The sequence below is a fragment of the Cupressus sempervirens genome, chromosome 5, assembly GCF_028749045.1.
Source record: "Cupressus sempervirens isolate cs-2001-9-10 chromosome 5, ASM2874904v1, whole genome shotgun sequence".
Taxonomy (NCBI): domain Eukaryota; kingdom Viridiplantae; phylum Streptophyta; class Pinopsida; order Cupressales; family Cupressaceae; genus Cupressus; species Cupressus sempervirens.
In genome coordinates, this window is record NC_143122.1 from 40,553,416 (window position 1) to 40,625,504 (window position 72,089).

A 72,089-nucleotide genomic window follows, 5' to 3' on the forward strand; every position below is an offset into this window, starting at 1 on the left:
GACTATATCTGTCCAATCCTACATTTTGCAACTTTAATCGATCCATATGGGCTCATCTGGACACATAAACAGGTTCCATTTTTTTTTAAAGTGAATATTTTTTTTGTCTACTTTCCAAATCTACAATCAGATTATAGGCTTTTGTGGATAGAAATATCACTTTTAGAAATAGGTCCTTTCTTTATGTTGCATTGCTTCAAAATTATTGTATTTCTGAGCTACATTGTAAAAATTCTAGATTTGAATTATAAAAGGAGGTTGTAAACTGAAAATTAGAAGTTCACTAAGGTAAAATTTGACAAAGTGGCCCATTGTAATCGCACTACCTATAAAGTGCCAAATCATGCATTAGGGGGGGTTGATTGATTATTGTTGCATTTTGGGGGGTGCATACATTCATTGATCTCATGGAGTTTTGTTTCACATGTCAGCGTGGAGTTAGACCCAGCTTGACAAAGAGGAACTATTAGAAATGGAGTGCCTTAATCATTGATCATCTAAGAAGAGAGCATAAGGAAGCATTTCCTTATTTATGTTCTAACAAACTGATCTCTTCCATTCAACAACCACCTATTGCAAGACTTTTGGACATCATTTATTTTAGTATCACTTCTGATTTCTATAAAGTCATTAACAAGCTCTGGTATCCTTATGACATTTGGGTGGCTCTTTGGGAAGCATATGGAGATCCAACAGTTCCTCCATTTCCAAAAGACATTCTATCTTTAGTCACTCCAGTTATAGTACCTCCAACTCTAGATGAGATCTCACCTCCTGATGCTCTTATTGATTCTACTGATCTAGTTCAAGCCACAAATGTTCTTGATTTAGTGCAGTGGGTATTACCATGTCTTCCTACTTTAGCTTCATGGGACGACTTCCTTCCAAACATTACAGGGTTGTTTGTGGAGTCTCACACTAAAGATGTGGGAGACATCATCGATGACATCAATCTTCTCTTTGTTGAGGAGACTTCTTCACTCATTATGAGGGCACACTCTGACCCTCACCCACTTGATTTTTCTGACATGATTGTGGCTTCTTTACAGTAGTTGGAGGAGGATTCTTTCACTTATGAGGAGACATATCAGTCTATGGAGATTGTATTCTAGTTTCCTCAAACATCATATTTTCTGAGGATTCTTCCTACTAGTTAGGGAGCGTTCTCTACCACACCTATGGAACCATTTCTTCCTATATAGGGAGGACCATCATTTAGCTTTCATGGTGCAACTTCTTCAGTCATCAAGGAGCTTCTATCATGGGTGTGCATTCATCATTGAGGGGAGGCGACATTGCTTCTCTTCCTACATCTTCCTATCAGGATGCTTCATCATCTTTAGAGTTTGATTCAGTTTCATCCATGGACATGTTACCTATTTTTCCACCATATTTTGGGCATCCACTAGATTGGTTCATGGCATCTACATTCATCAAGGACTTGTTGACATCTGAGTAGACTTCAGAGGCAACATCCACTGCATACTACATCTAGATCCCTCTTCCATCTTCCTATCCACAGTGGGAAGCATATTTGCACCTATACTTGGTGTTTCTTCTTCCTTAAGGGAGAAATGTCGTTTGTCAGTATTAGATTTTCTTCTATCTTCAGACACTTATCATTACGAGATCCTTCACTAAGGGGGGATTTCATCAAGGGATTCTCTATTGTATATGCAAGATGTATGTTATTATGGGGGGGTCTTGATTACTCCATCCATCCATGCATCTTTCTTTCTTGTACTTTTCATTCTTTTGGGGGGAGGGTTTTTCCCATGAGGTTTTCCCTCTTTCCCCATTTGCAGAGAGATTGCATTACATTGTGTGTTCAACATTGCATTTGTACATGGGTACCTAACATGGCCTAGTAGCTGGGACCCATTATGCATTTCATCATATCTTTTGTGAGCTTAAGTGCATTCCCCTAAGTTGCACTTAAGGGGGGGTGTTAGTGTAAATAATAATTATTTATGCTTTACTTAAGTTTACTTAAGATAAATGCATTATTTTATTATTGCATATGTTAGACAATTAGGAGTTTGTGTACTCATATGAGTTGTCATATTGACAACACAGGAGTAAGCAACTCTAATTAAGCACATGGTGTCTACAATACTGCAGTTTGCATAATTAACTGAGTTGTCATGTTGACAACACAGTTAATCACACTCTTATTTTAGCACATGGTGTCTACAACATAATTTTATGTGCTACACCTTTGTAGGCTTATCCTCTCATCATCACACTAACTCCTATGCTTAATGGAGGATAATCCACTCTTGGTGGACATGTGCTTGGTTGTAAGACTTATCAGTGTGCTGACTCCTAATCAGTCTAAAGGCCTTTATATTTAGGCACTCCTAGTGTACTTGTATTTGAGAACATTATTCATTCCCATTTCATTATTCTAATCATACTCTATTAGTCTATTTTGTGCTAGTTATTGTGCTTCTTGGTCTTGGGTGAATTTTGCCCTAAGGAAAATTCTTACATTGACTAGTATAAGTGAGACTAAAGATCAACACTCCCAGTAGCAACAACCAAGTCAGGATCATGGAGGTCTCGAATAACCACATCATGTGGTGAGAACTCAGCTGTCTTACCAGAGCCAAAATGAAAAATCTAAAAGACAAACATGAGGTTTGTAGAAATGGTTGGAACCAAGAGAACATCCTATAGTGAACCACCCTCTAAGGAGATAGTTCTTGAACCTGAAACTAAAAGTTTTGTAGAATCACCAATAACAATCTTTGTAGTAACACTCTAAGCAAGTGAGGTAACCAAATCAGGTGAGTGTGTCACATGGTGGAAAGCACTTGAATCAAGAATCCAAGTAGTTGTAGAAGAAAATGCTTGTGTAGAAAGAGCATGTCCTTTCCATGAAGGAGGAGGCAGTGGCTTTGAAGAGGCAATACTATGTTGCTACATGGCCTCCTCTAAAGCCTGAAAACATTTCCAACACCTGAAAACTAGATGTCATTTCTTGTCACAAAAACTGCAATTATCACCTATAAACTTCTTAGTCTTGGAGGAAGACTCACCAGACTTAGAAGTTTTACCCTTCAGATTGGATTTTCAAGCATCTAATTTAGAAGTAGGCTTGGAGGATCTCTCACTACCTATTGAATTTGTTTTGGGCTTCCCTTTAGATGTCTAAGCAACTAATGCTTGTGTCTTTGAACCTGTGATAATATCCAACTATGTAAGCTTGGACTAATCTCTAGTCAATCGATCACAAAATACCTCAAAAGTGGGCATGGTAAATCTAGGACATAAAGAATCCATAGTTGAATGGAAGGTAGAAGAGAAAATTAGAAATTTTCCTTGAAGCTTTGATAGAATCAAATATATACACTCCTTATCTGTCTTCTCTTTCCTGCATCCTTATAGAAAAGTTCTATGTTGTTTGAACCTCATGAGAAAGTCCTCAATAGAGGGAAAATCATTTGGTACAAGTGAAGTAAGCTTTGCCTCAATATGAAGTGCTATGAACTAGTTGATGGTATGAAACAAGTCCTTGAACTTGTCCCACATTTCTTGAGGAGTGAAACACTCATCAAAATGAAGCTGTAAGTTGTTTGAAACACTCAAAGAAATTAGACCCATGGCTTCATCCATCTTACTCATGTGCTACAAAGTCTGATATTGACTTTGAAATACTAGTTGCACTGTATCTAAACAAGACCATAAACCCTTTGAATGGAGAAGTCGTTGTATAACAGATTTCCAGTGTGATAGTTATGTGGGTTTAGAAGTATTTGACAAGAAGAGGTCTCGAGCATTTTTTTAAGAAAGTGTTTTGAATTTTTTTAATATACTCATATTGTAATAGAAAATAATGAAAACAAACCCCTCACAATGCAAAAAATTGAACCCCAACTTGCAAAAGTAATGTGTATACAAGAACAGAGCCAAAAAAATTCAGTTGAGTATCACAAATACCTGGCGCAAAATATTGGTGAAATGATAGAGAATCTGGAAAGTGTTCACGATGAGATTTTCAATGCTTCTTTCAAATTGAAAAATGAAGCTAAAACAAGCAAGTTATGCCCTTGAAAGATAGAAAGCATCATCTGACTTCAAGCAAAAAAATAGCTACCAAACTAAAAAAATCCAAAAAATACCTTCACCATATTGTCCATCTTGGAATCAGCTTTCCAACGCTTTTTTTGAATCTAAAAAACTCCTCTATATGCTCATGTTAGATCCAAAAAATTGACAGGGCCTCCGTATAGCAAAGAAAAAATTGAAAACCCTTACAAAAATTGAAAAAGGGCTAAGAAATCAGCCCTTGGCCCCCCATGTGACCACAAGCTGAGTGGTGGAGGCCGAAAGGCGGCGCACTGGGTGGAGGAGGAGCAGAGGCAGCATTCCACCAGTGACCTTGTGGCGGGTTCTTGCGGTGGCGCTCGAGAGATGGAGGAGCAATGGTGTCTGCGTGGTGGAGCACAAGTAGCACAATGGTGTAGCCCCACTACGATCAAAGAAAATTGTGGTAGTGATTGCTGGGGGTTAACAAAACTACCAGCGGTTTCCCTAATCATTGCAGTAGAACTTAAACCACCAGTGCTTTAAAAAGTACTTTTAAAAATATATTTTATGATTTTTAAGATTTTCTGCGTGGGAGTGCACGCCAGAGGTTGACGACTCTAGTATGCAATTTTTTTTTGCCTCCCCAGTCAATGTTGTCCAAAATTGACAAATTTTAATTTTATATGAAAATAGGCGTTTTGACATCTTCTAAATCCAACCGTGAGGTCTGTTTAGCCTCAAAGTGCTCCAAAATCCAGAGACCCCCTATTTTCACAAAAGAACTCGAAAACAACCAGATTTGTTTTGTCAAACCCTCGTTCTTCTTTTTCTCCAAATAAGAACAAGCTACAACATGTCAAACTTTGATACCATGAAGGATTTGAGAAATGCAAATCCATAAAACCCAAAGGACACCTGCATGCAAGAACCTGTCATAGAGAAGAAAAGACAAAGAGGAGGCAATCATTTTGCTCTAAGAATATGGAAAATTATAATATCAGAATGAAAGAAATAATGAAATTTACAATTGATTAATCCTTATAGAAGGAGATCCTAAAACCCAAAAGGGAAACCCTAAGAGGTAAATGACATTTAATTATTACTATTTAATTATTAAATGGAAATGTAAGTGCATAAAGAAAAATCTTAAGAAGGGAGTAAAGGTAATTTAATAAATGAAGTTGAATTGACGCTTTACTCTAATAGTTTGGACCTTGTAAGATCTTGAGGATGTTTGACAGTGGTAATGCTTATGAAGTTGAGTTACTTGATGACATGGCTATATCTCATATATTCAATGTTTCTAATTTGTATAAGTATCACGAGTCAGATGATGAAGTTGTTGTATCATATGATTGCCTAAGAAGCAAATTGAAGAGGTTAAATAGATATTGGATCAAAGAGTTGGTAAAAGCACTAGAGGAAAAGATTACTATGAATATTTGGTGAAGTGGAAGAACAAACTAGTTGAAGATGCTACATGGATTTCTCAATCTGGGTTGGATTCAGCTCAGATGTGACATCTCAATGATTCAAGAGAATCATTTATTTTAACCTCAATTGTCTAATGCAGAAGCATCCTGGGTTGCCTTGCTATCCCGCTTTTTTGGTTTATTCTGCAAGTTTCTACTTAGTTCCAATGGTGCCTGAGTGTTCCTTCATGTGCCGAGTGAACTACATATATACTGATGCTCAGTTCCTTCTTTGACTAAGGTTGTCTGTGATTGGTTCTTAGTTTGAGCCGGCTTATGTATTTAATTTGGATTGTGAATTTAATGACATGACATGATCTTGTCTTGGGATGTGTGCAGACCATTTTAAGGTTGACCTTTCTATTATGTAATGATCTAGAATCTTCTATAAGTCATTTTGACAAGTGGGGGTATTTGGTTTAGGTTAGGGGGGACTTAGAGAGTCCAGAGTAGATGTTTATGAAAAAAGTGAATTTGAAGCTGGATTATGGATCTTAAAGTTGTATTTTGTATCTAACCGTAACCTAGAAGACCTTACAGCTAGGCATGTATGTTGATAATTGAATGAATCTATACAAGTGTTTATCCCTCCCTCTCCTTGGTGTTGGTCTTTGTGTGTTTTCTTCCATTGTGTTACTCAGCAAGGTGTTTGGATAATTAAGTGTGCCCCTGGCCCTAGTTATTTAGATATCTCCTTGCGTCATAGTAAAAAGTAAAAAATAGATTCAAATAATCCAAAAGTATGAGAAGTATCTATGGAGAACCTCCCATGCTCTTGTGCGAACACCTCCATGTTCATTGCAACAAGCTTTCTACATCGTGTTAACGACCATATCTAAGGTGGCATTTTGATAAAAATAGAACAACTTATAATCTAAATCAACTAAAGCCTTGCACTTATTATTATTATTATTTCTATTGAATGAAGCAAAATAATACAAAATTAATAAAGTTGAAGTTCAACAACAAGAATTTTACAATAATTGATTCATTATCAGTTGAAAACATAGGCTAGGACAATGTCTAGAAAAGCAACAAAGAACTGAACAAGTACTTGCAAATGTAGCTTACAAGACAATTTTAATGAATTGGAAATTCTGTAAAATATAACAACGACAAAACTGTTCGTTAATATCAATGAGTGCAACAGGCTCCATCTAGTGCACTCTTCAAAATGATGAAAATTATATGCTCGAATCTTTGTTCTTTTCAATATGAATTGTATCATCTTGTGAATGTTAGGCCAATTTGTTTACATATTGTCCAATTGGAGACAATCTTTCATGTGTCATTTGAACTTCTATTTGTAATGGAAAAAAGGTGCGAGTCAATACAACATTGCAATGGAATTTCTAAAGGCATTTGATAATAAAACACATGTTTAATGGGTTCCGATGAAGTCCTTCATGCTAAGCTGCCTCCTTCATGTTAAGCTGCCTAATGGCCTTCAACCTTCAATGATTGATGCAAGAGCTCTAGTATATAAAACAAAGAGATATTGAAATGTTCATAAACCATGGACACCCAAGGATAGGATAATAGATAACTCCAAGTTTGTGGTCATTGAAAATGAATTGAGAGTGTTCAGTGGATGTGGTCCATGGCGGAAAGCTCGCGGAAGTTGAATTTGGCGTAGTCGAAGTAACAATACCAATAGAACAAAATCCAAGTCTATGAAGTCATTGTATATGTCATACAATCAATCGCCAGAAAGCTCTGAGAGCCTGGGACCTTGGGAAAAACAATTCTCTTTTAACGAGCGGAAGATACCTGATCAAGAGAAATAACATTAAAGAACGAACAAACAATCATGATTACGAGATAAAATATGATTTCTTAAATTTGTGGTGAAATAAAAAAATTTGATTAATTGACTGTATTTAGCAGGTCCACAGAGGAGTTCGTGGAGGGAGTCAATTGTTGTTGAGTGTAAAGAACGATTTGAAGAAAAAGCAAACGAAGACCTACTTTCTTCTGCGGATGAAGTCATTGTATATGTCATAGCTTGTGGTCACGCCCGAGTTAAAATAATTGTCTGTTGTATACTATTTTCTGTATTTAAATTCATTTCGTGCTGAGCAATTGCAAAGCTTAGGGGTTTAGAACAATTTCGCAGATAATCTGGCGGGACAAATTTGCAACGTTTTCGCCTTTTCCTACAAGGTGAGCATCTTCTCTCTGTACACAGATTTCGGCGTTTCAGCGGTTTAATTTCAAGAAAAATTAGTAGTTCTCTTTCTCGGTTACAGATGAAATATTGCTACAGAATTCTCTGTTAGTTTTCACACATATTAAGGGAAAATTTCTTTAATTTCTGTCTATTTGTTTGAATTTGTGATTTAGATTCTTAACTCTGGTGACGAGAGGGTACGAAAGTTCAGGTTCACAGAGGAGTTCGTGGAGGGAGTCAATTTTTGTTGAGTGTAAAGAACGATTTGAAGAAAAAGCAGACGAAGACCTAATTTCTTCTGCGGATGAAGTCATTGTATATGTCACAGCTTGTGGTCACGCCCGAGTTAAAATAATTGTCTGTTGTATACTATTTTCTGTATTTAAATTCATTTCGTGCTGAGCAATTGCAAAGCTTAGGGGTTTAGAACAATTTCGCAGATAATCTGGCGGGAAAAATTTGCAACGTTTTCGCCTTTTCCTACGAGGTGAGCATCTTCTCTCTGTACACAGATTTCGGCGTTTCAGCGGTTTTATTTTCAAGAAAAATTAGGAGTTCTCTTTCTCGGTTACAGATGAAATATTGCTACAGAATTCTCTGTTAGTTTTCACACATATCAAGGGAAAATTTCTTTAATTTCTGTCTATTTGTATGAATTTGTGATTTAGATTCTTAACTCTGGTGACGAGAGGGTACGAAAGTTCAGGTTCTTTATCAGTTATGCAATTAATTTTCTCGTCTTTTTAAAATGTCTTTACAGTCGTATTTGTTAGAAGATACAGGATGACTACCTTTCTCTGCCTTATGGAAGATCCCAGGTGTCTGAAATACCTCCAAAATAAAAGATAATAAGAGATATTTAAAAAAAATTATAAGATATTTTCAGAATATATTATTTTGTTACTTATATTTATCCATGTTAATAAATATAATACAATTGTTTATTTGAAAGGTGAGGAAGAAGTGTAGATACAGTTTTTGAGGCACTTGCATTCAGTTTGTGCTTAATATTTTTTTATGTTTTAAATACATAACCAATGAGTTTTAAAATAAATGTTTGGAGGCACTTACATTCAAATGATTTTTATTAATTTTAATTATATATTTAACGAGTTTTATAAGTACCTTTTTAATAATATTTTGTTTTATCTACAAATATTTTAAATGGTTTTATGTTTCTTAATTTCATTTTTTAAAGTATTGGGAAGATTTCCAAGCTTTTCCTCGAGACGAGCAGTTGACAACTGTGAGGAAGTATTGGTTAACGGGTTGACAATTGAAATTCCTTTTGGACATAGTACTCTCAGATGTTAATTGTGGCCTTGTTATTAATCTATTTTGTTTTTATTTGCAGAAAAACAATTCTAAGTAAACGGATTTACAGCTGTTTCTAAGACTATTCAGCTAAGAGAATAGGCTCTTTTGTTTATTGTTAATGCCGATCAAGCGTCATCAATGATGTATAGTAGTTGAATCGATAAGTGATTCTTGAATGCATCTGGACTTTACATCTAACCACAAAGGGAATCCTGAGTCAAATTGAGTTGGACAACCCAAGACTTATAAATAGCCATCTTTATCTGAGAGCATTTCATGTATTTTCTGTGAAGGTTTAAAGTCGTTTCTGGGTGTTCTTGATGGTAATGCTGGAGATCAATAGATTATATCGTTGCAAAATATTGCATACGAACATATTGGTTGGGGCAAATATTTCCAATTTTGTAGAGGTTACAGATAGTTACGGAACATATTCCCCGACTCAGTTGATAAACCTAAGCGTGGCGGAGGATATTCAACTGCACAAATTAGTTTGGGTAAATATTACCCATTTTAGTGAATAGACCTTGAAATTGAAGCTATGGAACACACTTCTGTGCTAAATCATGTTGTTGGTGGTTCAAAGATGCTTAATGTCAAAACCCCATGTCGCACTCTCTCCTTGACTACTTTTCCTTCGAGACAACACTTAAAACCCGCCCACAAACTTTTCATTGTTCGAAAAAAATCTTATACATCATTTGCCTGTAACTTGGATAGCAAAAAGTGCCCCCAACACCAATCAGCAGTCTGTTCTGCCCTTGCAGAACGCTTAAACCAAGCTCATGAAGTCAATGTTCATGAAGATATGCCTACAAGGCTTAATAGGATTTTAGAAGAATTCAAAGCACTGGAGGATCCCCGTGAAAGGGTCATGAGGCTTCTTGACTATTCTTCATCGCTTCCACCTCTGCCTGAATGTGAGCGAGTTTCTTCGAACAGAGTGATGGGATGTACCGCCCAGGTTTGGCTCACAGCCGAGCTTGGTAGCAATGGAAGGATGTATTTTGGCGCAGACAGCGATTCTGAGATCACCAAAGGCTTTTGTTCATGTTTGATTAGTTCCTTGAATGGCGCTTTGCCTGAAGAGGTGTTAAAAATCAAGACCGAGGATCTATCGAGTATAAATATTGGCGTTGCTGGGGGAGCCAATTCCAGGGCCAATACTTGGCACAATCTACTAATCAGCATGCAAAAGAGGATTCGAACTATATTGGCGAAGAATGCAGGGAAGCCTCCGGTTGAGCCTTTTCCTTCTCTTTTGATAACTTCTGAAGATATTACTGCACAAGGAAGTTTTGCAGAAGCCCAGGTGATGAACTGTTCCTCCGTTTTGTTTTTAGTAGTAGAAAATGTTAAATTTTCAGGTTCTTCGGCTTCTTAGTTTTATTGTTGTATACTTTTTTTTTTTAGTTTAATCTTTATTCATGTACCACTGCACTCTGATTTGAAAATGGTGTTATCATCTTGTCTGCATCCTTGAACCTGTGTTCCGGCATGTCTCCTTGTAACTACAAGCTTGAGAAGTGGGGTCTCTTCAAACCTCTAATAATTTAATAAGCCCTTTAGAAGTTGAACCACTCATGGTATCAGTTGCTTATTTTAGAGATTGGAATGTGATCCTTCCCGATAAAAGCAGAATAGGATGTTCTCAGCAGTCACTCCCTGCTGCATGCTTTTGTTATGCTGTTGAACTCCTTTCAAATGCTTCTGAGATAGAGGAAGATGTGCATTTCTATTCTGGATTCAGGAAGATTCTGTTTTATCCTACATCCATTCCCCACTTTAAGCACTGTCTACATGCATTTCTGCAGCTTATCCTGATGTATGCCTTTTATCTTTCAAGATGACAGGATCAAATGTTTATATTACTGCAATCATCTATTGTCTATTTGTTCCTAGATTGTTTATATTCCTGTATTTAATGTTTGTAGGCAAAATATTTGTCACCCGATGAATCAAAGGTTTTAGAACTTGTTACTGTCCTCAAGGGAAAAACAATTGGAGTTGTGGCACATTTTTACATGGATCCAGAGGTCCAGGGTGTTCTTGTAGCTGCCAAACAGCAGTGGCCACACATATATATTTCAGATTCACTGGTAATGGCGGATTGTGCAGTGACAATGGCGGAAGCTGGTTGTAAAACGATTGCAGTCCTTGGAGTTGATTTTATGTCAGAGAATGTGCGTGCAATTCTGGATCGAGCTGGCTTTGGAAAGGTCATTGGCATTTCATTCTACATAGAAATGAACTTTGAATGTATGTTGGAAAACCTTCTTGATTTTCCTGCAAACTTTAAGACTGATGATAGGCTTTTTTATATGGTAGGTTGGGGTATATAGGATGGCCAGTGAACAAATCAGTTGTTCATTGGCGGATGCTGCAGCAAGTCCCAATTATCTACAGTTTCTGGAAGCAGCCTCAAGATCTTCACCATCTCTACATGTAATCTACATCAACACTTCTCTGCAAACAAAAGCTCAATCTCATGAACTTGTGCCTACAATAACATGTACATCCTCAAATGTGGTTCAAACAGTATTGCAGGTAACTGCCTTTGAAACCATTAGATGTCCAAAGCCCCCTTGGTTTCAAAAATTATGGTTGTCGATTTGGAACTCTTTCGTTTAGGCATTGATCAGTTCCTAATTTGGTCATTCGTGATAACTGTTTAATTTTTTAAGACTTGGTTACCTGTTTTTAGGCACTATTTCTTGTTGAACTGTTTCTTAGGTATTAGCACTGAATATTTTACCAAATATGCAGGCTTTTTCTGAGATACCAGATTTGACGGTCTGGTACGGGCCAGATTCATATATGGGTGCAAATCTTGCAGAACTGTTTCGGCAAATGTCGAACATGACAGATGAAGAGATTGCTGAGATACATCCTATGCATGACAGAAGTTCCATCGGATCCCTACTACACCGCCTACACTACTTTCATGTGAGCATACAAATACATCTCTCTTGGTACTCTCTTAATTTCCTTGATAACGCTTCTAGATGAGGTATTTGGGTTCCATCATTGATCTTTGGGATTCTATTATTTTTCCTATTAGCTGTTCTACATTTACTTTGTATACCACACTCAGCACAAAACAAGCAATTATATTCTGCCCATCTATAGATGATGGAACATGACAAAGTGGTTGTAAATCAAAGCTAGTGTAGACCAGGAAAAGGAGGGTTCCCCATAACTACGATGTTGTATAAAGAAAAACAGAAGTGGTAGACTTGATCCTCTGTAATATGTGATCATGGAAAAGTAGCTAGCTGGATGGTTGCAACATAATATTGATCATTCCCCAGTAGAGTCAGAGTCATTTGTCATGCTACCACTTTGAAGAACTTGAACAAGACAGAGATGATAAATATGGTTAGGAGAATGGCATGGGCAAATGGAGTTGGTGATGCTATCCATGTATGTTGTATGCTCCTTTTCTCATGCCTTTATTGTTGAACCAATCATGGACCTTGTATGGTTACTCTGGGACCCGCCTCCCACCTCTGAGACACATTTCCAGTAACGGAGACGTCTCTGGAAACTGCCAGCTGCACAAGGTTCTTTTGGCTGTCGCCTCCACCATATCTGAAGCCTCCCAAATAGAAATTGATGTCTCCTGCCAGAAAACTTTGGGCAAAACGTGTGAAAAGGCGAAAAAAGTATACGAATAAATAAAATAAGGCTGCATAATGGTTCAGACTGATGTTTTGGATGATACAAAAATCAATGCAAAGTTATAGTGATTGGATCTGTTATAATTTTAAAATTTCAAGCTTGGGAAAATGTCTAAGCTTAACTTTTTTTTTTTCTCTTGAAGTTATTTCTATAGATATATTTATTAAGTTCTATTAACTCCAATTCTTGGGCTTCTAGACACAGAAGATCTGTAGGTCATACCAAGCACTGCCAATCTTTTTAATTTATTCCTTAGAAAGGGGATACAAGTAGTAAAAACTTCTTATATGTATCTTTTTACAAGATTAGAAGGGTTTCCATTTTAAAAAGTACTATATGCATTTTTGGATGACATCTAAGGAATCACATAGGATATACTAATAGTAGTTGTAAAATTTGGGTAATATTTCAATTCAAAAATCTTATATTTTCACTGTCACATAATATCATGAACTTGGACTGCACTTGTAACTTTTAGTAGAATTTAACATTCATAAAAAATAACGGAAAATGCTTTTGAAAGGTATCACTGTTTGAGGATTCTTTTTCAGAAACTTTAACGAAAGATGAACAAGTTGGTGGAAAATAGCTCATGAAAAATACCCTGGGCTTTTCCCCAAATTCATGGAAAATGCTCCAATTAGGCTATTCTTAAGGGTTGTTTGTGAACCATGAAGTGAAAACTGATGTAGAAAATGATACAGGAATCTTTAGAAGCGGGAGCATTTTTGAAATTTGGAATATGCTATGAATGGATTTCTTATGTCTTTTTGGAATGGACTTTGATCTTCAACACAACTATAATCTATCTGGTGCCTGTATTGAGATTGAGTAATTGGACATAAACCTTCACTTGTTTCCTTATTTCAGATTTTAGTATAGAAGTTGAGTTTGACTATGGTGTAACAAATAATTGTTTCCTTAAACAGAATTTAATCTAATTCAACAAGAGTTTTTATTGTTGGACAAGATTTGCATAGTTTATCTGGAGTCATATTTTCCATTGGAAACTGGGAAATGCTTGGGAATACAAATCTCTTGAATGATGTTTGCTTGCATCTTTTAGCCCTTTCAAAATAAGAGAATTTGAATGCATTCCCACCTAAGGAGTTAATGGATACCTAATAATTATGGTGCTTAGCTCCTGGATTAGATTGTGTTGAGATTTTTACCATCAACGTTTCGAATCACATTGTTGTACATCTCTTGCTCTCTCATCCTGATGATGGATCACGTAGTGTGATTCGAAACGTTGATGGTAAAAATCTCAACACAATCTAATCCAGAAGCTAAGCACCATAACTATCATGGATTGTGGAAATCTGATCTCCTTAATGGATACCTAATAAGTTATATTATGTGAATTTTTATGTATGCCTTTACAAATTATGGCTACAAAGTGTTGCTATTTGTCATGAATTCATGAAAGAAGATGTGGTTATTCAGTACATATCTGATATCGCAAGTCATAGATGAAAATGGCTTTTAGAAAAATGCATTGTGGCAGAATGCATTTTGAACATGGAATGTTATAAGATCCTAGTTGATGGGGTCACTCAGTGTGATTGTTAGAATTCCTATGATCTGGTGAATTTCTTCAGAAATTGGCATGGGTTCGATATAATTTTAGTATATAGATCAGGGCAGAACCTTAGACTGCCATACATTTCCTTGATGAGAGATCAAATCATTTATTGTAAACAGTCTTTCTTTTATTTTATTTATTTGTTAAACTTAATATGCACATGTTAAGAACACTTGTACGGCCATCACAAACCTACCACGGATATCTTTAATGTATTGCCACCATTGCATTGGAATTTATTATCTCTACCATATGCTTTTGACCAACTCCACCATATCCATCCTGCTTTCTGTGATGTCATGGCATGAAAACTGATCTTTCCATTGAAGAGGATAATCATAAAACCTAAGACTACTTATTTTCTAGAGAGAGATTTATGGACACAGTAGACTATGTAGTAGACCCATAGTTTGAGTTTATAACAGCAAACAAGCAAACAATGCCCTCTCCAATCAACAAGGTGACATAGCTAGCATATAACAAGAGATCTACTGTAAAATATGGTCTGGATAAACCAGATTGTCATGGTGCTGAAAGCACTTAATTTAAGAAAGATTTGAACTGTAAACTTTTAAAGTATATGAAATTCTTGTTTTAGAAATCAGTGCATCTTTCACTAATTTGCCTTTGTACAAATAGTTTGCCAAAATTTTGTATCAAGTTGTGTTTCTATAGTATATGGTGCAGTTTCTGTATCAATATAGCTTGAAAATGTGAGAAAAAGGTATAATTTTTGATGGAATTGGTTCTAAGCTTGTTGGAACTTGTGTCTCGGCCAGGCAAATTATTCTTCCTTTCCTTGAGGTCCAGTGTCTTCAGAAACAACTTTATTGTATGGACATAAAATAATGCAAGATGGAAGAGTAGACAATTTGGGTTAGGAGATACATGCTGATGCTATATTTCTAACTTCAATATGCAAATTTGTATTGGGTTTTCTCAGTCATTTGCTAACTAAAATGCTAATTTGTAATTTTTTTTACTGTAGATTGAATCTTTCTTGGAGGCTTTGCAAAGAGTTCAAAATTTAAAATTGTCAAGCATCCTGGTTGAGGATGTAAAGAAGATAAAGTGGGAAGCAAAGTAATCTAGATCAATTTTGACAAAAGCTCATTTGTAGAACACAATGCATTGTGAATTGTGATAAAAGCCATATTGGCAGTGTTTAGGGGAGTGAATGATGGTTGAATTGGGATATGGGTGAGACCACAAATAGTGTCAAGATTAACTCAATTCTGTGTCTGTAACGTTGACTAAAAGTCAGTGCAATAGGAGTTGCTTTCGAAAGGTATATACCATTTTTGCCAATGTATTCTCTGGTGACATTTTTACTGGTTCTAGTTTTAAATCCCATTTGGTCTGTTTTGATCATATATAGGCATCGATGTTAATTTTTTCTTTCTTTTAATTTTTACAGCTTTACCTTTTATAGTAGGGCTTTCACAAGATTTTTTGTTTGCCTTTGAGGTCTTGTGATTGATATCCATGTTTTGGTGGGTTTTGCATTATCAAATTCTAAGTATTAGAAGGATTTATGACAACAAATGCACATAAGCTAATGTGATCTTGCTAATTGACCATGCACTTCCACAGGGATGTTTTGGAGTTCTACAGCAGATGGCATCAGTTTGGGGATGTAAGCCCCTTTTGTAAAGCTCAATATAATGCTTATTGAGCAAAATAGTGTTATGGACTAATTTGTGTCCTCAACTTTACTCAGCTAAGTAATATTTAGCCTTTGAGTAACATATACAGTAAAACAGTAAACACCATGAAGAAGATGCCATCTATGTAGTTGTAGTGTTGACTAGTATTTCTGATTGTTTTGTGTTGGTCTGCTGACTTTTTCTTTCTTTTCTGTTCGTGATTTCATCTTCTCCGTCTTTGTGGACTTGTTTTATATGATTGACAACAGTTTGAGGCTTTCCATGTTATCTAGAAGCCTGTTGTAAGGGTTTGGGCCCTTTCAAAATCCCAATTTTGCCATTAATACGAAAGAACATATCTTGTAATGTACTTCACATAGTTTGCAAGTTCCTCTCTGATTTATACAGGATCTTGTTCAATTTTTTGAAATTACAGAGGGTTTAATACTTTCCGATCAGAGGCTGAACAAAGCTCTATGGATGATCAAAATTATTTATCTACTAGTCTGAAATTGTGGATTCAGTTGGGAATTTGTTACTAAAGATCTCAATTCAAGCATAATCTCTTGAATCTTTCAAGGAACAACTGCTCTTTGAAAAGTAGATGGTACTTTTCCCTACCTTATCCTTCTTATTCGCCTCTAAGGCATTAATATGAATTTTGAATTTTTCTGTCTTCAGTGCAAACTGACGGTAGCTCACGTGGGGATGGTTTTTGATTGTGTGAAATGGGAAAATCACATTTTCCCAAACTTGAAATTTTCTTTCGTCTCAAATGATTTTTTATGCTAACTAAGATCACCATGTTGGCATGATGATGATGAGTAACAGGATTGGATGAGAGATTTGGTTGAATCACCATTCATATGTTGTCGTTGCTGGCAACTAGATGATCTTCATGTCATAGATCAGTTATAGTGGTAAGGATTGATCAGATAACTAAATTGGTTGAGTATGAAGTGTATCGGTAAAAACAAACAATTTCAGTAAATTGGATGTGTGTTAAATTGTCTGATGAACTATGATGAATAGCTTACAGGTTATGACTATCAAAGATGTTTGTGAAATAATATTTTCCGGGTATTCACAAGAAGTCAAGATTTGATAATGTTTACAGGTCACTTTGTGAAGAACAATTAACCGACAGTGTTTACTTGTATAGATTCGGTAAACCGGTAAGAATTGTGATGCTGGTTGAAAAGTCAAAGACGTTAAGTATGTTTGGGCTGACGTGGAGGCATAGATTTCGAGACTATAGTGCTCACTCATGAATTTCAAATTGCTTTCGAAGCCGACTAAGGGGAACACATTTAGAGTTACTTGACTGACTTAAGAATAGTATAGATATGATTGGAAGATCAATGTGTTAGGGTTGTTGATGCAATATCAGTTATTGTGGTTACAAATAAGTGTGTTAGAGGCAATCTAGAGGAGAGCAGTAAGAGCATAAAGGATCTGTCATGCATTGAGTGTAAAATTCAGATCAGCCATACTTGTTGATTTTAACAGGTTGACAAGTGAAATCTTCTTACAAGGTCACTCTTAACCAGGTGTGTAGGATCGTAACATGTCTAAAGAAGAAATCCTCTAGCTAGGTGACTTGTAGAAGGAGTTTCAAATAGTTCCTAACAGATCTTATTGTGAAGCTTCTAACAAGGCTTAACACTCTTAACTAGGTGAAACCCTAATCAAGTGGATGTAAAATACTCTTAATAGGTCAATTTATGACCGCATTAGTGAAGATTTGTGGGTATTAATTCCCACTATGGTTTTTCACTCTAATCAAGGTTTTCCAAGTGAAAAATACTCAAGTGTCTGATGTGTGGATGTTTAATTTACTTTGCTGCTCTATTGTTACTTGCTTTGCATATTATTTACTACGAAAGGTTTTGGTAAAAGTATTTGAAGTTATGATTACACTGATTCACCTCCCCTCTCAATGTCTCCTAATATTAATAATTTGTATCAGAGGAAGGTTCCCTCGAGGAAGCCTAACAACTTTGGGGAGGATCCCTGGAGGAGACATGGATTTTGCAAGATATGTGAGGAGTCTTGAGGAAAAACTTGCAAAGGCAAATCATGCAATACATTGTAGGGAGAAGAGGAAGAATTACATGATTGATTGGAAGCCTATATCAATAGTGAATCCGAAGGTGCTGAAGCCCTAGAAGCCTTGTATTAAGAGAAAGGACTACTGCAAAAAGACAAGAAGAACATCCAAACAGAATTGGAAGCATTAGCTATCAAGATGGGTCAAGAAATGGAAGTAAGAAAAGTTGTAGATGAAGCCAAGCAAATGGCTTGATGAAGCCCTGCAAGCAAAGGTGGATGAACTCTTGAAATCCAAACAAGAGGTTGGTACGTTACTTGAACATCTTCATGAAACTAATGAGGAAATGAAGGAACTAAGAAGTGAACTCAACATTGTTATGATGAGTTGAAAGTTTGGGCAAAGAGAGTGAAAGATTGCAAAATGAACTGGATGCTGCAAACAAATTATTGAAGAAATTCAATGAAAGTTTCGCAAAGTTGGATGTGCAACCTAGGAATCAAAGGATGCATGGTGAGTCATGGTCTTGGGTATATTGGTTATTAAGTTGGAGAATCATTTGGATCCAATAAGCCTAAACAAGATGATAGGTCTCTACACAAGGTGATCAAGAATAGTTTTGGTAAGAGAGTCTACAAATTTGTTCGTTTCAATTGTCATAAGGTAGGACATACTGCAAATATGTGCTAGAATAGACCTAGTACTCCTATATGCTCAATCTTCCATGAGTTAGGTCATACTGCTAGGGTTTGTAGAAATAGGTCAAATGTATTCAATGGTAATGACTATAATTGGAACAAGTTTGTCATTAGGCTAATGAATGCAAGACAATATCGAACAATCAAAGGCCATTTGTGAACCGTGTGAGTCCTTCAAAATGAGAATAGGTGGGATGTTACTTGCTCACATTGCCACAACTATGGTCATATGACAATTAATTGTAGACCGAGGACAAATAAAGGGAATGCTGGACATTGGAGATCGACCAGGACTACATGCTTTCATTATCACAAAATTGGGCATATTGCAAAGTTCTATCGGGCAAAGAACAATGAAAAACAATCGGTACACCAAGAAAATGAGAAGAAGGAAACAAGACTACTACAGTTGAAGAGACCTAAAATCAGGTGAACAAGATATGGGTCAAGAAGGATGAAAATAAGTCAGGAGGATATGCATCTCCTCTGCGCGCAGAGAATTTGTTTGCTAACTGAGCTATATATGAACCCCCTAAATACATGTGCAATAAGCTATACTTGCATAATTAGATGCATGATGATGTGTTGTATCATGATAAGAAACTTGGTTGCATAACACTATGTTCTTGCGTATTGGGAATGAGAATCTTTCAGTTATGCTGGGATTGGTTATCCCAACCAATGAAGCATTTATTGCTTATGAGTGACAACTTTGTAAAAGGTGTTTTGACTTCATTTGTCACTTATGTGCTCAAAGAGTTTGTTGAGAAGAGTCATAAGTGTTTTCTAGAGATGTTGCAGAGATCTAAGTTATTGGGCATAAGGTTCTAGTGGTGATCTAGTGCGAGTTGGTGTGTCGTGTTCAAGTGTGTTGATGCGAGTTTTGTATCACTTACATAACATATTAGGACTTGAATATTCAATATGGGATATCAAACATGCAACTCCTTTCTTGAAAAGTTATTACTCATGAAGACATAAGCAATAGCTCCAATGTTCCTTACACCGTTGGATACTCGCTCAATTTTATCGATGTGATTTGCTGTTAATCACGTAGGCGGCCTTACGCTATTCATTCAAGGATGACTTGGACTTTGGTGGAATGAAGGCGATGGTGACTCAATTTGTGAAATGTGCGGAGGCAAATCATGTTGATGGTGGTGATGATAGAGGGTGTGTCTGCCGATGATGATGTTGATGGAAAGCGGTGGTGGTGGGAGGTGAATGGATAAGTTCTATCACTTAACTTACTTCCCTAACTTCCTTCTCTAAGCTTCGACTACCTAGCTACTCACTAATCTACTCCTACTCCTATGAATGGAAGGTTAGCAAATGGACGGGGATCAAACCTAATGAGAGCTGACCAACGGCCTCACTTCCACAGGTGCAATGATTCAAAGGAATAATAAACTAGTTTACCACACAAAGCTTCGCAACCAGCCGCTAGGATGCTAGTGGCCTAGTATTGATCCCTATCAAACATTTACCAATGCTACCATACAACTTATCCATCTACTTTACTCTTACTTGAACAACTTGAAATGAAACCAACTTTAACAACTTGAAAGGAAATCTAACTAAGTGGGAGTAGAAAACATGCAATAATACCCAATGTTCTTAATCAACATGCAAATCACAACAATGAAAAAAAGAGCAATTTTGGTATTATCTTCGCAACAATTTCTCCAACCACTTTACAAATGAGAGCAAATGGCCTTTTATAGGGGCCAGAAATACAACGGACGGTGGAGATCAAAACAAGATCAACGATCCAGATTGGATCCTCAAAACCCTAATTAGGGTTGCCACCCCATCGACCAATGAGAAGCTGCCACCTCATCAATGGACCAATGAAAAAAGTGCAAAAAGTGGCAACCAATGAGAAGGCACCAAAATGGTGGCCAATCAGAAATAGACACTTGTCCTATTCTAGAAGAAAGGGAAATTGCCACTTGGGCTTACATCAAATGATTTTCTAATATAAATCTTCCCTTTTCTTTCATCTTCTTAGCTAAGGCAATGAACTTAGCTAGCCTTTCGTTAACTTCTTCCATAGGAGGACAAGGTGTGTGCTTCACCCTGAGTTTCGTTGACTTCGCCACGCCACTTGCTACTTGTATCCTTTCGTGATTCTTCTCATATTCTTTCTCAAATCCAATAAAAGCATTGAGAGAGAAAAAGGTGCCCAAATGCTTCTTCTTGATAGCAACCTTCCCTAACTCATCCAACCTCGATCCAAAATCTGTTTCATTGACATCCTCTTCTCTGATATCCTCAAAATCAAGTGCCACCTCAACGTTGCTCATCATGGTTGAAATGGAAGTGTCAACGCTTGGGTTGTGATGTGCAGCTACCTTTTGTATATCCTTTTATGGTACCGCCATTGGTATTGGTTATTCGCCTCATTTTTTGAGAAGGGTGTTTTGGGCATCATATCATCTTTGTCTTTCTCAGTGTTTGCCCGGTTGGGATTCTTACTTGCACTAACATCCTCCATGCTCATCGCCTTATTACGGGATGGTAGAGTGGTGGACCAGAAGGCAAGAAGAACCAAGAGGAGCAATCCTTAGACTAGAACGAAAGAAGGATGTTAGCTTAAGGACCCCTTGCAACTCTAGATGATTTGAAATTACCTCTACCTATAGCCAAGGGGGATTGTCCTTCCTTTAGTCTCTCCTTCATCCATATCACGTCCACTGTAGCGATATTGGTGTCGGTTATTCTCTTCATTTTCGAGAAGAAGGGAGTTTTGGGCATCATATCCTCTTTGTCTTTCTTAGTGTTTGCCCACCTGGGATTCTTACTTGCACTAACATCCTCCATGCTCGTCGCCCTATTACAGGATGGTAGAGTGGTGGACCAAAAGGCAAGAAGAACCAAGGGGAGCAATCCTTAGACTAGAACGAAAGAAGGATGTCAGCTCAAGGACCCCTTGCAACTCTAGATGATGAAAATTCACCTTAACCAATAATCTTACAGTGACTTTTCGGAACCTAGGATATGACTTCAAGAATTTCAAATCCCTTGCAAATCAGAAATTTATCATGCAAATTCACCTCCAAATAAAATTACCCAACCTTGGGCAAAAATCGCAGCCTCTTGAAAAAATTAGAATTTTATCTTCCACAAATTTCGCCCTCCACAAAATTTGGCTCCCACAAATTTCGGCTCACACAAATTTTGCCCTCCACAAATTTTGGCCCCCACAAATTTTGGCTCCCACAAATTCCGCCCTCCACAAAATTCGCCAAGCAAGAATAGTGCAGATCTGCTCTTGCAAAATCATCAACACCTTGAGAAGGAGAAGTGAGAAGTGAGGAAGAAATGGGAGAGAGGCCTCCTCTTATACCCAACTTTCTTATTCCCCCCAAGCTGGCCAACATGGACCCTGAAAGAAAAATAATAATTAATGCAAAATTATGGCCCACAATTAAATACTTAACCAAAATTAATTTTGCCATGATGAAAATTAACTTTCTAAATTGCCAATTAGTTCTAAATTGCAAAAAAGAAATTAAATAATGCCTTGAGGGTGTTAAATATTTCCATTTAATGGGGGTTTAGTAATTAATATGTCATTAAATTTGGATTTTGGCTAAGCAAAAGCCATTTTTTCAATATTAAATTACCAATTTCATTAAAGGCAAAAAGTTTTCAAGGCAACTTTAATCTATTAAAACCAATTTTTTTGCAATTTCTCTCCAAATCGATTTAGCTAAGCAATTTTAGCTTTTTAACACAAATAAAATTATTTCTCTAGAGCCTAAAATCAATTTTGCAATTTTATTTCACCATCACAAAAATTAATCCTTTTCACCAAAAATAATCAAGATTTTCCAAAAGACCAGATTTAACAAAATTTTCATTTTTTGAAAATTATCCAAATTTATACAATTATATCCAAATTTTCAAAAGAAAATGTCTAAGTGCAAAATTTACAATTTTATCCTGCCAAGTGTTGCTCTTTTAAAATTTGTTCGGCCTAAGGATGAAATTGGTGGCTCTGGAAAATCAAGTTGAAACCGGGTGAAATAAATCTAACCCTCTCCCCCCACTGGCCTTGAAGGTGTCCAAGACGTGAAACCTTCAAATTTGAAACCTCTGGACCGAAAATTGTTAAGGCAATCGAAAAAAAAGGGGGTCCCCAAAATTTTGGGGCGATGGTGTGAAAACCTCACAACAAAGTGTTTGAGGAAAAAACCTAGTTTCACAATTGCAAAGGTATTTATTAGACCATTCACTTGTTGATACTGTAATCATGACCATTCCAATACTGATCGACATCATAGAGAGACCTGTTGATGTCAGTTTTGTACCACTACATAACATATAGCAATTGAATACTTGATATGGAATATCAAACACTCAACCCTCTTTTGAAAAGTAAATACTCATGAAGAACATGAGAAAAACTCCAAGGTTCCTTACACCTGTGGATACTAACTCAGTTATATTAATGGGATTCGTTGGTTAATCACGTAGGCGGCTTACGTTGTTCTTTCAAGGATGTCAGACTTTTGTTGTGATGGTGATGAAATTTAGCGTTGCAATGTATATGAGTGCCAAATGATGTTGATGGTAATGATGGAGGGTACATGTACCAATGACTTATACCTTTGATAATCCATCTAATTTTTAAAGTTTTTCCAAGAATGAAATCCAACTACTGAACTACTTGCTGCTTTACTTCTGCTCCTATGAATGGAAAGATTAGCAAATGGACGGGGATCAAATCTAATGAAAGCTTACCAACGGCTCTACCTCCATAGATGCAATGATTCAAGGGGAAAAAGACTAGATTACCACGCAAGGCTTCCTAACAAGCCACTACGATGCTAGTGGCCTAGTTATAGATCTCTATCAAACATCCACTAATATCACCATGCAACTATCCATCTATTCTTACTCTTACTTAACAACTTTTTTGAAATAAAATCTACTTTAACAACTTCAATGAAATTTAACTCTAGAAGTAGAAACCATGCAATAACACTAAGTGTTCTTAGTCACCATGCAAGACACAACAATGATAAAGAAGCAATTTTGGTAATATCTAAGCAACAATTTTTTTCAACTCTTTACAAATGAGAGCAAATGGCCTTATATAGAGGCCAAAGTTGCAACCAACGATAGAGATTAAGAGGCAAAATCAACGATCTAGATCAAATCCCAGAAACCCTAATTAGGGTTGCCATCCCATTGGCCAATGAGAAGATGCCACCTCATCAATAGACCAATGAAAAAAGGGAAAAATGGAAACCAATGAGAAGACACCAAAATGGTAGCCAATCAGAATTAGACACCTATCCTACCTAAGAAGAAAGGAGAATTGGCCACTTGGGCTTACATCAAATGATCCTCTAATATAATTCTACCTTTTTATTTCATCTTCTTAGCCAAGGCAATGAACTTGGCTAGCTTGTCGTGGGAGGGCAAGGCGTGTGCTTCATCTTGAGCTCAGCTGAATTCATCATGTTGCTCGCCGCTTGCAGTGTCTTCTCATGATCCTTCTCATATTCTTTCACATATTCGATAAAGGCACTGAGGGAGGCAAGGGTGCCCAAATGCTTCTTCTTGATGACAACCTTCCCCAACTCATCCAACCTTGATCCAAACTTTGTCTCATTGACGCCCTCCTCTTTGATATCTTCAAAATCAAGTGCAACCCCAACATTGCCCAACATGGTTGAAATGGAAGTGTCAACGCCTGGGCTATGCTGTGCATTCTCATTCCGTATCTCTTCAAATATCCTCAATCTGATGTTCAAGGCAACATACCAAGACTCCACCGTACTCATTCCTTTTTCATCCACCAACTTGGTTCTCCCCAAATATCTCTCCGGTAGCCCAATAAATGCCCGTAGCCTGCGAATGGCTAAATCCTTGATTGGAAGGAAATCCTTCCACTCCCCTTCAAATTTTCTGAATTTGTCTCTAATAGCCACCAATGACTTGAATGTTGAGATAAAGGAAGGCAAGAAATTTCGCCCATCTTGAATTATATCATTAATTCAATCTTTGATTTTGTGCAGCTGAGCCGATATCTCTTCTATGTTGCTCCCACTGTCTTGCGGAAGGGCTGCCTGATGCAATTGTTGGATAGGCTGGCAATCTCTCCAATACTTGTTTTTGGCCTCCAATTTTATAATTCTCTCATTTGCCTTCCTCAACCTTACTCTAATTGAAACCATGCCTTCCTGGATCTCCTTGCATTCCATGTCATCCGTGACTCTTCCCAAGTTATGCTCTACTATCTCATACTCCTGAGCTACAATCTCATCCATTGCCTTGCTAACCTTTGGTATAGCAATTTGAACTTTTCGATGACCATCATCATCGCTTCTGATTACCTTTTCCACCATTTTTGCAAATTGTTTCTATTTCTCACCATCTTCCTTTTCCACTAACCTTTGAATATCTTCAACTGTTCGGACAATCATCACCTTGCCTCTTGGCATAAGCATTTGCCTTAACCATAGTGGTACAGTGCATCTCCCCAAATTTGGATTCAGTTCGACTAGCAAAGCATCACCAACAGCCTCAAGTGCTTCGCTTATTTCCTCAATATCAATTGGCCTATCCTCTTCTGCACTAGTGATTGTCATACCATCTCCGTGTTGGTTCTCCAAGAGAGGAGAGTATTCGGTATTGACATTGTAACCACTAGATTCCAAATTAGAGCTCACCTCTACCGAGACCCTTTGCCCACTTGCATTAACATCTCGGCTCCTAGCCTCAATTATGCTCTCCTTTGATGATGCCACATTCTGTCTCTTTGTTGGAGGCCCCTGATGTTCTTTACTTTTCTCAAACTCCAAATTTCTCTTGTTGCTCTTAACTACTCTTTGTTGCTGGCTACTGCCTCCACCTTTCTTTCCGATTGACTTTGCTGGACCTTCTTTCTCTGGTTTCATCTTCTCATAAGGCGTACCTTTCAACTTTGTAATTGCCTTAACTTCTCAGTGTACCATGACTCAGTATGTAGATCAATTGTCCTTGAGGATCTTGATGATCATCCCAATACACTGGACCCATTTTTGTTCCATCCATTGTATCATAATCTTCTTTTAGCACATTTTCATCATCTTCCAGTTGATTGGGAACATCAAGGCCTCTCCATCTGATTGCCCTCATCATGCCCACTGACAATCTTGAGAAAGCTAGCTTTCTCACATGAAAGTCATCCTGTGCATTGGCCCAAAAGTCCTCTATAGTAGGAATTTGTTTGAATGTGTTTTCGTGAGATGCCTTGATAAGACCATGATTGAATCCTTGCCTTGCTCTATACCATCCTAGATGATACCTCTCTAACTCCTCTGTAGTTGCAAAGGCGACAGGATTGGGGCAATTATCATTACCTATTCCCAATGAGAAGGTAATCCCTGTCTCGCCTCTAAGTATCATCATCTTGTCATAATGCTCAAGTTGCCTAGCTAACTCCATCAAAACTATCTTGTCGGGTGGGTACCTTGGAAGTCTCTTGGGAGAAACTATACTTCCTGCCACTCTAATATATGTGAATTGTGGAAATTGGATGAACCAACTCCCATACTTCTTAACTTTTGCTTTCGCTTCTAATGAGCCTCTTATCAGGTGTCCCTTGTAATATCCTTATTGTCTTCATGGCAAAGGCGTCATAAAACATCTTATAGTCTTTGGTGTTGTGCAAATGAAGCTGTAGATAGCACTCATGCACCAAACATTGCCCCGACCCATTGCTAATCATTGCTAAAGCCTTAAGTTCAGGATTTTCATATAGTCTCGCAGTTAGATAGAAAAGATAGGATCCTATGTAGAATTTTTTTGATTTTGCATTGTCCTAAGTTGCAACTCTTAATTTTCACTTATAATTCTAGCCCAATCAAATTTTCTCTTTCCATTTTCAATTGCATCAATAAAATAGTACATCCAGTTTTCGAATTGCATACTTTGAGCCACGTCCATTATTCGGCTAAGAAGCACAATAAGGTTGCCATACTTTGATTTGAAATCTGACTTGGTGAGCTTTGATGACTTGGTAACTCCCTTCTCGCCTTCGTGTAACCATTTCTACTTTAGATGAATGAAGTAGGCATCTTGATTATCTTGAAATAACTTGGCTGCCTAATCCATCATTACCACTGTCATGCCTTTATATTGGGGAATATTAAATACTTCTTCGACCAATTGTCCGCTAATGTTAGCCAACACTTTCTTCTCTTCATAAAAAATGATGGACTTGGTAACAATATCAAACCGGGATGCACACTCCGTTACCAATTTCAGACAAGGCAAGGTAGGAGGGAAAGCTGCCGCGTGTACAATTCCACTCTTGTAGATTTTCTTCGCCATGGGGGATTGTCCTTCCTTCAATCTATCCTTCAACTATACTATGTTCACCATGTTGATATTGGTATCACTTGTTCACTTCACTTTCGAGAAGGTGGTCTTAGGCATCATGTCTTCTTTGTCTTTTTTGGTATTCGTTTCTTTTGGGTTCTTGCTTGCACTAACATCTACCATCCTAAACAATTATTTCTACCCCTTCATTCTAAATGGTATGGACTACACTTATCAATCTCCAAACTTCTTTCTATCGATGAAATCTAGCTTATTTCTGCCACTCCAAATCCTATCTCTACACTTATCAATCTCCAAACTTCCATCATAGGCGTGGGACTACCACTTATTTCTGCCACTTCGTTACTTTAGGATGGACTACACTTATATCTCCCAACTTCAATCCTAGGGTGGTCTAGCTTATTTCCGCCTCTCCAAATGTCCTATCATGAAATCTACACTTATATCTTCCAACTTCAGCCTATCAATGGAAATGATGAAGTGTTGGATGAAAAGTGCAAGCAAAAGATAAGAGAAATGAACCAAGCAAGAACAAGGAATAAAAGCTGCCTATAAAACCAATCTTCACCTCTAAAAATGAATAAGAATCTTACCTTAAATCTGCCTTCTACCAATAATTGAGCCTCTTCAAATTTAGATCTGATCTCAAAAATTTCAATCCTCCCTCAAAATGTGATGCCCTAGCTAATGAATTGCTTGCAAAAATCTGCTCCTTCAAATTTCAACCTTCTTGCCAAAATCGCCCAACTTGAAGGAAAATCTCTGGCCTAGGGCAGAATTGTCTGCTTCAAATCACCTTTCTTCTCCACCAAACAAAATCGCCATAGCTGGAGGAAAAATTTGCTTCCCTAGGAGGAAAAATCAGACCCCAAAAATGGCCCAATCTTGCACAAAAATCAGACCTTCTCTACCAAAATCGCCTTAGGGTAGAAATTGCCCAACTTGAAGGAAGAAATCGCTGCCAAAAATGGAAAATCAGACCTTCGAAAATTGCTGCCGAGGACAAATTCACTCCTTTGGAAGAAAATCGCTCAACTAAGCAAGAGGAGGTGGGAATGAATCAGGGAATAAGAGGAGGGAAGCCCCTTCTTATTTCCTCTTGTTGATCTCCAGAGTGGGCTGACTTGCTTGGAGGGAAACAAAATTTAAGTTAAACCCCCAAACATGGCCTAGATTTAAATGAAATGCGAAAATAACTAAACCCCATAGCAAAATTGCCTCATTTAATTGCCAGTTTGATCCAGAATTGCAAAATAGAAATAAGGTAAGCCTACGAGATGTCAAAATCTTCATTTAACAACATTTTGGCAATTAAAATATCATTAAAATCGAATCTAGCAAGCCAAAATCAATTTTCAATTCCAAATTACCAATTTCCTTTAACATTTCTATAATCCTCTAGGCAAAATTTCAACCAAATTAATGAGATTTTGCAATTTAATCCAATTTCAATTTTGCAAAACAATTCCAAATTTTTAACAACATAAATCCTTTTCTTGGCACTTCAAATTCAAACTCTAAATCCAATTTCACTATCAAAATTTCTTTTCATTGAAAAATTTCAAGATTTCCAAAGCAACTAAGTCCACAAGTTCATTTTGAAAATGCTCAAGCTTATACAATTGTATCAAATATTCAAAAGTCCATCTAAGTCCAAAATTTGCGATTTTATCCTGCTAGATATTATTTTTACCATCGAAATTTTTTTGTTTTGAATTTTGTTTGGCCTAAGGATAAAATTACGTGTTCTGGAAAATCAAGTTTTGCACCGGGTGAAACAAACCAAATCCCCTCCTGGCTTGAAGGCGTCCAAGGTGTAAAATTACCAATTTAAAAAAAACCTCTGGACAACTCCAAATTTTGCTAAGGCAACCGAAAAATTCCCAAAATCCACGAAAATTGCCCGAAAAGGGGGTCCCCAAAAATTTTGGGGCGATGGTGTGAAAACCTCACAACAAGACCTCGACCTGAGTTTAAGAAACAACCCTATAAATCTATTAAGGTTAACTCATTGGGTGCGCTATTGTCTGTACCTCAAAGAGTTATGCATATTGAGGGTATTAGAGCTTATATCCACTATAAGATTGAAGATCTAGGAGCTACTACCATCTTTGATTAGCACAAGGACTTGAGTGATGAAAATTTAGTTCTGAAGGACGAGTTTAAAGTTTTAGAGAATAAGGGTTTGAGGGGTTTGACTCAAACTGTCAGGTTTTCGAGAGAATTTGAGGAAGAACATGTTAGATATGTGTTGAGTCATGTGCATGATCAGTATTTGTGGCTAGATAGACCATACAACATTATAAAAGAAGCAATTCATGCAATAACTAGTTATTGTGCTTCCACTGGAATTTGTTAGCGAAAATTGCTTGATAGGATGAGGTTATATGACTAACCAAGTCCAAGTGGGACAAGAGGGCTATGACTATAAATGATATCACAGACCCAATGGCAAGATTTGCATCTATGATTACTGCATACAAAGTTTTCCAATCAAGTTGGATGAATAGCCTATCGACTAATGCTATTCTGATTGCTTACAAGATGGTCAATGAAAATATTGACTTTTGACCAATGTGAAGCTTTAAGGGAACATTTGTGCATGAACATGGAAAAGATAAAGAGAAACAAAAGGAAACCTTTTAAATATGGACAAGCTTTAATAGGATTGTTTTTCTACTATCAAGATTTCTTTCCAGGCATTGGCAATGCCACATGGATGGTAGGTACACTGACATTAGTCCAAATCAAGAGTTGCATTAGATGCTAGGTAATACTTTTACCAGTATAGTTTGGGAATACTTCAAAGACTTCTATTAGATGATGCACCAAAGGGAAAGAATTCCATCTACTATGGAGGAAATATATAAGGACTAAATATGTTTTATGGTTGATATAGATTCATGCCAAATGCAGGCAGTAGAAGCCATAACCTCTTCGTTATGCCAATGGGTTATGATGTTGAAGATGACGTTTTGATAGCCAATGTATATGATTTTCTTTCTAAACCAAAAGATCCCAGTTTGGAAAGGGTTGGTGCTTAACAAAGAAGGATAAAGAAGTACATAAAATGCTCAACAAATCGATAATTGAGAAAAAGATAAAAAAGGAAGTTGAATAGTTTTTTGTAAAGCGTGGATTTACGAAGGAGCAAATTGCTTAAGCTAGAGAAAAACATGCTGCTAAGGAAGCTAATACCTCTGATACTGCTAGAGTTGAAGAGGTAGAAGTTGTCTCTTCTCCGAGGAAAGCCATTACCAGGAGACAAAATGGGAATGAATCATTGTGAAAATAAAAGGAGACTCCACCAGTAAAGCTTTACACAAGGACAATAGGAAAAGATGCTAAGGTTGATAAGTCTGAGTCTACAAAGAAGAGAAAGGAAGCTGAATTTGCAAAGGCTATAACAAGAAGGAAGCAAGTTAAAGCTCAAAGGGAAAAGGCTCTTGAATCCGATAAGAAAGAAGGATCAACAAGAAATGAGAGCTAGTGGCAAGCAGTCCAAAGTAGTTGGAGCACCAACTATGAAGACAATTCAATTTGAAATGAGCAAGTATAACCTTGTAGAAAAGATTGTTAGTCAAGTTGAAAAAATGGGTATTCTAGCAAATGTGGAAAGACATTATGATTCTTATAAGGAAGATGAAAATAAAGCTTAGAAGATGCTGTTATTTTTAGCATGAATAAGCTTAGTAAAATATTAATTGAATTGCAATGACAGATTCCAAATTCATTAAATGATAAGTTAGAGGCTAGGTGGAAATCTACAATTTGGCAAGACAAAAAGCTAATTGAGTATGTCTTAGTGCAACTCTAATTGGATTTAGCAGCAAAGGAGATAAAGGAAATACATGGTGAAACAAGACAACTTTTCAAAACTAAGAAAAGATTGGCTAGATTACTCGATGATGATTCCAAATTAGTTGAGGAGGAAACTGAGAAAATATTGAGGAAATTTCTGAAATTAGATGGAAGGAAAGAGGAACAAGTAGTCCAAGCTATGGAGGATGTACTAGACAGAGAAGTACACTATATTATTGAAGATGAACTGGAGTTATTGGAGCCACAATTTCCAAATGTAACACATGTTGATTTTGGATGGGATGTTGGTGGTGTATAGGTAACAATTGATTATGTTGACACCCAACTAGCTATAAAGGAACCAATGGAAGTTCCTGACATGGTAGTTATAGATCAATTAATGGAAGAATTAGATGCCATTGTCGACACTACTACTGGGGAACAGGTACAAGAAGTTGAGACTCGAGCTATCAGTGATGAGGAACACAAGGAAGAATAAGCAAAATTGAAAAGTGTGCAAATAGAGGCAGTATAGAAGAATCCTGTAGAAGCTAAGAAGGAAACAAGTGATATTGGTAAGAACAAGAAGAAATTATTGAGACATTGTCTCCATTAAAGACAACTACTGCTGAAGGAGATAATAACCTATTGGTTATAAAATGACCTATTTCCTTAAAGCACTACGAGCCCTTAGGAAATGATGAACATTGCTATGGCAATAAAGTCAAAGGCAAAAAGAGATCAAAAGACGGAAGAAGAACAACTTATCAAATCTTCAAGGGACATTTTATCTAGTTTATTGCTAGAGGTGACTTGTGATGAGAAGGCTATATTGATTGAACAATGAGGCTAGTAGGTAACTGCAATAAGAGAACAAATGCAAAGCTTAGAGGATGCAACTATTGAAAGTGTTGAGAGAGACTGAGAATAAACAATTAGATAGATTAGGTTAGAATATAATAATGGATCAAGGAGTATAAATAGTAAATGTCAATAATCTGAAAGAAGAGTTGAGAGGAGGTAAGATACTTTAGTTTTTGACCATGTGGGTTTTGTAAAGGACATTGATAGGAAAAGGTTTGAAGCTCAACAACATCTTAAATTGCTAATAGAAAATTTTGACCCTATCAATCAATTAGTTATAAGTTCTGTAGTGTTAGTTAATGTGGTAAAACATAAGCTCAAAACTTTCAACAATGAGAAGGATAAAAGGACCAATAATATGATTGACTTGCAAAGTCAATTAATTCCAAAATCAGACATTTTGCAAAAGAGAATTAGGGATGGTGAGGTAGTGTTAGCCCTACCGTATATGAGCACCATGGATGTGTTGGAAGAACTAGCATATCAATTGTGTTGTCAGAATGTGGTGATTGATAATTTGAGAAAAGCATGGGAATTTGACTTACGGGTTTTGAAGATGAATTTTGATGAAGTATTCAAGAGGCTTTAAGCCTAGTGCTAATACATTTTTGACAAGTCTTGTACACCATTTTAATTGTTGTTAAAGGGAGAGTAGTATAGGAAAGGGTTTTTTTGTATTTATACTGGGTAGTACAACTAAGGGGAGTACTATTTACAATTCGATAAATGTTGTTATCTAAAGATGGAATAAGGGGAGTTACATTTTTGGTTAGAAACTCAATTGTCAGTTTTGGTTGTTGGACACTTAGTCGAATTTTCTCTAAGTATTGCCATTGATGCCAAAGGGGGAGATTGTTGGCATGTTGATGATGACCAACAGGATTGGATGAGAGATTTGGTTGGATCATCATTCATTTGTTGTAATTAATGGCAAACACATGATCTACATGTCATAGATCAGTTATATTGGTGATTGGATTGATCCAATAGTTGAATTTTCTCTAAGTATTGCCATTGATGCCAACGGGGGAGATTGTTGGCATGTTGATGATGAGCAACAGGATTGGATGAGAGATTTGGTTGGATCATCATTTATTTGTTGTAATTAATGGCAAACACATGATCTACATGTCATAGATTAGTTATATTGGTGATTGGATTGATCCAATAGTTGAATTGGTTAAGTCTGAAGTGTATCAGGTAAAGACAGATAGTTTCAATAAATTGAATGTGTAATAAATAGTATGATGGATTATGATGAATTGCTTACAGGTTATGACTATTCAAGATGTTAGTGAAATGATATTTACTGGGTATTCATAGGAAGTCAAGATTTGACAAGGTTTATAGGTCACTATGTGAAGAATAATTAACCGATAATGTTTACTCGTATAGATGCGGTAAATTGGTAAGGACTGTGATGTTGGTTGAAAGGTCAAATAGGTTATGTATGTTTGGGTTGACATGGAGGCATACAAATCAAGATTATAGTGCTTGCTCATGAATTTCAAATTAATCTTGAAGCTGACTAAGGATAACATGTTTGAGGTTACAACACTAACTTAAGAACAATATAAATATGATTGGAATATCAATGTGTGAGAGTTGTTGATGCAATTTCAGTTATTGTAGTTACAAATAAGTGTGTCAGAAGCAATCTAGAGAAGAGCAGTGATCAAGAGCATTAAGAATGTGTCATGCATTGAGTGCAAAATTTAGATCAGCCATACTTGTTGATTTTAATAGGTTAGCGACAAAAATCCTCTAACAAGGTCACTCTTAACTAGGTATGCACATGATTCTAATAGGTCTGAAGAAGAAATCCTCTAACCAAGCGGCTCTTAGGAGTTCTAATTCCTTTAACATGGTAGATCTTAATAGATCTTATTGTAAAGCTTCCAACAAGGCTTAATACTCTTGATTGGGTGGAACCCTAATAGGGTAGATGTAATGCTCCTAACAGGGCAATTTATTACTCCAGTAGTAAAGATTTGTTGGTACTAATTCCCACTGTGAATTTTCTCTCTGAGCAAGGGTTTCCAAGTGAAAAATACTTGTGTCAAGTGTTTGATGTGTGGATGTTTAATTTACTTTGTTGCTACATTGCTACTTGCTTTGCATGTTATTTATTGTGGAAGATTTGGTGAAAGTATCTAAAGTTATGATTTCATTGATTCACCCCCCTCCCCCCGCCCACTCTCGCCCTCCCTCTAAGTGTATCCTAATAGTAACACACCATGCAACAATCATAAGTAGGGGTTGGCGCCTATGTTGAATTATTATTTGTGTTGATTCCTTTGAAATGCAAGAAGATAACACTTAGTTAAAGTGAAGTCCTTGTTTCATGGTGTATACAACCTGTACTATCATTTTATTACAACGCCATATACAATTCTTAAAATTGACATGTCAAAGGCCTTGTTATGCTTTTAAAAAATTCAAAAAGAGTTTCTTTCAGATGCATATTTCTGCCATGTCTACCTATGAAACCTTTAATCTTTGACTTAGAAATTTTCATGACTGAGCCTATAAACTTGTAGTAGTAGGGTCAACCAACTTGTTAGTTTATTATTTTAATAGCATTATATCATGCTTACTATTGCCATGACCAAGCACCATAAAGTAGTTAGTTTAGATGGTGAATTCTTTCTCCTAGAATTGATTTATGAATACATCTCAAATAGGCCATTAATATTTAAGTTTGTTAGATTAAGGATTCAGTGAGATGAGTTTGAAAATCAGATACCTTTGCCCAATAAAATTTCTATTTTGAATTATTTGTTTTGAAGTTTAAATAAAATTTAATCTATATATATATATATATATAGATATTCTATGTTCAAAACTCAGCCAACATGATAATAACTTTGGTCTTTTATCAATATGTTAATTTTTTATGTCAAGATATTTTAAAATAAACTTAAGCTTATATTGCAATATCCCTATTATTTATATTATCGTACATTACTTTAAAAAAAATTAGATTTGTACGTATACACACACACACACACACACTTTGATAAGTGTATATATGTATATATATATATATACACTTGATAAGTAATCAATTGAAGCCTAGATTATTATTTATTTAATTATTTTTATTTGTGAAGATCAATTATTATTATGTGTTATGCTCGAGTAGACTTGAACCCAAGACCTCCTAGATGAGAGGCTCACAATTTGCTGTTGCGTTGTTGGCTCTTGCTTGTAAATATATATTATTTACATATACTTAAGTATCAAAATTAAGTCTATCTATTATTTATTAATTATTAAATTAATTCTATTATTTAGTATATCAATAGTATTTTATTGCTCATTTTAAATGTATAATTATATATATATGTTTATAAATGTGTATATGTAAATACGTGTATATATATACAAATATGTATATATACTAGATACATACAGACAAACACACACACATTAACGTATATATATATGTGTGTGTGTGTGTGTGTGTGTGTGTGTGTGTGTATACACGTATATGTATACATGCACGCACACACACACATGTACAAATGTAACCATACGCGCGCCCAAGATTTTTTTTGCCATACCCATGTACTCAAACCTGTATCCCATACACGCGCTTGTACAATTGGCAAATTGAGACTATAAATGAAAGATTTCCCCAATCAAGATTGCTGGGATGAATTATCAAAGTAATTGTTGGAATCTTCCTTTTCCAAAGCTTCAGCACATCATTAGTGATGTTTTCTTTCTTCTCATTGAAATTGTAGTGGTCAAAGTTTTTATGTTCCTTGGAAATAGAAACAAAGTTCAGATCTTTTGGCCAAACACATTCCTTTCCCTTTTAATGAAGATTGGTTAGAGTGATGTTAACTTGTCACCATAATGTGGTGAGATCAAGCCTCAATAGGAGTGTGGATGGAGAGAAAATCTAAAGGCATCAAATCCATGGCTTGTAGGTATCTTCTCTTATGCATTAGCTCTTTTTTTATTAGTAAATGTGAAGTTTTTACTCACACAGATGCTAGTGCACAATCAACTGCTGCATCTTCTTCAGAAATTTTAGGGTGTAGATTGGGTAGAGCTTATGAAGAAATGGGGGTGGGTTTGGCATCTTGATACAGTTACATTCACTCACAACTCAAAGTGACACCTTGACAAAAGATAGGGTTGAGCTTAGGTTCCTGCATTGCCACAAGTGGAGCCCCCTACCTCAAGGTATCTCAATGGTCATAGAAGGTGCCTCACACATGGGAATCGAGCATAGGTTTATGGCGTAAATCTCCTCATTCCTACTATTAGACCCAAGCTGTTGGGTAAATGCTAGGCTTAGGATCGGTTGGGTTGGAGCTCATAGACATATGAGTGGACTTGTTTCCTTAATATGGCTACAGTCGACCGCCCCTCAAGATGCTCACATGGTGAAACATTAGGGTGGGCTTTGGTCTATGCATTGCCATAAATGCAATCCCTGGTTTCTTCTCAGGTAGTGGGAGTCTTTTCTTTCATGCAATTGCTTGCTTTGCATGTAGTGGGATGTTAGGTTGTTCTTGAGCTCCTTTTAGATGTGGCAGGTTTTTGCCAGTTTAGGAAATTTTCTCAGTCCAGATTGCTCAACAGTTAATTGGGTTGGATTCTTGTCATCCTTTTTCTTTTTATTTCCTTACCGGCTGAGTTTTTGAATTTCAAATGTCTGAATAGTGTGTAACAATTATTTTTGTTGCACACCTTATTCAGGTGTGCCCTGACTAGGAAAAATTCATGGACGGGCTGTACCTCCTCGGCCCCCAATTTCTTAAATTACTAGATATGTTAGAGAAAAAAGCTTAGTGAAAGGTAAGAGAATTGCCTTTTCCCTTCCTTTAAAGGTTGAAGACATTGTGCTCTAACAGTTTGAGGAGCTGGTGCATTCCTTTAAGGCAAAGAATTCCATTGTGATTGATATTCCCATGTTGAACACTTTACCTCCTAAGTGGAGTTGACTCCTTCCTACCATATTTGCTTTCAAAATTTCACTGGTTGTGAATGTCAATTATGCCTGGATTACTAGAGGCCTATGGGCAAATCTTAATGCTTCAGAGACTTTGTCATGAAATCAAATACAGTACAGACAATATTGCATGTATCATAGTTCATCTGTGGGTTTGAATTCTCTCCAAGACTCAGTGCGAAAATCTCTTGAAAAGGACAGTAATTCCTTGAAAATTCAGGATGCCCGTGTGCAGGCTACTAGGAGTTAGGTTATCACTCATAAGTTTGGGGATTCTGCTTAAGGTTCTTAAATACGGTCTATTATCATAAACAAAAGCATTCAAAGATTGATAAATATTGCTATAACCATCAGAATCTAATTCAAATGATTGCACCCATACAGTATATTCAGATGACAAATATTCACTATATTTTCCTGCAGATAGCTAGCAGGACTTGCAAACACAGATATTTTTACAATTTGATTAGAGTTAACAAGCATAACGTAACTTATAAAAGTTAAATCACTTATGCACTAAAATGACCAGCACTAACAAGAATTCACGTTTCTTATCATTCCACAGCCATCAACCAGCACTAGATAACAAGAATATTCTCAAATTTTCAATATAGCTAGTAATGATGCAAAAAGTGTGCAGCAAGCAAAATATTTATTTCCATCGAACATGTATGCAAACTATTCGTTCAACAATTATGACATGAAATAACATCAAGACTCAGACTCAAGTTTCATTGTGTTGCGTAACCAGAGTCAAACTCAGTTTACGGACAAGAAAATTTGGAGTTCTTACTAAAAGAAATCTCTAGAACTACCAACTCTAAACTCTGCTACAGGCCTAGAAAGTTCCAAAATCTCCATCCTTGACAAACGCAAGTAGTTTGGTATATAATATGTGTTAATTTTAGGATCTCTGCAAATGTAATAACATTATTTTAATTCTATGTGTTTCAATTGCAGATTTCCAAGATATATAAATATATTTTCAAGAGGCATGTCTTGTGAAGAGACATGTCTCTATGGTTATATATATTAATTAATCATTAATTAAAACATATATATATATATATATATATATATATTAATTAATCATTAATTAAAACATATATATATATATATATATATATTAGAGTATGTATAATTAATGATTGCCAATAACCATAGAAGGATTAACTCTAGGATAGTTCAATCCGACAGAAGCTACAATTTAACACTCCCTCTTAGCTCAGGAGGATTGTTATAGAATACATTATCACGATAATCTTAGAATGTCATATTAAAGACCTCAGTATATATTTATCACACTAGATACATTATCCTTTGATAATATAAGTCTCAACAAGAAGTCTATATCATAGGTGTGATCTTTTTATAGTAGACATCGCTTCACGAAATGTGTCAGTACAAACATGCCAACAATATCTGATTCTAACAATGATATGTATATCAATTGTTTTCTACCATAGCTATGACTTAAATACAATCGAAGCTATCTCAACACTCCCTCTTTATTTGGGAAGATTGATATATAACATACTATGTTCTTGAGTATAAGGAGATATCATCTCACTATGATATCCCTAAAATGGCATATCAATATGAATTCATCAACACACATATGTAAATTAACATATGGAATTTACTTCAATACACTATGAGGCTAAAATCCTCAATACTCCCTCTTAAGCAAAGGGAAATTGAAATAAGTTTAACTTAGACAATAAGGTGTAATCATCATTATGTTTTAAACTAAGAGAGAGAAAGAAGAAAGAAAACATAATGGATTTTCATGGTGTCCGGCTATCGACCAAAAGACCCATGAAGGTTATCAATGTGTCCGGCAAAATCCGGCCCAAAGAACAAAGATAACCCAAACTTTCAAAAAAATGGGTTTTCATGGTGTCCGGCTATCGCCCAAAAGACCCATGAAGGTTATCAATGTGTTCGAAAAAATTCGGCCCAAAGAACAAAGATAACACCAAATTTAACCATTGTTTGAAGACAGATCAACTAAAATAAAGTCGTCACTTTATAATAGGATCAGAACACACGAAAGGTCGTCACCTTTCACAAGAAAAGTCGTCACTTTTCACAATACAAGTTTGCAAGCAAAAAGTAATTTTATATTCATGAATATATAGTTTAATAAATGCATTTACAACAAGGTCATATTAATTTTACCTCTGAAGTAACACAATTTCAACTTTGCAAGAGGCTTGGTAAAAATATCAACACTTTGCTCATCTGTACTAATATAACTCATCCTTGTGATAAATGCACTAGTATCACAAGGTCACATGACATTAAGTCATGGAGCATTTTCTACAAGAGTAGATTTATCACTGTAGCATATAATCACCAACCATATGATATTAGTCAATAAGTGCATAAGAAACAATAATCATTAATCATGTCAAGTTTACCTCTGAAGTGATATGATCTACTCCCTTTGAATAAAAATTTGACAGAATCATGTTCTTATTTGCTCCCTCTTAATCTGAAGCAATGTCAGATTTCCTCTTCATAATCTTAATCATAAAGATGTTCCCTTCCAGAGCCTGAACAATAATCCTGGTAGCAAACGTACCAACTTTCCTTTTCTGCAAGAACATCTGTAGATATAAAGCAAAAGATCAATGCAATTTAACTCTTATAGTACATATAAGTTTATAACCTAGAAAGAGAGAGACTGTAGTAAGTAGATAACTGCAATACTCAAGAGTACGAATCACTTATCTTTCTATGACAATCCATAATTGTCAAATCATTAAATCTTCTCTCTAAAGATGGTTTCAAGTGGGAATTTGAACATTGTTTATTAAATTTACCCCCCACAATGTGAAATTCCAACTTTTATATCATTGAACAATTTTACCTACTTGGTACCTAGTGTATGATCATGCAAGTTATTTAAGGATCTTTTCATTTTCTTGTGATGTTCACAAGGTGTGGCCCATTAAAATCATTTTGTTACTCATAAAACTTTTAAACTTCCTTTGAATATCTTAATCTTTTCAACCTTCAGGTGATAAGTCAATACTTCCTCATGATGTACATAGAAGTAGGCTCATCAAAATCATGAAGTCATACACATGTATTTCTAGACTCCCTCTGAGTATTGATCTTCTAAGCTCATGTGTTGCCTTCAAAGAAGTGTCATGCTCCCTCTTAATGTAGAAAGATAGTCATAATCTCAATCATCAAGGACATTTGCTTCAAGAGCCTCACTTTATCCAGCTTGATCACAACTTCTTTTGAGCTACTGTCATAAGCTGCCTAAAGTGTCATTCTTCTTTTCTTGCAAGATCAACTTTACACACAAAGGAAAAGATCAAGGCAATTAACTCTTATAGTATGTGTATAATTTCAAATAAGAGAGAGATTACAATAAGTGATTAAATTTAATACTCAAGGACAACAAATACTTATCTCGTTCTTGATACAAGTTGCTCTAATTTAAGGTCCATATACATTAAAAAAGAAAATGCCACCAATGAGGAATGAAACATTGGTTAAGGTAACCATTCACCAAAAAATGCCTTCAATGGAAATGAAACATTGGTTGAGGTAATCATTCACCCCCACAAAGTAAAATTCCCACTCTTATATATACTTCTGAATTTGACACACAATTTTAGCAACACCAAAGAGAGAGTTTACTCCTCAAAATTTATGTTGTCCACATGAGATTGCCCTAGCTTTCCATAGTAGTAGGGTCAATATGTGTCATTTTGATAGACAATTTTACATCTCTCTCCTCAAAACTTTGGAAAGGCACTAGAATCATTTCCATGTCAATACTTTTAAATACATTTGTTGTGACAAATCTGTACTAGTTAAAACTCCACATAAATGAAGCTCCTCAAAGTGCCTTGATTATCAATTTTATTAATTTGTGATGTCACCCATTGTCATGGATACTTCCGTTTTGACAATGTTTATAACAACATTTCAGTTAGTATTAATAACTCTTCCTTTCTTGATTTCCAATTTATTTCACATTATAACTGCTGTTAGTACCAACTTCCTAATATTTATGTCTTTCTCTATATTCATCAATCAAAATGATAGGTTTGAATTTTGACTCCCAATGTTACATAGAGCAGCGCCAAAAACTGATACATTCCTAGTCGCACAGCAATACCTATGCACCATACCGTGAATCTATTGTTCTTGTACTTCTGCATAAAAATAAGATTTGGGGATTCTCTTTTCATCTGATAAAAGAGTAGAGAGATTTTTTTATTTATTATTTTAATTTTTTTTAATCAAATGCAGGATTCTTCTTTAGATTGAATAATGTAATTATGTATTGCTTTGCCATCATTGCATGTAAAGTGTTTATTAGTGAGTAGGCTGAAGGAAATGCTGAAGTGAATGGGCTTGTTCAATTCACCATTGCTATTCTTATCAATATCTGATTATACAGAAATTGTCCAATTAGAAACACAGATGTTGAATTTGACAAATAACATCATTTCCGAGTAGGTACTGGTTAAATACACTGAATATGCTATGAATGTTATTGTATCACTTGTAGTGATAAGAAGATGTTGCTATATCTGATATAGTTGATAGGTTCGTTCAACTAATTATTTTGCTTTCACCAATTGGTTTGCAATATCTGATATGACAAGTTGATTTTGCAAATGTATGTATGTATATGGCTTGAAGCGATATGTTGATGCTTCAGATTATTACTGAAATGCTTGCAACTAATAATGCCAATGACACTTTCTCTTAATGAAGCAGATTCAATATTGATTAATGTATAAAAGAGAAATGGCCAATGGTGTCGGTTGAAGTGATATCAAATGCCTCGATATTTCTTGCCAAAAGAACGAGGAGTTGTGCTCCAAGAGTCATGTCTCATGTTTCTTCCTTTACTACTCAGTGTTTTGCAGATAACTGGTTGATCATAAGATTCATAACATTATATATTATCTGTCCCTCAAAACTCTGGTGTGTAGTGATTAATAGTGTGAATGACAAATCCTTGGGTTGGTCATTTCCTTCTTGAAACATCTTAGCATTACGCCCCTGTTGATATCATAGTTGCTACCATAATAGCAATACTCTTATAACCATCAATTTTGATAATAATATTGACATTTATTATGTCAAGACAAATTATCTTAAGGGTTGTCATTAATGCTTTTGTAATATGTATTTGATATTGATTACTATATAATCCCTGTCAATTTTTCTAGCATGATGATGCATGATACTCAGATTGTGTTATATGACCTTCATCCACAGGATTATAGTTTCTCAATGCTCGGTTTGAACAACATATTTAATCTTTCTGAAATATAAAGGTTCGTATATGAGAGATGTATTTCAATCTACAACTGTGGTATTGTGGATTGCATATCTAAGAACTATTGCACGTTTTTTTTTTAATCTTTACTGTTTCTAGGGAGACATTGTTAGTGCCTTAAGTTGATATTTGGTGTTCGTGCTAGTGATTACATTTAGCATCTGTGATAGTGGAGAGTGTTATTTCAATAATCCAATGCCAAAACTTCTGTTTCTGGGCATTAATATATACTGCTGCACATTTTGCTATTGAAAATTCCCAATGCCACAAATTGGTTTGATGTGGCTTTTCTGAGGTTAGTAGAACCTGCCATTACCTTGTAAGGAAACCATTAGCAATTAAAGAGGATGGTGTTTTGATTTGGTGGACTTGTGAATGTTTTGGAAGCCTGCATTCATCAATCATTACCTGCAATTCATCCCCGAGACCTGCGATCATTGTCTGGTGACCTGTGGACACAAATGTGAGGTTTACGTTTTCACTTTGGAGGCCTGCACATCATTTCTAGCAACCTGCGATCTCAAATATTATGATTCATATAAACCTGTGGCCTGTATTTCTGTTCTGTTGCCATTAGTAAGGGTAGGCTTCATGAATTTGGGGACTTGTAGTTACAATTAGGTGCCTGCAGACAATAACTGAAGACTTGCGAGTGGAATAGGAGCCCTGCAATTTCAATTCTGAAGGTTGTGATTAAGTTTGGAACCCCTGCGTCAAGAGCAGCACAATAAACAGGTTCTTTGCATTCAATTTGATTTGAATTATTTTCCCTTCGTTGACTCAGATGTTGACTGAGATTCCTTTTCATGTCTGCCCTGCTTATCATTTTCTCTTTTCCTAGTCTCATATCATTTCATACAGTTACAGTATGGCTCTGATAACATGTTAATTTTAGGATCTCTGCAAATGTAATAACATTATTTGTGTTTCAATTGCAGATTTCCAAGATATATAAATATATCTTCAAGAGGCATGTCTTGTGAAGAGACATGTCTCTATGGTTATATATATTAATTAATCATTAATTAAAACATTATTAATTATATATATATATATATATATATATATATATATATATATATATATATATATATTAGAGTATGTATAATTAATGATTGCCAATAACCATAGAAGGATTAACTCTAGGATAGTTCAATCCGACAGAAGCTACAATTTAACAATATGTAGATCCCTTCATGCTTAAGAACTAAGAAAATTTCCCATCCAATCTACATATCTGATTGGTGAACACAATTAATACCCAGGGGCTTCTTGCATGGCAATAAAGGTGAAGGCAAATCAAAATTTTCAGATTAAGATATCTATTTTTCCCTTCAAATTTTTCACAATAAGCTCATAGTGAAAACTTTTAATTCTTAGCTCTTGCAAGTCATTTCTCTTGAATTGTGTCACTTTTCAAACGGGGAAGATTGCATGCAATTATCCAATCATAGTCTCTGCTACTGCAAGTTCTAATTGGTGCAATTTTCGGTGCAAATAGGGAACCCCTACTCCAAGTAGACATCATTGCCTTCAGATCCTCAATTAAGAAAGATTTTACTCGATCTTTATTTATTTCTCCAGATTATGGAACCAACTCTGGCGTTCTCGAAAGGTACCTGCATAATTCCTTTACCAACATAACATAAATGCTCGATTTGATATAAGGTGAATTTTTTTGGTTAAAGTCCTACTAGTACACACCAATAAATCATTAGAACCAGTTAATTACCGCAAATACCAGATTAATGTTCTTCATGTCATTAGAAAATGTTCAGTAACACACAATCAGGCAAAAGGGAAAAATGTAATTTACTTTAAACAAGAGAAAATTAAAATTTATTTTTAATTTGGTCAAAAAAAGCAGATTCCCTTTTCAAATCAGTTTCCCTATATTTTGGGTTCCAGCTTGAACTTTCAACATTTGGGTTCTCTTTTGCAATATCATGGTCATATAAACCTAGGTTAGTGCTTTAATGCTTTAAGATTTATGGCTGTTATTCACTATGTTCTTATTGCAAGGCAACTAGGCTTTGATATAGAAAAACAAAGCGGTTTGGAGCTTTAGGGACGAACTGTAAAGTTTGCTCAGGCCCCTAGCATATGTGCTATCATTGGGGCATGACAAGATAGTGTATGATAGGCAAACTGATGGGCTTGGTCCTATGCTTTTTCCATTGAGTTTGCATGAGTTGGATGCATGTGAGGTGGCACACAAAAAGGCGCTTGTTTGATAAATGATGTTAGGGATTAACAAAAAATAAAAGATAGGCTCTAGATCAACAGTCGGGCTAAAATGGGCTCAGCGTAAATGTGCGGGGCTGTTTAGCCCTTGTGGAGTAATTAGTTTCATTCCATGATACCTCTTGAAAATTGTAATAAGTGCTTGAGAAATGTGCCTGTAGGGAAGCTGGTCGGTTTTAGTAGTTGTTGCACTGTTTTATTGTACACAAAGGAGAACATGGCACATATCACTCTTAAAACATATATGCCATTGCATGAAAGTGGCAAAAGCTAATTTGTCATGGCATGGTCTTTAGCTGTAGTTGAAAAGAAATGATACATGCTGTCCTCAAACAGTTCCCAACAGTCCCTCAAAACCTTAATAATATTTTCCAAAGCAAATAAAAAGGACAGGACCTACCAACATGATGTGACATTGAACACATGATTGCATTTGATTTGTTCCCTAATAGTGTAGGTCCACATAGGTGTTCAGGATTATTGTTCTACCAAAAAATGTTGGCATATTAACGCAAATAAATTAAATGATCCTGATTAGGCCATACCAATGACGTGGCAACGGATATGTGGCTGTATATGTTCTTTTCTCTAGTCATGCAGGTCCAAATACGTGTATAGGGATTAAGTTCAACCAATAAAAATGTGCAACTAGCTCAAATAAGTGAATTGAGCTTGGTATAGGTTCTATAGTTGGGATGCCACACAATTGCTTTGGATTCATTCTCTAATAGTGTATTCCATTTAGTTGTTGAGGGATCAATGTTCAACAAATGAAAAGTTGACACACGAGCCCTAATAAATTAAATGAGCTTGGTAGATATAGTAGAGACAACCTAGGATGGTTGAGATTGTGCCATGTGATGAATAGAGTTTTGAATTCGTGTTACTAGGTTGTGTTGAGGAAGTGAATGTTGGCATAGTAGGTAGGCAAAGGGCACAATACTCATTGCCAATTATAATGGAAACTATGGGCTACAACCAAAGTTGTGTACTATGGATAATAGCCAATGAAACACCCATTTATAATGTAATGTTTAGCATTAGTTACTAAGCTAAAGTCTTATGAATCAAACTAAAAGGGCCAAGGTTAGGCTACGGCCATATTCATGGAACAAAGTTTTGAAGCTCTCTGTGTAGGTTTGATTGGACTTTTAAGTGCCATGCATGTTTTGCAGGTCACTTCTAGATCTATTTAAGCACAAATATACTAAACGGAGGGAAATCATCGAGGTCATGACGTGGAGCCATGCAATTGTAGATTGGTTATTAATAGGCTTATGCAATAGTCATGGGGCAGTAGGGGCAGCTTGCAAGACCATGAGGGGAAACTAATGAGAAGAAAAACTATTGAATTGATTGCCAAATCATGTTAACACCATCAAATAGATACAAGATAAGTTTAGGTTTCCAAGTTCATTGGTCTCGTGTTCTAAATAGGCATGCGCGTGTGGGGATATGAAGGGTTAAAATCAAGGTTCCATGGCGTTTCGAGGATAGGTACGGGGGGATGATTGGGGACGTGTTTTCAAGAAATTTTTTGGATGGCCAAAAATAGGGGATGATAATATAATATATATTATTTATATATATGAAATTTCAAAGTATATTAAGATATTATAGATAGAGGGAAAGAGATGTCAATATTTGATAATAACCAAACAATATGTAAATAAATCACGAGTAGTAGTATAACAACACAATGATAATTGTAGAAGTTTAAATCATGAGAGCACTAGTATAATAAAATGATAATAATAGTCTCAAACTGAGAGACTGATTCGTGCCTCCTGTGAGCAGAGGCAGAGGCGGATATGAAAGGAGGAAGATTCTCGAGTAGACGCCTCTGAATGCTGCCTGGATGCGTCTGCTGTCTTGACCGCTGTAGGTGTATAATATTTAAGGGATAAGGATTATTTTACTGAAAATTTTGATCCTCCTGTCTTTTGGGGAATATGCCTCATCTTTTGGGCAACACACAATCAACATAATTTAAGGGATATATTTCAAGTGCTGAAAGATAAGCACGGGTGTTGACCACCGAAGGTGTATAATTGAAGGGATGAAATATACCGCTGCCGTAGGTGGATTCCAACCGGATGTCGCCGCAGGCTCTATCTTTTGGACTATATATATATATATATATATATATATATATATATATATATATATATATATATATATATATATATATATATATATCCAAACGCATCCGCATACCCCCTCAAGAAAAATATCGCATCCCACATCAGCTTCTAGATCTGCATTCAAGATTTGCATTTGATTCAGTAACTAAGGTCTTAAACATCAAAACCATGGTCTACTAAATATGCGAATGTCTAAAATGTATCCAAAATTTGCAAACATCAAAATATAATAGACTACAATCTATGAAACTTAGTGTCGTTCAAGTATCAATATTTAAAGGCTCAAAACCATTCGAGTTACTATCTCCCTCAGGCAAAAGTGGATCATCCAATGATTATTTGACCAATCCTGGTTACGCCCTTGTTAATTTTCTTGACAACTTCTGGATCAACATCCTATCTCGCTATTGTAGTTTGTCAACACAGTTTCTATTGGTCATGAAGTCTCAAGGTGCTATATTCAAGGGAGAATATGATACTTAGTATTTTGTTCTGCATGTTGGAGTGGTCACAAAACACACATCGAGATGACCATTTTCTCTTTGCAACAGAGGGACTAGCAATCTATGAAAGCAATTGCATGCCAAGTTGGTGTGTCCCTCCCATGAATTTTCCACCATCCAATTGATTTTTTGGGTGCAAGGGCGACTCTATCCACTCTAGCCATTCATTTGCTGAGTGAAGGATCTTAAAGATCAATAAGTTGAAGCCATTTCTCTTGAAGAATTGATTTTTCCTTGGTATACATTTTGAAATGTATATCGGCATCATAAGTTTATAAATGTTTACAAATTATATATAATGATGTGTCTAAATGTTAAAGAACTAATAAAACTCAATTTTTGAAGCCTTGAAGTAGTAGGTGTTGAGGTATTTAAATGAGGAGTTAGTTCCTCTTCAACATCAAAGTCCTTGTCTTTGTCACCGGAATCATCTAATGCTACGGCTTCTGCTTCTTCTACTGCTCTTCTCTCTAATTCTATAAGATCTACTTTAGTAAGGACATCATCACCATCATCTTGTCCATTGATGGTCCAAGTCATTAGACTCATGTGAACCACCCTCAACATTTCTAGTGCAAAGGCAACGATTGTACTAGATGAAGACAAGATCATTCTCTTCTAGGTCAACCTATTTCTCTTCTTTCAAATGAATGTTCTCAAATAAATTCCATTCCCATTCACACCCATAAGCACTTCATGACTTGTACTTTTGAAGAGTAGGCATGCCAACACCATAATTCTCCCACCATAAATCTATAATTTTTTTGAGAAATATTAGAAATTTAGAATTAATTAAAAAATAAGTTTGTAACAATCAAAAAATAAGTTTGTAACAACCATTATCAAGTTTCTAATTTTTTTTTCTAGTTTTGATCAAAATGTTTTACTTGTTTTTTTCCTCTCCTGTCAATTGCTTCTTGTGAAGAGAGGAGTCCCCCCACTATGCCCTTATAGATCTTGAACATTGAACATTTCCAAATTTATAAATAAGAATTGTCAAACTCAACAGTGAACATTTCCAAATTCATAAATAAAATTATGGAAAATATCAAACCTTTCCTCCAACTCATCAAGAACCTTGTCTCTCAAGTGATAGCGAGGATCCAACTTACCAATGCATGTAATAACACCTGCTACGACCTCCGCCTCATCACTAAATGAATTAGAGAAGTAAAGTCTTGGGTTCACGTACGCCAAGGCATGTATTAGTTGGTGGAGTTGGTTTGTTCAGCTATGATCAAGGATGTACCAAAGAAATTCGTATTTTTTGAATTTTCGCCATGGTAATTGAAATGGCCTTGTTGGCCCTATCTGTGGCTTATAAGTGAAACCCATTGGCATGCCCTCTCCATCCATCGTTCAAAGAACCCTTACCAAAGGCTCTGTTACCTAAATAAATGAAAATAAATTTTACATTATTACAATATTAACCCCTTAAAAAAATAGAAAGGGGATTATCTTGTATATAGTCTATATTTGTGTTTGTTACTGACCTTGATCAACTTGTCACCACTTTTGCTAAATCCATCATTAATCGCAACACTTAGCATCTTCTCCACCTTTGGTTTTTTAGAGTATGCAAGTTCCAACCAAGCATTAGACACAAACATTTGCTTAAGATAAGGAATGACACCAAGAATGTTTTGCAGTGTGAGAAAATGTCTAGTAAATAATGTCACTCTGGGTTGCATGAGCTCGTTGTCATTTGTGTTTTTTCATCAAACGAAGGACCCATATATGGTTGTAGATGAATATGGTGACACTTTTAGTATCTTGAACCACCCTTTTCAACCACCCAGTCTTCCCAGTGTCCTCCAACAAGAAGTCCAAGCAATGTGTAGCAGAAGGATTCCGTGTAATTCTGGGATGCTCTCATAAGCACTCTACTTGTAGCTACATATGCAAGTAGGAAATGACCAACTTTCCTTAAGCCATTATATGATGAGGTGGTTGTCTGAAGGCAAGAGTTCTGCTGGTAATGTTGTTGTCACACAGATCTTGAAGGGACTTGAACATGATTTTGGCAAGATATGATTGGCACAAGATGATCCTATATAAAGTCTATCAAAAACTCCCTAGCCTTAATGTCATTCTTCTTCCATTAAATTTTCTGAGCCTCATCAGGTGGTTTGGCATCTCATTTTCCACATATTCTAGAAGATCATTTTCTTCCAATTTAATAAGAACTCTGAATTTCCAAGATATAAAGTCTGATGTGCTATCAAGCCTATCTTCAACCTTGACACCATTCATCATCTTGGACGCTTAGAAAGAATAGTTCAGATCAGAAGAAATTAAGAAAGTTTTTCTAAAATGAATGAATCTGATCTTGGCTTTTCTTAAACCTGTTCTGATACCACCCAAAATTAATAGCAGAAATAGCATAATATATAACTCAAAACACAAGACACTATAGTTACCCAGAGAAAACCCTCCACCTTCAGGGGAAAAACCCAGCCACACCAAAAGTATTACTTAAATGAATAATAATTGGAGTCTGAATCTTACAATACTCACTAACTGAATCAATAATAATTTCTCCTCTGAATCCGCATACACTTAACAATGAGCACAAAGAAACTACTCTTGTCAAGAATATTGAACCACCAAGGAAGAATGCTATAGATAATCACTACTGCAAATAACATCAGAGATGATAACCTTGAGAGTCGCAGGATACGCTAAATTTCATCTATAAGTTCGAATTTAAGCGAATTTTTACCCTTTCCTAACTTCATCCAAATTTTATGATATTTAATATACTATTGTTATTTATGATAATATTATTTTATTTTAAAATAATATTGAGTTATTTAGGTTAATTATTTAGCAATGTCGAATTATTTTGACAATTTTGTGGATATATTACTTATATTTGAAAATAAGTAAATTTATATAGGTTAAATTTAATGTCGATTTTTTTCCAAAGTTTTACCCTTGCCGAATTTTATGATCAACGAACTTGAATTCGAATTCAAACCTTGTAACTTATATAACCTCCACACTGTAACATGACACAATCTGCAAATGCTTTGCAAGAATGAACTCCAGCCAACACACCAAAAGACTGATGCCACAAATTTACACAAGATAGTGTATCTTCACTATCTTGAACCGACTGAACATTCAACTCCTCCATTGTCCAGAATTATGTAAAGACTTATCCATTCGATGGCTTAAATTGACAAAACATAATAAGGAAAATTGCTGACAATAGAAGCAAGACAACCAGCTGAGTAGAACAACCATCTCCAAAGCAACCTGCAGGTATCAATATCTATCTCACAGAGAGATGACTATTGAAGAAAAGATATCTCCTGAAGCTACATAATGTCAACATAAAACACTCATCAAGTAAATTAAAATTGAATTTCAACTGTTGCCTGCTCAAGAATTAAATAGAGCGAGGGATCCATACCGGGCCTCACTAGAACCTGTAAAATTGGTTTTCTTGATCTCAATGCCTACAGATGTACACATGGAATATTTTTCAATAATGCCATGTCTGCACCTCTATAGCCATCCAGTTAATACTCGCCTAAACAAAATGAAGGAAATCGTCATTTTATATTTGAGAACTTTAGATCAATATTTTGTCAAAGCAATAGGTCAAAGTTTATAGCTACAAAATCTGCACTGTTCCAGAGTGGGTTGTTGTCAACACATGAGGACATTAAATCACAGTTTAGTTACATTATTGTAAAAAACAATTTATTTCCATAAGCAGATTATCAATTAAAAGATTGCTTCATGAAGTTTAGAGAAGTGTGAATGCTTGGGTATGAAAATCAATAATCTGGATCTGACTTGTACTATGTCGATATCATTTATTTGAGCTAGATTTTATATAGTTAACAAGAATGTTTGTAGCAGTGTACATTTATCAAATTTTATATTTTGGCTTGGCTTATCAATAGAAATTCTTTTGCAGGATGGCACATGCATTGTACATAATCTCTTTGGTGAAGATGTGGTATTGAGAATTCAAGAAGGTTATTGTGATGCTTTCCTCACCGCTCATTTTGAGGTTCCAGGTGAAATGTTTTCACTTGCCATGGAAGCAAAGAAGCGAGGAATGGGAGTTGTAGGTTCTACACAGAATATCTTGGATTTCATCACAAAGCATGTGCAAGAGGCAGTGAGTCGTGATATTGATGAACATCTTCAGTTCATATTAGGCACTGAATCTGGCATGGTGACAGCTATTGTGGCTGCAGTTCGTAACACACTGAAAGGGGTTAGAAGATCAAAAGTTGAGGTGGAAATTATCTTTCCTGTTGGATCTGATTCAATATCAAAGCCACAATCTTCCGGAAATTCTGAGTTGAGTGAATCTGAAAATTTAACAAAGCTTTCCATAGTTCCAGGAGTGTCATCTGGTGAAGGTTGTTCAATTCATGGTGGTTGTGCTTCATGCCCATATATGAAAGTAAGTATACCTATATCAACTTTACACTTCTATTTCCATGATATAGCGAGTTTATTTAAATCTTGTAACATCCTGGGTGCAATCTAAATACAAATATGTTTTTGAAGGCATTTAGAAAGGAAATAATTGGAAAGGACACAAGTCTACTTATTTCTTTACTTTTTGGCATTTGCACCTTTTTGATGATTAAGTTTAGCAAGGATCACTATATTCTGACAAGACTACAACCATAATATTAAGTTCTTTATCCATCCATTGTCTACTTTAAACCAATTTTTCTCTTTTAAGTATTTCTTTAATTGACTGAAAAATACATGAAAGATAGTCACCAAGGAAAAGGTCAACGTAGCCTTCAGGGGAATCATCAAGCAAGTAAATGGAATCTTTATAATTGCTTCTATGATTTACCATTTTCTGAGCGTTCTCATGCTCTTGCTTTTGAGAAGATCATTATAATGAATCGTACAGAGAAGATCATTATTATGTTGTGGTGTGCAATGTGATGATATTGAGAAGATCATTAATATGTTGTAGTGTGCAATGTGATGATAGTGAGAAGATCGTTATAATGCTTTTAAGAAGATCATTACAATGAATTATTATGCCTGTAATGTGATGATATTGCTACTCTTTCTAGATTTTTTAATTATCTATTATATAAAATAATGTCCTACAAATAATCATTTAGGGGCTAGTAAGGAAACACGACTGGGAGGGTAGAGGCCCATCCCATATTGGATGGACAAGAATTCCTGCCAGTTGTGGCCCAAGAGGTGTTCTATCTCTCCCTTGAACTTAGTTGCGGCAAATGTATCATGCATCCTATCACGTGTTCTTCTCCAATCCTTGTGATGGTTGGTTGTTTGAAGTGGAACTAAATAATATAAGCAATCATGTATGGGTTAGCAAGTGTTGGAAATGCAGTCATGGATGTCAAGCAGGTAAGATGACAATATTATAGACAAGCTTGTTGTTGATGTCAAGATTTTAAAGGTGTCACTGCTGTCTAGTGCTGAAAGTGGTCATTGATGTTGAAGTACTGAGAAAGATTGCTGAGAAAGGTTGTGAAGCAAGTAAAATAAAATAAAATCTATTCATTTCTTGAGGCAAAATGAAAATGGAAAAAATTATAGGGGGGATTTTTACAGAGGGAAAATTCTGGAGAAATTTGCAGAGATGTTTTTGAAGAACTTTTTGTTTGCAATGTGTAAATGAAGGATTTTGGTATTGTATAATGTATTAATTTCAAAAGATAATAAAGGATGCAGTTTAGCTTGTATGTTCTAAATGTCTCTGTTATCAGTGTTAACTTCTTGTATGTTGAGTTGGTGATCCTCTTCATGTATGTGCCAAGAATTGATAATGTGTGTATTCAATGAAATGAAACACACTCAGATCATGGTATCTTTATTTGGATGTTCTAGCATAACTTGTCTCTTTGTATGTAGAGGTTCATTGTACTTCTTTCACCATCATTGCATTATATGCCAAAAGCCTTTTGTGATTGTTCTGTATTTTGTAATCTCGGGCAGTATTCGTATGTCTTCTACCGAGGTTTCTTTTGTTCATTTTCTTTAGATATACGTTTTCTCATTTTTGTACTTTCTGGTTAAAATTACACAAAAATCTCAAATAATCCCATAATACGAGGGAGCCGCACCTCTCAAATGCAGAGAAAGATTGTGAAAGATCATTATTTAATCACAATCTCACCAACTGTTTGCACAATTGTCACTGCTCTTTGGGCAAATAGGGTTAATTGTAAAGGTGAATCTGTAGTGACAAATTTGTTTGCCAACACTTACTCACTTTGATATCGCTATTCTGAGCCTCCCACCTTGTACTCCTTTTGCTTCTGCTTTTTTCCTAAAGTTGTGTTTACATTAAGTGCTCCTTGCAACTGGTCAAATATAAATGAACACAAATTACATCAAGTCTAAGTTGCCGGTTCGGATTCCGGTACGGATGTGGGTTTGAGATTCGGGTTCGAAATTCATCTAAATTTTTTTGGGCTTGGGTTCGGATTTGTTTTGGGTTCATCCATACAAAAACATATGTTTTTTTAATAAATGTATATGTGTGTGTATATATGCAACAAAAAATAAATCCATACTTGAATCTGCTAATAGTAAAGGAACATCGCAAAATACACCACCAAATCTGTGTTTCAGTTCAATAGGGCATTAATTGCATCATTTAGCACGACATACAACTTGATACACTTGCTTGGTCACATGCACGGAACAAATTTCCATATCATGGGGACAGTGAGAATGAAAGGAATTGTCAAAAGATAAGTGCAGTTATCTAAATTTTTATTTTGTATTGGTTAGAGCATTTCTAACCAGGCTATATCAAAAAGGTGATGCAAATTTGAAGTCCCGGATTCAAACATATCATATCTTTATAAAGACATTCCTCTATAATCATCAATTTAGATGTCACCTATTGTCAATTTGGATTTCCTTTATAAGCAAGTTTTCATTTTCATACACAATGATATATAAACATTTTTTTGGTCTGTTAAGTGGTCACAATAGAGTTGAGAGGTCAAAAAACACTTTAAAAAGTTAAAAAAAAATGCTCTGAGACCAAATTCAGCTCAGGTCTAGACAGAAAATTCTTCAAAATTCACTGCAAATTCTGCCCAGGTTCCTCTTACAGAATTTGCAGCAAATTCGCAGCTCTGCAAGAGAATTTGGAGAGAATTTGACAAGGACCAGACTTTGTACAGAATTGAACCAGACTTTGAGTGTTGCTGGAGAGAATCTGGTAACTTAGCATCAAGTATATGGGAAATTGCATAGTATATGACATGTAATGTCAGCAGTAATTAACCATATGTATGATTAACATTATAGAGAGAGAGAGAGAGAGAGAGAGAGAGAGAGAGAGAGAGTCTTGTGCCATTAATTAAATTAGTAACTATGTTTTAAATTTTAACTGTTTATGGCATGACAGTGACTGTTAAATATTAACATAACTGATTCTATTACTGTTGGGATTTTACTTCTAAACTTTCAGTTTTATTTTGTTTAAAGTCACAGAACCAGTCTATACTTGTTCTATTCATGGAAGAAAGTGAAATTGTTAATAGATGTTACTTGAGTAAGGTGCTCTGATTTGGGTGGAGAATTTGCCCACGGTTTACGCTCATGGTATTGAAAACTATCATTGGTTTCTGGGTTTGGACTAGCCTATTTACTGGATACATTTGTTGGCGGTTTTAAAGAGGGGATAGGGACATTTCGAAAGCAGCCTCCCAATTAACTGTAAGGAAAGAGGGGTGCAAGTAGTGGTATGCTATCAGATTTTCACAGATGTCTTCTTGTTGCTCATGGGGTGCTTTGTAGCATGGCAATGGATGGTTAGGATGCTGCTGGTTTGTTTGCACAATGAAGAGTTGTTAGAGACATGTTTTGTGGGTGGATTAGCTCCCTGGTGTAGTTGGTTGGCAATTTTATTTAATAATACATTGAATGTGCTTTGGAGGCTGAGTTGCTCCTGAAAAGGTTTTCAGGATATATCTCATGTCGTGTGTTTTCTCTATTGTTCAGTTTTAGATCTATAACCTATTTTGCATTTCTTCTCTTATGAGATTAATGTAGAAGCTGTTCAGATACGAGCTTAGTTTCTTTTCATTTGGTATCATATCTTTGTTTGAAATTTTTGATATTATTGATGTTACAATCTATGATGGATTACCTCTTTTTCCAATCTTCAATCAATTGATGAACATTAGTCCATGTGGAGATCATAATAATTTTTATTTTTTTCTCTAATTACTAGTACCACTTTGGGTATCTGTAAGTAAATTTTGGCTACAGAAAAATTAAAATTTCTTGAGCGAAAAGCACAAAATTACATGTTTGTTACTGGAGTTCTTTTAGCTCCTGGCAACCTGATACTATCTCTGTATCTCTGTATCTGTGTAAATTGATGTGTTTTTTTTTGTTGGTATGTGCCGAAGCCTAGATTATTTATTATTATTTGTTGAGATTAATTATTTATATGTGTTAAGCTTGAGTAGACTCGAACCCAAAACCTCTCATATAAGAGGCTCACAATTTACCATTATGTTGTAGGCTCTTGCCTTTGTGTAAATTTATGTTGTTATACATTTACATGTTCCACCAATTATTTTTTGAAAGACTGGGACTTGGTCAATGATATACAACATTTTTGTTTCAGTTTTAGTGTTGATGTTGACAAAGACTCTCTGCTCTTGGTGGAGGCAAGGGTAGTTTTTAGGTCTTTTCTCTTCCGTAAAAGCATAGCAAATTTCAGTAAACCTAGAATTTTTTAAAAAAAATTCAAAGATAGGTTTTTTATTAGAATGCTGATGTGATGTGAAATATGATTGTTAATTGGTAGACTCCATTTAATCATGCAACCTGCTTTCGTTTTATTGATTATTTTAGAATATGATTTCCTTTGGTATAAAAGTTGTAGAACCTTCCTATATGAGTTATTGGGATGCGTTTTTGCAGATGAACTCCTTGGATTCTCTACTCAAGGTCTGCCACCTAGTTGACACAAGCAAAGCATTTATTTTGTCTGCTTATGAAGCTCAACGTTTTGATACAAGCATTCTATCTGGTCATTCTATTGCAGACCTTGGTTGTGAGCCCATTTTGCACATGAGGCAGTTTCAGGTAACCCTGAATGACCTACTACATTGATGCCGTTATTTTCCAATTTACATTAGTGGTGATAGTCCATGCTAGAGATATTTGTTTTCCATATCTTGTATTCTGAGTGGAGCAATTGGATTTTTTGCAGTCAAGTGGAAGGTTGCCAGATAAACTTGTTTATCAAGTACTCAAAAGACACAGTGAGTGAAGGAATACCTGTGGACAGTCTCTTGCTAAACTCATTTGTTACACGTTGCTGTATTTCAAGACATTTTTCCTTGCGAAGGTTCAACCTGGTCTCTGTGGTTGAAATGCATCTCTAAAAAATGATTCCTTCATAATAAAAACCAAGTTCTTATGGTTCTGAAGGGTACTTCAAGCTATTTTGGCTGCAGTAACTGATTACAAATCACTTTTACTACAGTGACGAAAATTAGTGGGGCTTTGAAATACATGGGCTTGATGGGTGACCATTTGCATTTTTCGAAAATGTCCAATGCAAAAGGGTTTTAGGAATATACATGGGATTCCGATATTCTTCTTTGTTCAACAACTTGGTCATCACAATGTATATTATATTTTTGACTAAGTACCATGTGGAGGGAAAGTTGGAGTTCAGACAGCTGCTGTTGAGAAATTTTGAGTTAGAATACTTCTCTGACCTATTTTTATGAATAGAACTGAAAAATTGAAAAACGTAAGGTGAATCGTGATACTCCAGTGCAGCTTACTTTTTTAAATTACTGTTCGAGTTCGTGAGTTGCTATTTGATTTTCATGATATAAGAGTGTTTTTAAGGAGTATCTTTCAATTTAGGGAAATTTAGCTTGAATCATTTCTACTAGTAGTTGGTTGGATGATCTATTTCTAGTTTCACCGTGCATTGGAACTTTGTTTAATTAAATTGCCAGACCAGATACTCAAGGCAAGCTGACGTATGTTTCAGTGATTCTCTAATCAATATTCCTTATGCACGAGTTATAAATGATTGGTATTTCTTTTCCTATCCTAGGTCTGCATATAGATGGTTTCTGTGCAGTCCTGAAAAAGTATATATTCATATGCGGGATTTTGCACTGGCCACGGTGTATAAGATTGGCTTCCTAGTCAAATCTACATCTTAGAAGTTCCTTATGCAGGGCATCCTTTGGGAGCTTGCAAAAAATTGCACGTGCCTAGTAGGGATCTTTTAAGTCTCAATTTCTTCTGTTTCTTAGGTCGGACTCAAATATTGCGTGTGGCCATAGGGTTCCACAACAAATTGGGATGGGCCAATGAACAGTGGGGCGGCTTGAAATTGGATCATATGATCAAATTTGACTTAATTTTTACTCTCCATGATGTGCGCGACTTGTCTTTTGGGTTGCTTATAAGCAATTTTCTTAGATATTCCAATAAATAACTCATGAACTTGGATATCCATCTCTGTATTGTTCCAATTATTAAAAACAATTATATATTTGTGACAGCTCTAGAGCTGCCATATACATCATATATTAGGAACACATTTTTTAAAGACTCCAAGTCAAGTTGTTATTTCAGATTTCATATATATATATATATAGTTCAAAGACATAACAAAATGCCAAATGACCACCAGATCAATATTTCAGTTCATAGAGAGACCTTGAATGGGCTGGCCTTCTGCACGCAGAGACCCTAAATGGGCATTCCCTCGCATTAATTTAGCTACCTCTCTGCCCAGGTTGGAGGGAGTGAAAGTGACAGATGATGTTGTTACCACCCTTGTTGATAGTTGGGCTCCCCTTGAGCTATCTGCCAACCCCACAAACTTTTGGGGTTATGATGACAAAGACCCTCGGCTAGCTTCGCTCTTGCAGCCTGAGGGCTTTATTTATTATTTTAATTTTTTTTTTATGATTAGTTGTCTTATCAGGTTGCGTATCGAGTGAATTCATGAGGTGATCTTGTATCCCACGACCCCTTTTATTGTGGATATGTATCTTTAATATTTAATTAATAGGAAATGTCTATTCATAAAAAAAAAATTTCAGTTAAAAAATAGTGATGTCAACATTAACAATCAGTTATCAAATATCATCACCATCTTGTTGTCACATTAGTAGCACAAATTGGTATCAATACTAGCAATGCCAACGTCAAGAGCAACATTAGTATCACTAGCTATCTCATGATCCTCATCATCAATCCAAGTGCATCAAAGTGGGCAATCAAATCTTCTATCTGTGCACACTGGTTTAACATTCCACATCCCAATGCTTTGCTTTTCCTTTTTTGTAGGCATTGTATTTGTGTGCAAAGAGTCTCAAGTTTGAATGAGTGAATGGAGGAGTATATGCTCCAATTCCTCTCAAATGATGATAAATAACAACCTATCAAGAATTTCAATTTCTAATTTGAAGTTAAGAGTTGAGTAAAAAAATTAAAAAATATAAATTCAATATTTGTCAACAAGGATTTAGAATTTAGAATCTTAACAGTTAAAACCTGTGAAATAAATTTTGTTGGCAAAAGCTTATAGGTGTGTGTTCATTTCTCCATGGAAGTAATACTATTTATGAGCATCAACAACGTTCTTGTCCTCAGGGGCCTCATGACCACTATCATCAGTGCATGCAAAATTCATGAATTCAACCTTCATCTAAGCCATATGTGATCAAGATGGAGTCTACAAAGGGTTTCCTTGTATTTGTGAGCAACTTCAAGATTTTTGTATGTGATAACTACATTAGCCCTCCTTGAGGACAGACTAAATATAGTACTTGGGCCTCAATGCAAAGGGGCAACCATTTTGTTCCATCTCCCAACCATGATTTTATGTAGTTCCTTAAAGAATGTTTCTTTAGAATCTTGCTATATATCATTATAATTTTTTAATATATTTAATCATGGAGTCTATGCCATCGTATACCTCACCCAAGCAATGCATATCCATGTCAGTGCATTGGATAATGCACAGTAAGGGTTTCTTAAATCTTAGGAGGTACTAAACACAATCCCACCAAGTCATTTAGTGTCATTGCCTTAATGGTGCTTGCCCTTGTACTACTAGATATGCTCCAATTAACATTGATTACCATTCCAAACAATGCTTCATTAACCATCACAAGGTATCTCAAAACATTAGTGTTGAAGACAAAATGAGTCTTAACAATTTACTTCAAATAAAAAAAATAAAAAATTAAAACCATATTTTAAATTAAAAACCACGATGTTTACTAAAGCTTGGAACATATATAAATTTTAAATAATTTAACTTACCCTCAAGAGCTCCAATATTGAGAATGGTCTAAATATGGCTTGGGTCATATGGTGGTTAATAAGGAACATTTAGATCTCTTGCACATCTTCATTTTTTCTTTCTTCTGATCCAATCATTTTTCTTGCCAATTTTTTGCAGCATTAGGTTGGGTGAGTAGACATCACAAGGTGTCCAAAAAATGTGTTTGAAGTGCTCCTTGACCAATAACCTAACAATCCTCCAACTTTTGGCATTGCCAATTATTATTTGAACAACATTTTGAGAGCCAACTTGCTTACTTTATTGAGTGAGAATGTTTGCAATGAATATATCACCCTTCACTTCCCATTTGCAATCCACAATTCTCAATACATTGTACTTCTCATGGACTTTGCAATAACATTGATCAAAGGGCTATTCCTTGCATCTTTCCATTCATTAGATATTATGGACACATTGTTTTGATTCATGAATCCTTGATGGGTTGCAAGTAATCCTCTACATGTTTCACCAGTTTTTCCAATAAAGAGCACATAATCTCATAACCCAAGCCATTGAACGCCTTTGACCGTCATTAATTGATCTCACAATTTTTTGCCAATACTATGAGTAAACAATATTGAATGCCAATCCATTTGTACAGATGCATCTCACTGTCTTATTTGACAATGTCCCTAGCCTCATTTTGAAATGACATTTCTAAGGGCCCTTTTGCTCTCTTATTTGTCAAAAGTTCTTGAGGAACACACAAGAATGTATGACCATGTGCGGGTTGTTCATTGGAACTAGAAATCGACATAAATGTTATTTTAGTTTTACTATTTTTGCACATGATGAGAATTTGCATTGCCAACTACTTCATCTTCTTGTTTTTTTTCTCTTGAATTTATTTCTCCACAATATGGTTTGCAAGAAGAGTTTTAGGTGTAGGCCGCCCTTCAACTCTTGGCTCTTGTGGACAAAACTTAATGCCTTATGAGAAATATAACACAATTGTGCTTCCACTCGATTCTAAGAGATAATATGTTCCTTTTGCAATGGTTGCAAATCGAAACATAACCTCCAAGTGATATTTGTGGAACCATTTCCACACATTTTCATGGTGGAGAGCCTCTATATGTTTTGAACTAGGAGTTCCCAATGCTTAAAGCACATGCCTTTCCATAAATGTATACACAAATTATAGTCACCAAAAAGAAAAAAAACAAAAAAATACAAGATAGTTCAATTCATTTGGTAAAAGAATGTAAAGAAAAATTTAAAAATAGACAAAACCATACCTCTTTTGTTGAGATATTCCTCTTGTTGTCTTTTGAGGAGTTCGTAACATTTTAAACCCCATAGGAAGAACTCACGAACAAGTTTAGAGAATGCAACAATCATCTTTCAACACTTCTTGAGCAATGACAAGCAAACATGAAAGTTAAGAAATGCAGGGACAAAGTTATATATTTCATTGAAAAATGCACAAATGACATATAAAACATCAAGTTTTGGCCTTTTTAGGAGTATCTTTTAGGGTTGGAAGGCTAAATAGGCCAAGTAAGACAATTCAAAAAATAAATTTTATCCTAAGTTAGCCCAGTTTCTATTGCTAGGTTACATATTCACTCCAAATTTGCTACAAATTTTGCCCAGGTTTTGTTATTGGATACAAATTCACTACAAATTTGGCTAGGGCTTTTGCTAATGAACTTTGTAATGATTTTGGCAAATTGTGGCAAACTTAGGAACAAATTAGACAAGACTTTGACTTTGGTAGAAATTGAACTTGATTTTAGTTCCACTAAAGACAAATCTAGTAACATAGTCTATAAATAAATATCAATGAAAAACACACACATTTTGAAGTTCATATGACATTACTCAAAAATATATACACATGTGTCTATGTGTTTAGACATACAAGAACATGTACACATGCACAAACATCGACATAAAATGCATGTGTACAAACTCACACATGCACATACACACATCCATGGCATGGACATACAAATACATTCATGCAAGCAATAAATATAATAAAAGCTAATATTTTAAGCATAGTTAATTTATATTACTATACATTGCCATTTTGTTTAAAATAAGTGTTATGTGCCCATCTTTAGAATATATATGACAAAAATTGAATTACTTATTTTAGTTCTATTATAAATATAGCTATAAATATATGCACCTCAATGATAATCTCTCTCCTAATTCAATTGGTCAAACCTAGTTGGTAAGGGTGATGATACATTCCTTGATTATGTCATTAATAGAGTTGAAACCCTCAAAGCTACTAGTTTTGACCGCTCACTTGGTTTTGACAAACATGACCATGAATTCCAATACATCTGTGAATGATATCAAGCTATATAAATATTTACTCCCGATAAGGGAAAAAATCTTAATATTTGATATGCTAGCTTTAATAATTCATGAATTCCTTTATTTCTATCTTTTCTATGTTTTCACTTATGTTTTATTTTATTATGGTTAAGTTCTACTAATTAAGCTATGAATAAAAAAAATAAAAATTCAAAAGGGCTTCACCCTTCTATAGAAATTAGAAGCGACAAAACTGAATAGGTCAATTGTTTGACATGACACATTAATAATGAACAACATCATGGAGCACAATATAAATAAAGAATGAGGAAATTTGTTAAGACCACCAAAAAAAATAGCAAATCCATTACCTCAAGATGACTTTGAGGAAAATCTCTCTAGGAAACTCTTGAAGTCCTACTAACCTCCTTATTGTTTGGATACAAATTCTCTAACATAATTCTCTTTTTGAGGAGCGACAATTGAATTTAGAGAGAGGCCCCATTAATACTTCTCATCCCCAAATTCATTATTAGAGGCTGTTAGTTATATTTGCCCTCCCACCAAAACTGAAAGATTTGAATTCAAACATAGTTAATGTTCAAATATTTGAATATTTAAATATTAGGACACAAAAAAATACATTTTAAGACCTTGGGTTATATTTGTTTCCTAAGTTTCCAAGTGACCACATGTTTCAAAAATTCTAGCAGGCCCACATCCTTCCATCCGTTCGATGCAAAAGAATCAGCGAACATCGCTTTCTCGCCATCAAAAATTGCATGAACTTTATTTTATGTGAAAAAGAAACAACGTGCCATGTATCCAAGGTGGGCCATCCTTTCTTTGCATCTGGTGGAGTTGTTAAATGAGGTACAAATGGCGAGTTCTGATTTGTGCTTGGTATTGTGCGCTAGTTTCTTAGTATGTTTTTGTCCACCATTAGATCAAGGGTGATCGAAAATTGTCGCTATCTCACTATGAGAAAATGTACAATTAATTTCCTTAGCCAGATAATGACAGTGCGACGAATGGAAATGTGGGTCCTATTTCCTTTGTGGGCCACAAGCGAGGTGGACAAGGTGTCAAGTGAGTTGGCATAAGGCAGTGTTCCCATTGGATGAGGTACTGACAAGGTTTAATCATCTTCAGAGCCATAAGATGAAATATGATCCATGGTTGTCGCTATGTCACTTTGCAAAGATGCATGGACTTTATTTCATGCGACATAACAATAGACGAACACGTGTCCTAGTGGGCGCAGTTAGAAGGTAACAACAATAGTTAAGTCATGGTTAAGTTGCGGTTTCATGGAATAGTTACGGTTAAAGTTAATAAGGTGGTGTGGTTAAGGTGGTGTGGTTAAGGTGGTGAGGCGGTCAAACTCATGAAGACCTTGTGGGATGGCAAAAAGAAATAACACCATTGGCCCATGTGGCTGATTTTGAGGGCTAACTCTAGTTGACTTGCTGACTTATCCGATTTGGCATGTTGATAATGAAGAAAGATAGTCTTTTGATGGAAAATCTGAGCTTCTCGGTCGTTTTCAACCACTTTCATCATTATCTATGCCTGATAAATGCAAAGGACATATCCATCTACCCGGTCAGAATGTTAATGGCCACCATTTCTATCACTTTCAGGGTTTCTTCTAGTCAGGGTTTGATGATTTTCATGCCTCTAGACATGTACTAGGATCAAATTTTCTCCAGATTTGCATGTTTGTTCTCTGCAATCTTAATTGTAGTGGTTGTACCTGGCTTCCTTCTAACGCTATCTTAGTTGAACTTAAAAGAAAGTTTTGTTACTCTTCTAAAGGGTTGATCTTTCTCTAATTTTCTAGTATTGTATTATATACTTTGCTACCGTAATTTCCTGTGCCTTTGAGCCATTGTAATTCTTTGTTGTATCTCTTTTAGCCATTAACACACTATGCAATACTTCCTTGACTTTGGTTAATGTTTTGTCTTTATTCTGCAACTATATGATTGTATCTATTTTGACATTTGAATGGTATTGGGTGAACTCTTTTCCTTATATAATTCTTCTATTGTCTGATCTACATGTGGTTGTTGGATTAAGCAAGTTTGAACCTATATTCTTTGAGGTTATAATTGGTTAACTATGCTTTTATAGGTAGAGACAAGATTAAACACTTTATTTTGGTGCATCACCTCCATAGGATAGATTAGGTTAGTTTTCTATACATGTTTTCTCCCCTTCTCTCCAAGTGTAGTATATGTGCACCCTGATAGCAAGGGAAGCCGGCCTTCTCTGTAGACTCAACCTCATTGTTCAAGTCCCACAACTTGGAGGTTGTTTCCATGTTTCACAAGGTTTCCTTTAGGTAAAAAATTAAAGCAAGGGTGCAAACTTTTGTGACAATAGTTTTTGGCAAGTCTGGTGGGACATTCAAATCAAAAGATCTCAATTTCGCTGGTGTTAAAGAAGAATTTCAAGTTGATGCTAAGGATATAGTGTTGCTCTTAGTGTTTCAGGCCTTGAAGAGACTCATTTTCAAGTACTTGGTGATTCCATCTCTAAATTTTGGTTTCTAGACCAAAGTTGCTGTGATTCATGCCCAAAGCTCACACAAGGGCATCTTCTAGAGGTAATTTCCAATATATTGAACTTTCATTTTGAAACCCTAGAAGAAAGAGAAATAGATTATCCCTATCACCAGTTAGGAGTGTAGCAGTAACTCATACACCTACAAGATCTCTTTCCACTCCTCTTGTTGATAGATCACAACCTAGGGTGCCATCCTTCCATTTGAATAGGTCATTATTTCATATGGCTTAGCCTGGAGCACATGCTTTTGCCACCTTCAATGGTGGAAGTCCTCTTCTTTCAGCCCAAAGACATGATATACTAGTATCAACCCTTAAAGATTTTACTGGTGAGACCTTTATTTATCCTATAGAGCACATTCAAGAAATATCTAATGTTTGCAATATCCATAGGATAATTGAAGATGATGTAGTAGTTAGACTTCTAGTGTCATCCTTGAAAGGAAAAATATTACAATGGTATAGAGGGTTGCCTCATAACTCTATAGCAGATTGGAATGGGTTAGGAGTATCCCTATGCAAACATTTTGAAGATTAAATTGACTATCTTTCACTTTTAGAGAATCTAACATCCATAAAGAGAGCACCCCATGAATACATGACTGATTTTAACTATAGATTCCAAAAAACATGGGATAGAATACCAACCCTAGTGAAGCCTACCCCCGGTAATGCCTTCTTCCATTATCTAAGAGCCCTAAACAATGATATTGCTACTACACTCCAAACCATGGGAGGGGATACATTACCTAATGCTTATGAGATTGCAATAAGGGCATACAAAATTCTGATATAAGGAGGTAAGCTAGCTCCAAGGCCTCCTATGCCCTTCTTTATTGATATACCAAACCATCAACTAGTAGTAGCCCCTATCGCCACATTTTCCACATCACAACCCCTTTCTCTAGTCCCTCAGGCTTCCACATCATCTAGTGAGCTAGGAGAGTTGAAGGACCTAATGCCAGATATTGGGAATAAGTTGCAGATTCAAGATAAGAAGTTGGAGGATAGCTTCTCTGTTATTCAAAAGGAGAGCAACAAAGTGGTGATCTTGGAGAGGCAAAAAGCTCAAGGTAATAAGGCTCCTCAATTGCAATATCAAACTCCTTTGAATGGTAGGCCCCTAAATCATAATCAAAAGAATGCTTCTTTTGATCAGAATAGGAAAAATGGTCATCCTTCTACTTCAAATGCAAATCAAAGTAGGGCCTTAGTCCCTCAAAATAATATGGCTCAAGATCAAGATTTTTATCCCTCCTGCATTTACTCCTATGCCTATTTTATGTGTCAAAAGGTTGAATCCTATTTAGCTTTGACCACTCAAGAACCCGCAATAGGGAAATCATACAATATAAGCCAATGCAATGATGACTCGTATTTGAAAAAATAAGGTGATTATTCCTTCATGAATCATCAAGTAGAAGAGCATTGTCATGTGAATCAAGATTCCATTGCTCACAATACTAGGAGCACGAGAAGAGCCATTCATGATGCTACCCCTCCTCCTCCTAATCATGCCTCAACATCAAATGTAATACCTCATGTATAATCAGTAAATGATCAATCAAATGTTCCTCAACAACAAAGGAAAAATAATAGCAAAAGAGATGTGAATGACCCCCTACTTATTCCATCGCAGCCTCCTACACATGTAGCTCCCAAGGTTTCTACCAAAGCACCTAATGCATTATTCAGTGTGGTAGAATAGATGAAGAAAAAAATTGTGAACATTTTCATGTGGGATGTTGTTGCTAGTATACCCATGCAAAAGAAGTTGATGTAGCAAGAATTGGAGAGCATTGAACCAAAGGATCTACCACCTAGCATGGAGAGTGCCACAAGTCTTGTACAACCAAAAAAGGAAGGAGAAACAAGTAAGAAAATCATACCTCCTCCCTATTATGTTTCCCTGATTATAGGGGACAAGCTAGTCCACAATTGCATGATTGATTTAAGGGCTAGTAGTTGAGTGATGCCTAAATGTGTTGATAATGTCCTAGGAATGAAATATGAGCCCATTTTTAGGGATGTATTGCAGTTGGATGGTAGTACTGTAAAAAATATAGGGGTCCTTAGGAATGTTGAAATGGCCCTACATGTATTGCCAGGTTGTACTGTGGTTCAAGATATATTAGTCGCTGAAGTTAAACCACACTTTTCCATATGTATCTCAAGAGATTTCATTGCCCAAATAGGTGGTTACATATCCTATGATTGGTCATACAATTTTTTTAGAACAAGATATGGAACTAAGGTTTCAATCAGAGCAGAGCCCTTAGCCCTCAACCATATTGAGCCCTACACTCCTAATCTCATCAATATGAATTGCACTATCTTAGAGATAGATGAAAATGACGTAGTGCAAGAGCTTGCCACTTCTTTGATAGGGACACCTAATTTCCTCTTGGATGAGTGGGATAATGCATACCTATTTGATCCTATATTAGAAATCCTAGAGACAGATCTTGGTACTTATTGCATACTTGAAAATGATACTCTTGTCCCTTAATTTATGAAGAACAAGGAGGATGCAAGTGGGATATGGAGTATGCACTTTGATGGATCAAGAAACAAAAATGGATCAGGGGCTGGTGTGATGTTGGTTTCTCCTGCACTAGAAAGATACTACTTCTCATTTAGGCTTCAATTTAGTTGTACTAATAACATGATAGGGTATGAGACATTGATTCAAGGTCTCCTACTTTCTCAAAAAAGAGGAATTCAAGCCTTAAATGCATATGAAGATAGTAAGTTGATTGTCTATCAGGTGAGAAATTAGAATGTCACCAAGAATAGTTTGCTCAAGTCTTATAAACATAGAGTATGGGATTTTCTTGAAGGTTTCAATACATTTAATATTAAAAGCATCCCTAGGAAAGAGAATAGACATGTTGATAGACTTGAAGCAATGGGTGCATCTTATGATGTGCCAAGGAGCTTGGAAGATGAGAAGAAGCAATAGATTAGAGTAGTGGTTAGGCCTGCTATTCCTGATAATAATGTTAATTGGTAAGTGTTTGAATCTGATGCACAAATTGTGAGTTTCTTATAGAATGAAGTAGAGTTCTCATACAAAATTAAGTCAAGGTTACATGACTAGTATGGGGATTAGATCATTAATCTTAGTTCCAACAAGTTGCCTAAGGTTTTGATTACCTTAGAAAGTTCTTTCACTCCTGATGATTGAACAAGAGATAGAGGCATGAACCTTGCTGCAAATAAAGATGATCACATACTAGTCATTGTTACTAATGGAAGAACTGTAAACATGAGAAATGCGTGTATTGAAATTGAACAAAAAAATTTCATTTATTTATGTCAAGAATTTAGTGATGTGTTTGCATGGACATATGATGATCTAAAGGATTTTAATCGAAGTCTATTTCAACATACCATAGATTTAAATGATAATGTCAAACCAGTAAAACAAAAGCAAAGGCTAGTGAATCCTAAAATTGAACCCTTGATGAGAAAGGAGCTATCTAAGTTGATTGAGGCTATTATTATCTTTCTTATCAAGCATTACTCTTGGGTAGCAAACCTTGTCCCTGTTAGGAAGAAGAGTGGAGAAATCAAATTATGTGTAGACTTTAGGGCCCTTAACCAAACCTCTCCTAAGGATCATCATCCCCTTCCTTCCATGGAAAAAATCCTATCTAGGGTTAGTGGTTTAGAAAGCTTTTCATTCTTAGATGGATTTTCAGGCTACAATCAAGTGTTAGTCAAAGAGGTTAATAGATACAATATTGCATTTAGCACAAAGTGGGGCACCTATGATTATAGTAAGATACCATTTGGGCTAACAAATGCAAGTGCCACTTTCCAAAAGGAAATGGAGATGGCCTTCAAGAACATGATATAAAAATTCATGTTGGTCTATCTTGATGACATTACAATATACTCAAAGAATGTGATAGGTCGTTTGGACCATCTAAGAAAAGTGTTTATCAAATGTAGAGTATGGAGTGTCACTAAATCCAAGCACGTGTGTCTTTGCCACTAACCAAGGAAAGCTATTAGGACACATTATATCCAAGGATTGTCTAAATATTGATCCAGAGAGAACAAATGCAATACTCTCTCTCTCTCTCTCTCTCTCTCTCTCTCTCTCTCTCTCTCTCTCTCTCTAACCACAAGAAAGGGCTAGAAAGTTTCCTTGATAGGGTAAATTTTGTGAGGAGATTCATTCCTAATTAAGCTACCCTGGTGAAACCTCTTACAACTATGCTAAATAAGAATATGGTATTTTCATGGACCAAGGAAGGGAAATCATGTTTTGAAGAGATCAAAGAAGTCATAGCCTCAACTTCTACTCTCATCAATTCAAATTTTGAAAGAGATTTCATGCTTTACACCTTAGGAGGTGAGTCAAGTATTTCTACTATTTCAACTCAGTTGAATGATAAGAATGAGGAACAAACCATTTCCTTCTTTAGTGAAGGGCTTAAGGGATATGATATAAGTATAGTTATGTGGAGAAGCAAGCTCTTGCAGTCATAAGATATTTGAAGAAATTCGGACATCTTCTATCCCACAATAGGATCCATTTTCTAGTACCTCATGCAAGTGTGAAGGACTTCTTTTTGAGCAAGGATATTAATGAGAAAAGAGCAAGGTGGATCACTAAAGTGATGGAGTATGACATGGACATCTAGATCACCAAGTTGATAAGAGGGAAAGTACTATATGAGGGAGTTTCCTTGGTGTTGATAGAACAAACAGAGGTAAGAGATGAGAATCCAAGGAGTTGGATAAATGACATGATGACCTTCTTATTAGGAAATGGATATCCTCAAGGATTGGATAGAGCTAGAAGAAGATAGTTTAGATTCCAGTCAATTCCTTATGCCATAGTTGATGGTATTATTTTTAGGAAGGACTTCAATGGAGCTTTCCTAAGATGTATTGATGCAGATCAAGCTGATAGAATGATTAAGGAGCTTCATGATGGTCATGATGGTGGTCACTTTTCAGCAAGAACCACTGACATGAAGATAATGAGGGAAAGTTATTATTGGCCATTCTTGTTCCATGATTGTCATAGGTATGTTAGGAAGTGTAAAAAATGTGCCTTCTTTTGAGGTAAGTAAAGACTTGCAACCCTTCCACTTCATCCTATTCAAGTGGATTAACCTTTTGCTCAATGAGGATTAGATTTCATAGGTCCTATTAACCCTCCTTCTAGCTCTAGCCATAAATGGATTCTAGCTACTACAGATTATTTCACTAGGTGGACATAGGAAATTGCATTAAAGGATGCTACTAAGAATTCAATTGTTGAGTTCTTAGATGGAGTCATCACAAGGTTTGGTACTCCTTCCACTACAATTTCAAAATATGCAAAATCATTTGTAGGAGCTCAAATATGTTCATGGATAGTAGATCATGGCATTTATTTGAGTACACCTTCGAACTACTACCCTCAAGGTAATGGATTAGTTTAATCATCCAATAAAAATATGATCAAAATATGATCAAAATAATAAAAAGAACCATAGAGGATAATTAGATGTGTTGGCATTAGAAGTTGAGAACAACCCTTAGGGGCTGATAGAATAACACTTTCCTATCTCATTGGAGTTCCCTTCCCTAGAATTATCTCATCAATTAGAGCTAATTAAAGATGATGCTATGGCAATAAGAATAGTAGAATTGATGGAGTTAGAAGAGAAGATAAACCAAGCTATGTAGACCTTGGAAACACATCAACAACAGATGAAAAGGTCCTTTGACAAGAAGGCTAAGGTCAAAAATTTCAAGGAAGGTGATCTTGTGTTGAAATGAGATGTAGACAAAGAAAAACTAGGGAGACATTCAAAATTTAATGCAATATGGAGTGGTCCCTATGTGATAATAAATTGCAACCATTAAATTTTTTCTAGTTAAGCAAACCTAATGGTGAAATCTTACCTATTCTAGTGAATGGAATGTATCTTAAGCCTTGTTTCTAATGAAAATGAATTTCTCATATATATAGCTAGAGTAGTTTCCTTCCAGTTCTTTCCTATTTTCCAAGAAGTGCAGGGTGCACATGCTATTGTTCCTCTAGAGTGACAATTTTGAATAGTTGTGTAGAGACATAATTTCCTGAGTTGTAGTTATAGGGAGTCATAGTTCTTTAGTGTTTCTAGTTTTAAAGAGAATATTTTCATGTTTTTCATGAGTCCATACGCCAATGGATGCTAAAGGTCATTGGTTGTATACATATTAGGCTTGCATCCCCCCTGAGTCACCAGAATTGTTAGTTATATTTGCCCTCTTGCCAAAACTGAAAGATTTGAACTCAAACATAGTTAACATTCAAATATTTGAATATTCAAATATTAGGGCATGCAAAATAATACATTTTAAGACCTTGGGTTATATTTATTTCCCAATTTTCCAAGTGGACACATGTTTTAAAAATTCTGGCAGGCCCACATCGTTCCATCCATCCGATCCAAAAGAATCAATGAATGTCACTTTGTCGCCATCATAAATTGCATGAACTTTATTTCATGCAACAAAATGACATTGTGACACATATCCAAGGTGAGCCTTCCTTTCTTTGTAGTTGGTGGAGTTGTCAGACGAGGCATAGCTAGCAGGTTCTGATTCATGCTTGCTATCGTGGGCTATTTTTTTAGTATATTTTTGTCCACCATCAGATCAAGGGTGATCGATGGTTGTCACTATCTTGCTATGAGAAAATGTATGTTCACTCTCCTTACCGAGATAACAATAGTGTGATGTGTGCACATGTCGGGGTCCTATTTTCCTTGTGGGCCACAGGTGAGGTGGACAAGGTGTCAGGTGAGTTGGCATAAGGAAATGTTCCCATTGGATGAGGTACTAACAAGGTTTAATCCAATTCAGAGCCATCATATGCAATATGATCCATGGTTCTTGCTATGTCACTTTGGAAAGATGCATGGACTTTATTTCATGCGACATAGTGACAGATGGACACGTGTCCTGACGAGCCCAGTTAGAAGGTAACAACAATAATTAAGTTGCGGTTAAGTTGTGGTTTTATGGAATAGTTATGGTTAAAGTTTAAAACCTGCCATGGTTAAGGTGGTGAGGTAGTCAAATTCATGAAGGCCTTGTAGGGAGGTGAAAAGAAATAACACCATTTTCCCATGTGGTGGATTCAGAGGTTTGACTCTAGTTGACTTGTTGACTTATCTAATTTGGCATGTCGATAATGAAGAAAGACAATCTTTTGATGACAAATACGATCTTCTAGGTTATTCACAACCACTTTCATCATTCTCTATGCCTGATAAATGCAAAGGACATTCCCTTCATCCCTTGGTTATCCATCTACCCGATTAGAATGTTAATGGCCACCATTTCTGTCACTTTCAGGGTTTCTTCTAGTCAAGGTTTGATGATTTTAATGCCTCTGGACATGTACCATGATCGAATTTTCTCTAGATTTGCATGTTCATTCTCTACAGTCTTAATTGTAGTGGTTGTACCTAGCTTCCTTCTGACATTATCACAGTTATGCTTTAACTATAAAAGAAAGTTTTGTTGCTCTTCCAAAGGGTTGATCTTTATTTGATTTTCTAGTATTTTATTATATACTTTGCTACTATAATTTCCTATGCCTTTGAGCCATTTTAATTCTTTGTTGTATCTCTTTCAGTCATTAACACACCGTGCAATACTTCCTTGCCTCTAGTTAATGTTTTGCCTATATTCTAAAACTATATGATTGTATCTATTTTGACATTTGAATGGTATTGGGTGAACTCTTTTCCTTATAGAATTCTTCTATTGTCTGATCTACATGTGGTTGTTGGATTAAGCAAGTTTGAACCTGCATTCTTTGAGGTTATAACTAGTTAACTATGCATTTATAGGTAGAGACAAGATTAAATACTCTATTTTGGTGCATCACCTCCATAGGATAGATTAGATTAATGTTCTATGCATGCTTTCTCCCCTTTTTCTCTCCAAGTGTAGTTTAGGCGCACCTTGATAGCAAAGGAAGCTAGCCTTCTCTGGAGACTCAACCTCATTGTTCAAGTTCCACAATTTGGAGGTTGTTTCCATGTTTCACAATGTTTCCTTTAAGTAAAGACTTTACGAAAGGG

At 35.8% G+C, this 72,089-nt stretch overlaps 1 protein-coding gene across 2 annotated transcripts; it reads left to right on the forward strand.

Annotated features, from left to right (window-relative positions):
- Positions 1–7,042: 7,042 nt before the first annotated feature.
- On the forward strand, positions 7,043–56,600 carry QS (quinolinate synthase). Of its 2 annotated transcripts, XM_089828527.1 has the most exons (9): positions 7,043–7,667; positions 7,848–8,161; positions 9,029–10,303; positions 10,926–11,210; positions 11,320–11,538; positions 11,758–11,937; positions 50,768–51,265; positions 55,756–55,920; positions 56,048–56,600. In XM_089828527.1, exons 3-9 carry the CDS (start codon positions 9,533–9,535, stop codon positions 56,105–56,107), a joined length of 2,178 nt encoding a protein of 725 aa, XP_089684653.1. In that variant the 5' UTR covers positions 7,043–7,667; positions 7,848–8,161; positions 9,029–9,532; the 3' UTR covers positions 56,108–56,600. The 2 variants fall into 2 exon arrangements, with proteins under 2 accessions (XP_089684653.1, XP_089684652.1); XM_089828526.1 differs by having other exon boundaries at positions 7,848–10,303.
- Positions 56,601–72,089: the final 15,489 nt, after the last annotated feature.

Excerpts from the sequence above, each read along its gene's own strand:
- QS (XM_089828526.1), top strand. The coding sequence starts at position 9,533 with ATGGAACACACTTCTGTGCTAAATCATGTTGTTGGTGGTTCAAAGATG. Across the intron at positions 11,211-11,319 it reads ATCGAGCTGGCTTTGGAAAG|GTTGGGGTATATAGGATGGC; the intron begins GTCATTGGCATT and ends TTTATATGGTAG. Across the intron at positions 51,266-55,755 it reads CTTCATGCCCATATATGAAA|ATGAACTCCTTGGATTCTCT; the intron begins GTAAGTATACCT and ends GCGTTTTTGCAG.